A 72,089-nucleotide genomic window follows, 5' to 3' on the forward strand; every position below is an offset into this window, starting at 1 on the left:
TATTAAAGGATTATTAATATTTAATATTAATTATTATTTTAGTGAAATCAAAGGTTACTCACTAACGAACTTTATACCCAAATCACCACACAGAGACCAGGATATACTTAATTAGCCTAAACTTCCACGCTAGTATAGTTTCCTCCCATTCTGATTTCCCACTTTATACTTGCTTTTAAATTATCTCCTAGGCTGGGTTCATTTCTCCTGCTGTTTCTGGGTCTTCTCTTTGTGGCTCCATCCTCTCTTTCTTTCTTTCTTTCCTCACCTCACTGGATCAGGATGTCCTACCCTATTCTCTGTTATTGTTCAGCATTGGCTAGTTTGTTTTATTGGCAATACAGAGAACAAATGGTGACCTGTTTACACAAACTTGAAACTGGAGATACTTAGAATAAATATCACAATGCAATGTCCATGTTGATCCAGAGAGTGGGGTGAAGAAACCAGCATTTGAGTGCACAAGGGTAAACAGTCCACAGTCCACAAGAGCATTATGCCAACAAAATATTCTCAGTTTTTTAAATGCCTTCAAGACTTACAGGTACTTTGCTGTTGTTGTTTTTAATGTTATATACGGACTAGTTTCACATCTTCATATAATTGTGATGGTGAGGTTAAGTGCCACACAAAAGTCACATGTTCCATGTTTTACCTGTTTCATATTTAAAGGATTTTCTGTTTTATTGCTATAAGCAATGACTAAGCTTTTAACACATACTTTAGTTTTCAAAAGTCTGTTTCTATACAGAAATTCCAAAAATGGGGAAAAGGTACAAATTGTTATATGTTTCAGGCATATTTTTTTATCTCTGTTCAAACCATACATAAAATTATATTTCTATTAAGATTTAAAAATAATGTGTTCAAGTTAATAATCTATAAAAGATGGCATTCTTTTAAAACATTCAATGCTTTAATACTGGAAAATATATTTGTTTATCTTATAATGACAAGAACATGTAAGTAAATATCCATTATGCATTAAAGGTCTCAAATCTCTCATTCTGAATAACTTGAAAGTTATTCCACTTCTTCAGGAGGGCTTCTAAATACTATAGAAAAGTGTGCTTGTTTGAAAAAGAATGTTGATTATGTCCTTTGATCATTGACCTGGAGCTACTGTGATGTCTTGCTCAAGGGTCTTTCCTCCAGAATCCTCTGGTAACCCTGTCCCTGATCTGTTTGGTTCTAACTCCATATATGATGGGGTTGAGCATGGGAGGAACCAGCAGATAGACATTAGCAAACATGATGTGCACAACTCGGGGCACATGGTGCCCAAAGCGGTGGGTGAGGAAGGTGAAAAGGGCTGGGATATAGAAAGCCAAAATAACACAGACATGGGAAGCACATGTCCCAAAAGCTTTGAGGCGGGCTTCACCTGAGGGCAGCCTCAGCACAGCTCTCAGAATCATCACATAAGATACACCGATGACAATTACATCAAAGCCAACCACAGAAAAAGCCACAAAGAGCCCATATCCACGGTTGACTCTGGTATCAGCACACACCAACTTGAGCACAGCCATGTGCTCACAGTAGGACTGGGGAATGACCTTGTTGGGGCAGAAGGGCATCCTGGAGATCATGAGGCAGAAGGGGCTCACCCACAGCAGCCCTCTCACCATGACAGCTGCCCCCAGTTTGATGACTACAGATGTGGTCAGGATGCTGGAATGTCGGAGAGGGAAGCAGATAGCCACATAGCGGTCCAAGGCCATGGCCATGAGCACCCCAGACTCCACAGAAGAAAAGGCATGGATGAAGAACACCTGGGTGAGGCAGGCATGGTATTCAATCTTATGATCATGAAACCAGAGTATGGCCAGCATTTTAGGTTGTGTGGAAGAGGACAGGACCAGGTCAGTGATAGCCAGCATGGCCAGGAAGAGGTACATGGGCTCATGCAGAGTGTGGTCAATTCTGATTATGTGTAGGATGGTGATATTTCCAGCCAGTGCCACAATATACATGAGACAGAATGGGAAGGCAACCCAAAACTGATAATTTTCCATCCCCGGGATTCCGAGCAAGATGAAGAACAGAGGATGGGAAGAGCTGTTCCTTGAAGCCAGCATGAGGGAATGGTTACAGTGTTCTCAGAAGTGAAGATAATCTGTTATCTGTAGATGGTGACAATAGAATGGATATTATTGATTACAAATCCTTGAATGACTCTATTAGGGGTTTTGTGGTAATACAAATAAATTTGCAACATGAAGTGATATAGCTCCCTATTTTATTTCACATGTTGGTCTGGACAAGTTTTGAACATATGAGCAGTAATTGTAATTATGCTCTCACAGTCAGTTTTTTTCAGGACAGTAAATTATAATGATGGAAATATAGCTTGAGCTATAGTGCTATAGTCAGCCCCATTTTTCTATTATTTACAACAAAAAAGGATAATTCAATCTTGTCCATATGACCTCACTTCTCTGATGGAGGACAATACTGGTGAAGGACTTTATCTATTTTGAGATGATGAATTAACATCTACTCTAAGGGAAATCTAAAGAAGTTTTGGGGTAGAGTAAAATTAATTGAGTGTACACCTACCTGTCAATCAACACACTCCCTTCACACTATGTATCCTACTGGATTCAGCAAATGTTCTCTGTAAAGGTCAATTAAAAGCTATTTCTGATTAAAATTACACAATCCCAGAAATAGTTCATAAGATAGCTTAAAGCAGTAGATAAGACTTCAGGTAGTATATAGAACAATAATGGAGAAAATGGACTTCCTTTTCTTTTTCCTGATTTTAGTGGAAAGATTTCAGAGTTCCCTCATTTTAGAATATGATTGGCTCTGGACTGTCTGTAAATTGCCTTTGTTGTGTTATGATCTGTCCTTCCTAACTCTGGCCTTTCTGAGACTCTTTTGAAGGGATGTTTTGTTTTTCAAAAGCCTTTTCTACATTTAGGGAGATGATTATGTGAGTTTTGTATTGTAGTTGATTTTCATAGTCAATCATGTTTACTGGTTTACTTGTGTTGAGCCATCTTTGTATATCTGGGATGAAGCCAACTGATCATGGTACATACTCTATAAGATGTATTCTAGAATTTGGTTTGCAAGCAGTTACTGAGAATGTTTGCATCCATGTTCATAATGAATATTTGTGAACATAAAAAATTATTTCTGGCTCTGTTAGCAGCCAAGTGTCCTTTGCAACTCATAACATTATTCTTGAGTACAAAGCAGCCTTGTTCAGATCCTCAATGTGTGTGTGTGTGTTGATGCATTCCAATAACAATATTTTTAAAGATTTCAAGCTGCAGTTTAGCAGCCCTTACTTGCTAAACAGTAAGCCTGGAACCCTCTTCTATCTCTGTCACTTCCATACCTCATGCAGTATTTGTCAAAGGGAATGACAAAAGAACTCTGTTATTCAGTAACAACAGATGTAGTCACCAGCTGGAAATACCCCAATTGTCTCACCATTGCTCACTTCACCCTGTTCTTGAACCATACCCACAGGACAGGTTTCTTTATCCTTCTAGAACTTGCCTTGCATCAGTGTATTCTGGGGGAAAATACCCTCTGTTCATGCTGTACATGACTGGCTCTGCTCTGAGTCTATTGTGGATTACCACTTTCCTCAGAGTGACTGGTACAAGGGCTCTCACTTGCTTCTCCCTCAGCATCTTTCTTCTGATTCTGTCTTCTTACTTTGAAAGCTTTAGTTATCATCCTCCTATAAAAACAAAATCTTATCAAGTCATTTTGACGAACTAACAAACACTTTAATTTCCCAGTCTAAATGCTGCCTATAATTGAGGTTCCCCTCCTCCAGGTTCACAAATGTGCTAATCTCCTTCTAATTTTCCTTAGATTTACTGCGGTCTGACAGAAATGGGGCTCAGAAATTATGATATATGCTCTAAGTTGGAAATTTTACTGTCTTAGAGAGCTAAAGGTTTTCTTAAGCAAATCTTGCTACTTAATATATCATGATATTTCATCAACACACACCATCCTTGGACTCAGGGGTTGTATTTTACTTTTTCATTTTCCAGCTCTTATGTTCTCAAGTGTTAAAAGTTCTGTTTGATCCAGGCTTTCTCTTCACAGTTTTTTGGTATATGTCAATATTAGCTCACTGGAATCTAGCCAATGATTCTCCCAGCCACTCAGAAAAGCTTTCTGAGATGATTACTTTCTTGTTCCCGGTGAAAACTGTGGAAAAGATGTTGGCTAAATGTACAACTTTTCTCTGTGCAAGGGCATCTCTCACTGTGAAAGGACTGCTGCCTTTTGAGAGTTTGCATTACAACGCACGAAACGAACTGTTTCTAACTTAGCCGAACCCCTTCACCTTCTTTTTACCATGAGGGAAAAAAAGGCAGAATCATTAAGTGATTTACTTCGTATCACATACCAAGTCAGTGTCAAAGACATGGACCGCCTACAATCAAGGCTTCCAGAAACACATGCTGGCGCCTTCACTAGCAGTGAGTTCTTGGAATCCCCATCTTGGTTGGGTCAAATAGAGAGTGTCACCTCATGGTAATAAAGGCTGACTATGCAAGGGGTTTATTCAGTTGCACAATGAATGGGAGACACATGTGCATTTCCACCATGACCCATGCTACCTCTCTGGACTGAGTCTGTGGATCAAGCTCTGGCTTGTGCTGCAGGCTTCTGGGAGATGTCATTTCTTCTTAACATCTGTGAGTCCATCTTTGAGGACTGATGCAGGAGTCACTTGTTCTGTACATGTCTGCGGTCTGGTAACCCTACATGATGAACTTTCAGCTGCCCATGCACAATCTCTGAAAATACATTTTGTCTGTCTCTTCTCTTTTGCTTACAAATAACCCTCAAGAATAGCCAATGACAAAAAGGCCAGGTTTGCTGTTCTCTTTTGCTAGCTCAGAATCAGATTTTCTTCATTGGATTTCATAGAAAAACAAAGCCAAACTAGGACCTGGGTGTAGAGTGGGAGTTTGAGCCACTGTTAGGTGCCTCTGTTTCTTTTCCACACTACAGTCTTTGGGTATTATGGAACCCAGGGCCTTCGCTATTGTAAATTCCTTTGCTTGTTTTTCCTACGCAGACTTAAGAACCAAAGACAAAAATCAAAGACATGTTATGGATAATAAAGAGGAATTTAACCATTATCTGGCTGATTAACTTCAGTGTGAGCCATTCAATATGAAAACGAAGTTTACCAAGTTACTATTAGATTTGGGAATCAAAATATGCATTTTCTAAGCTTATAGGTAAAGGAACAGTATAATTTCCCATTGAAAATACATTTTCTTCTCTAAGTTGTTATTAAATATATTCTTTTATTTTTTTCTAATATGGTAGAATTCTTTTCTTCATTATTTGTACCGATGAAAGCATTCTGACTAGGATGACCACACTTTGGCACTTTGGGTTCCTGATTCAGTTTTTAAATTGTCCACATAAAATCTAGCTTGTAACACATGTGTAGAAATTTATTTACAAGGACTCTGGCCTCAAGTTGAGTAAAACCTAGATTTTATCAGTGAATATGGGGTTGAATCCAAGGTACCTGTTGTCACTGTTGGAGAGCCTTCATTTTACTATGAATGTAAAACCTCATGTCCAGCAGTTAAAAACACTCATGAAATTACTTAAAAGAGGTAATGGAAAAAATTGGAAAAGATCTTGTTACCGAATAGCTTGAAGGACACTGAAGCTTTGTTTTCTCACTTTAAAGCATCTAATCTGATTGTTAAGTTTCAATAACTGAACATGTTAGGTCCATGCTTGACCTCCTTTCTGGAGGCTCACATCTGGAGTAGTCTTCCTACCTTCCTAGGTCTCACTGGAGGGCACAGTGGGAATCGTGATTCTTTCTCTCCATCCCAGAATGCTGTTTAGTGTCCACAGAGCTCTAGAACTCAAGATCCCAGGTTGGTCCCTTCACAGCTTCACCTTCTAGCTTCATGGAGGCTCTGTGAGTCCGGATGCTTTCTAGAAAAAGCAGATCTGACTGTGGCACAGAAAATCTCTTACCACGAAGACTTCTCTTTTATTAGCTAAGATGAGCCTGACTAGAGGCAGGTCTAACAAGCCCCTGGGAGTCAACATTTGGCAGAGACCTAAAATTAGGGTCTGTTTGAAGGAACATGTCTTGCTTTTTCTCTCCCTTGATAATTGTCTCTCCATTCCTAAGGCTCATCGTCTCGTTCTCATATTGGCTTCCTCTGAGACTGGGTTCCGTAGCTGGAGGTGTTAACTCCTAACTTTCCCTCCCCCTCTGTGCATGTGAATGTAGAGGCTGGAGAGAGTTGAATGCATGTGTAAGAGGTATGGTTTGATTGCAAGAGTGTGAGCAGTTGTGTTGATGCATTGCCTAATTAATCTGAGGGTGTATTCATACAGTTATTTATGTAGTAAAAAGTTTATTGGTATTTAATATATGTTGACGTGTTCATGTGAGATTTGCTAATAAATATGTATACAAGAGTCTGGATCTACATTGTGTATATGTATATATGTGTATATATATATATATATAGTTTATGTGCAAGTGTATCGATGATTTTATTTTGTGATATATAATTAGTGTGATAGCATCATTTTTGATTTAATGGTTATGGAATACATGTACTTTGAGAATGCATAGTTCTAGTTGACAGTATGGGATGGCATATGTGTGAACATACACATGATTTTGTGTGTGTATTTTACATGCAGGCAATCTCAGGGCTCTAGTGTACTCTGTGGTAGCTGTGATTCCAAGACCTCTCTCTTAGGAGGGGGCTGATGATCCAGAAAAGTAAAGGAATTTCAGCAGAAATTTTGCCAGTCATTCCTCAGTCTTTTTAGTGCTGGAAGGCTCTCTTTTCGCAACATGAACATCTCAAGCCTGCACAGGCTCCCTCTCTCCAGGGCCTTATTAGGGTCTTGCTGGTTATATACTTAATTTTAAAAAATTATCATTATTATCTCATACAACATACCTCATCCGCAGTTTCCTCTAAGCTCCTTCCAGTCTTCCTTCCCCTCTTCCATATACCCACTCATCCAGTTCCCTTCAGAAAAGAGTGGGCCTCTCAGAGATATCAATCAAACACAGTATAAAATGTTTCAGTAAGACGAAGCAAAAACTCTAGTATCAGGGCTGAGTGAGGCAACACAGTAGGAGGGAAAAGGTCCCAAGGGTAGGGGAAAGAGTCAGAGACATCCTCCATTCAGATGGTTGGAAGCCCCACAAAAACAAAAAACCAAAGCAACAACAACAACACCCAAAAAATCAGGCTAAACAAACACAATCTATTTATTTGCAGAGGAGCTAGCACAGACCATGCAGGCTCTATGATTGCTGCTTCAGTCTCTGTGAGCCCCTATGAGCCTTGCTTAGTTTATTCTGTGGGCCATATTTTCCTGGGGGTCTCAACCTCCCGGGATTCTGCAATTCTTCCTCCCCTTCTCCCTTAGGTTTCCTGAGTTCCAAGGGGTGGGACCGAATGGAGATCTTCGATTTATGCCCTCTCTGTGCCTAATGTTTGGCTGTGGTTCTCTGCATCTGCTCCCATCAGCTACCGCAGGAAGTCTCTCTGATGATGACTAAGCTAGGCACCAATCTATAAACATAGCAGAATATTATTAGCAATATTTTATTTATTTATCTTTTAATTTGAAGTCTTTGGGCTATCTAGCATGTGGTTCTGGTCATCCAGGCAGTGTCGGGCATGGGCTTCCTTTGTAGCATGGACCTCAAATTAGAGCCGTGGTTGACTACTCCTACAAGTTTTGTGCTTCCAATGCTCCTGCACATCTCACAGGCAGGATCCTTTTTATTGCTGTCAGGAAATCCTGACTTTGCTAGTAAGACTGGCTAATATGAAATAATTATGCTTTAAATGTGCTTACTTACTCCTTGAGATTTTGATACAGTGTACTTTGATCACACTCATTTCTCTCCCAGCTTCTCCCTCACTTCCCTACTCAGATTCTCTCATGTTTGCTCTCTTAAAAAGAAAACAAAGCAAAAGGAAACATAGAGTCCATATTTGTAAATATGCAAGATTTAATTCCTTATAGTCACATATGAATTAACTGGACCTAAGGATATCGGGTAATTCCAGGAATTAGTAAAACTCATAAATCACCATAGAATCTATACCAAATGTGGTCTCAGGACAGCAGTACCATCAGAACTCAGAATTCAGACCTTGGTCCAGAACCAGTGAATCCGAATTTTCTTTGCAAGAAGATACATTTGTATGATCCTAAGATATACTATATATTTGATATCCTTATGAGAAGAAGGTCATATTTATTAGTGAGATGCTGAAAAAATCTGTGAGCAGGCATGAAACAAAATTTACATTTTAAAGAATACATAAATAGTATTCCAGAAATCTATGATCAAAATTAAAAAGAAATTTGGTATAACTATGGACAGTTGAATCAGTAACCAAGGAAAGGATAAGCTTTTGTTTTTGTTTTTGATGTTCTGGTTATTTCTTTTCTAGTGATTTCATGATACAGGCTGATATGACCTCCTTTTCTCTAGTCATGACACATATTCTGTGTTTAAATGTCTAACTGCACCCCAGTCATAATTTATTTGCATTTAAGATGCAAATAATCTAAGTAAAATCAAATATGAAAACATTGTTATAAGGCTGTGTATCAATTTCTATATCTTCTCCAAAGAAATGTTATGCTATATTGACTGAGTGGAAAGGGAGAAAGAAAGGAACCAAGGAATTATATGAGCATGCTGGACTCCGCATAGTAGAAAGTAGAACCGAAGTCTGAAGGAAGGAAAAAAGTGATGTTTGGTATCAGTGGCCATCAGGAAAATACAAGTTAGACATATCTTCCTACAAGTGAGCATTGGTAGAGCTGTGCAAAAAGAGCCCTTTACACTGGAAGGTGTAATATACATTAGTATAGTCATATGGAAGATGCTATGGAGACTGATTTATGATCTATCATAAAACACAATTATGTACACTGCTATGTATTCAAAGAAAATGATATCACTGCAGTGCAAAGCTTTGCATTCTCATATCTATTGCAGGACTATTTGTAACAAACACAAAATATGGAATTAACTGAGGTGTCTATCAACAGCTGAATGAATGAAGAAAATATAGCCTATATGAAAAATGTAATATAAAGGTCACAAAGTGTCATATCCCATCACTGGCACGGAAATGAATGAACTGAAGCATTTATCACTGGGTGGAATAAAAGAGACACACAGAGAGAAATATCACATTTTCTTCTCCTATGTAGAAGCCAAATAATGCTATGTTGGCTGTAGGGTAGTGGACCCAAGAGACTGAGACGTGTGGAGGGTAGGAGTGGATAAATAAAACGCAGGGTGTTGTATAACAGGTAACAAAACACAATTAGATAGAAAGATTAGGTTCTGGCATTTCACACTACAGAACAATGGATATAATGTATTCCGTACATTTTTATGAAAATTTGTAGTAGAGAAGCCTGAAGGTTCAAAGCAGAGACTATAAGGAAAAGAAAATGTCTATTAACTTCCTTGGTCAGTATAAGCTATATGGATGTTAAATATCCCACTAAGCCATACAAATGTGCAGATTAATGCATACAAGGTTTACTTCCAATACCTTGAAAGTGGTATTACAGGCTGTTTAGGATAATTAAGTAATACAAGCTAATTGTTAGTTGATCAAATCATGGTTATATCAATTACTGGTCTATTTTTATCACAAGAATGTACATCCTATGTTTAACAGATAGATATGATTCTATAGATATATAAAGTAAAATAGTTAGATAAGGTTTTCAAAAGCCCTAGAGACCTACAGAGTAGGGCATTTATAGATTTTTTATATTATTTTAAAGATTCTTTGACAACAAGACAGGTTAACTCCTGGCAACACCCAGACTACCTCAAGGAAGATGATAAGCATCACAGAGCCTCCTTATGGAGGTGGCTTCAAATGCAGCAAACCAGCCATTGGGCAAAAATGTCCTCATTTCTGCCACAGACAGATTTCTGCTGAAAAAATCGACAAGCTTGGATGAAGGCAAAGTCAACAGCCAAACTCTGTCAAGACAGAGTAAGCAAGTCTTCAATAGTTCTAAATATGTCTGTCAGATATATTGGGCCAGAAGGCTGAAGATGATGCTCCAACATCATAGAGTTTTGGGTGACTGTTCAGGCAGCAAACTATCGCTGTCATTTTTTCATTTTGGAGGCTGCTAACTTACATTTCTGGTTTACTCAGGTAATTAAGTTTTATTCCTTCTCCAGTCTCTGATGGGATTGAAGGCCAGTTGTTTAGTCTTACAATTAATCTTAGTAGTTTAGGGGTTAAGATATTTTTAGGTCTTAGATAGGTGTTTTAGGTTTTAGATAGATGTTTTAAGTTGATAGAGATGAGATATGACGGATATTGATTTTCATTCAGAATTTTAGACTCACCAAGATAGGAAAGATGTTTTCTTCAAGGTTGCCAAATACAAACAGCAGAATCACTATGAATGTAATATTTATATAACTCCTGATTGTTTCATGGTTCTTCTTGCTGTATGTAGTTTATTTTATTTATGTGTAATAACATAAATGTACATGTAAAAATATAATAAAAACTGAAAAAATATTTGAAAATTATTATAAAGTCAATAAGATAATTAAGAGGAAGTTGTCAACGTTCAGGGTAGTGTGTGGACTCTCCTGGGAATTTCTAGCTGATACCTGCTGTAGACTCCCAAGAGCTCTTGGCCGCAATAAAAGGTATATAGCAGGTTCCTTATACAGTGGAAAGACCAGCAGCCACATAACATATAGTTGGCTTTGCAGCAGGTGTGACAGGTACCTAATTTTTTGTTGACATCCAGGTAAGATACTAGGACAAATCATACAAGACAGAGGCTGTTGAGAGATAAGGTAAAATGCACCTGTAGAACAAGTAGTGCTTAGAGATGAAAGATGACAAATTAGAGGCAAAGGTCAGGAGTATTGGAAAGAGAGGGTTGGGTTAAGTGACAGAAATAAAGACTACAGTAATTAAGTGAGATATTTGCATAAAAATTTCAAGCAAATATTTGTTTCCAGGAGAAAACATCAAAGCCTGTTATGTCTTATACCTGAGGTAGAACTTCTATAGCTCACCAAAGCTCCAAATGTGACACTGTGTACTTTATTTATTCTTTGTGTGGGCTTTAAATTAATCTGAACCCTTTCTTAGGAAATAATCTTCTAGATATACTTTTTACAAGAGCCTCATGCCATCAGATTCTTTCTAGCTCCTGTCATATTTAGAAAAAAATTAAAATAAGTTTTTCATATTTAGCTATCATAGAAACAACTTGAAATTGGTATACCAGATATATACTTTGAAGTTCTGGTTTTACTCTGGTGAGATTTTATGTAGAAATGAGTAAGTTTCTTCAGTAGATGAAGATTCAAAGGTGTGTGTGTGTGTGTGTATGTGTGTGTGCACATGCACACATGTTATATGCGTTTTCACATTAGATTTCATAATGCAGGATAGTGAGGAAATTGCAATCATCCTGCCTCAGTATCTTGAGGAAGTGCTGGCATTAATCACCTTCCTCAGTACCAGGACCTGTTTCTTTGTCTATTGCTGTTATGCGCCATCATAAGTTTCAGTGTCCACATTGTTACTTTCTATTTCTAATGCTGTGATGGTCTGAAAGATTTCACAAGTCACCAGAAGAATCCTCTATCTGGGCAGCAGTAGGAAGATGCCTCTTCTGTTGAGAGCTAGGTTGGATGTCCATGAACTCTGTTGCCCCCACTCTGATCACTTCCTTTTGGTGGGTTAGTTTGGTGGCACACATCAGAAGTGGAAGCAGGTTATCTGGATGAGACCTGATAGGTTGTGGTGATATGGTGGGGGAAGAGATCCTCTTCTGTCAGAGGTCTAGGGGAGGGGAATAGGGCAGAAGATGGAGGGAGGGTGGGAACAGGAAGATACAAGTGAGGGGATAACAATTGGGATGTAATCTGAATAAATTATAATAAAATAAAAAAACACTATTCCTCAATGTTAGAAATTATTTGTTATTGCACAGATTTAGGCTTCCACCTGGGCACCAATTCAAAGTTACAGAGAGGTTAAAAGCTATGCAAAGAAATGACTATTGTGAAGGTAAGGTCATCAGCATTAATGTAGTTTATCAATTATATAATTTTCTTTTTTCCCTTTTCTTTCTTTCTTTCTTTTTTTAAATGAATAGCCAAGGAAATAGTGCTGGTGAATTTGGGCTGACAACACTCCCCACAAGAACCATAGACTAACAAAGCCCCAGTGTCAGTTACGTTCTTTGAATGATTGGTTAGTGTAGTCCAAGAGACTCCCCAAACAAAATAGACTGTTGGTATAGTCCTTGGTTGCCTCTCAGGGACTGAAGGTGGGCACTCCTGCTGAAGACTCAGAGAATGCAGAAAATGATAATCAGGTTTGTGTTGGATCTCTTGAAATTCTCTCTATTGTGGTCCAGAAAAAATTATTTATTTATTCATTCATTAATTTATTCAATATGATATGGGGTGGAGGGCATAGATATACTTATTAATGTGATTTTTAATTCATAGGGCAAAATCTGTGGCATAAAATGCAACATTAAAAAGGGTTTCCCATCTACTTACTCACATGTTATTTATGATGTTTGGAGTTTTCATGAGTAACCAGAGCAACGACTTTCAGTCTTTTACTTTACTCTATACTAGGATATCTCAAGTTTGCCTCCATAAAGAATTGGTGTGATACTTCTTTGCTTTGAGGAAAGAGTGTTTGCACCTTTGGGCATATAGTAGCATCTTTGGCTTCTACTTTCTAGATTCCTATATCAATCCCTCCCATGTTATGACCATCAAGAGGGACTCCTGGTATTACCAAATGAAACTTTGGGAGAGAACTCACACTGTTTTTTGCTAGATCATTTTTCAAATGAGAAATGCACATATATTTTCTCTTACTAATATTTGAGGAATTATAATAGTGCTGTTTACATAATCTTCTATCAAGATAAGCCTTGCTGATAGTGAACTCATAGTTGTGAATGATGTTTATTTTTCTTCTCTTTTGATTCCATTCACGAAACTGTGCCTATTTCTTCCTCCAGTCTCTCTCATATATCTCTCCCAGGCACCAGGGATGCCAGAGTTACAAGCAGAGCCAGTTTAAAACACTGTAGACAAGAACCTACAGTCAACACTAAACTAATGAACATTTTCTGTTTCATAACTCCTATACTCGAATATCTCACAAAGCTAATACAAGTGGAGGAAAAACTTATTTTGGTCTATGGCTCAATGGGTGAAACTTGGCTCTGTTTCTGGGCCCCAAAAATTATCAGGTGCATTATTATGGTGTTGGGAGTGTGTGGTGGAGGATCTTGATGATGGAGAAGAAATTGAGAAAATATGGAAACAGTGGAAGAGACCAGAACAAAATCATGTTCTAGGGCTATATCCTGTGTGACCCATTCTCTCTAACTAGATCTTACTGTATACCAAGACATCCAGGGATTAATGCATCTATTATGTGAGATATTTCAGTAATTGTCATTGGAGATAAACCCACAGATTCATTCCGAGTGTGCTGGATTCCACAGGCAGATCTTAATCCAATCAAGTTCTTAATCAAGATTAACTATGAATTTGGGGATGCAGAATTCAATAGAACCAGGGAAAGAATCTAGGATTAGGTAGAAAAGGACCAGAATTATGAATATTCTGAGTATGGTAAATAACAACTGACTGTGAAGGTTTTAAACTCCACACAAGCGGCAGCTGTAGCACATTAAACCTGTTAACAGCATAAACTACATTGTCACAATTTGAGACAGTGAGATAAAATGGACAACCAACACTGAGGGATAATAGAGTCTCCTAACCAAGGGTTACTGCTTCTGCTCTGCACATAAAATGTCCATACATTATACCAACCTTCTCATAGTTCTTAACTAAGTTAACTCGAGGCAAAAAAAAAAAAAAAAAAAAAAAAAAAAAAAGTCACTAGTGATAAAAAGCTCTTTCCCTTTTCTTGCATTTCTTCTTCACAGTGCTCTATATCTAACCTTTACCAGTACTTCCCTCTGTGTAGATTCAAGCTTCTATTTTTCTTCCCTCATGAGGGACATGCATTAATGTGAGTCATTTCTTTTGCAGCTCTTTGACGAGTAGTGATAGCTAGTGCCAGAGGTGTCCTTCCTCCACTGCATCTTGAAGGAATATTCTTACATGGTGACAAGTATAAAGACCTGGCAGAAGGCCCTGGGCGCTTGAGTTTTCTCTGAGGTTGTGAGTCTTTGGGTCTGGGAGGTGCTCCATAAGGAGCTTAAGAGTATCTTTATTCATGATTCACACGGATACTTGTAAGATTTTCATATTTGCTCCATATGGTTTTTATCTTGCTCATTTGAATGAAAGAAATAGAACACCACTCTTAAATGTTAAATTCTTTTGGCCTCTTTTTCATCCTCACTGTATTAATTTACAGTATCAGACCTGTGTGTAGATATGTTTTTACTGCAAAATTTTCTATCCTAAGTGTCATCAAATCTTTCTCCAAAAGGTCAAATTTAAATGATTTATACTTCTCAGGATTTCTTCAGTTGTGTGGGACTTCTTTAATCCTCTGTTCACACAGTGCCAGGGTCTGTGTGAACACAAATGCACTTCAGGGAGCTCTTCTATGCTATAAAATCCTACATTTGATTTACATAATTTGTATATTAAAAGATGTAGTTTGAAGTGCTAGGAAGATGGTTCTGTGAAAACAGGAGGACCTAGGTTAAACTCTCTAGCCGCCATGTCTAAAAGTTGGGCATGGAGGCAGGACTGAGCTGCAGAAACAGGAGATTCCTCAGTTTTGCTTGCCAGCTAGTCTAGCTGAAATAGAGAGCTCCAGATTCAGTGAGAAGTTTTACCTGATAAAGGAAGGTGAAAGAGATAAAAGAATGCATCCTGGATGTTGACCTCTGGAATTCACAGGTATAGAGAGGAAACTGCACACTCACACACACACACACACACACACACACACACACACACACATGTTTGTACTTTCTAGCTTTAGAGTTATTTAGAAATATATGTGAAAATAAAAATAAATATCTATACTCAATTATGTAAAGGTCTTAAATAAGTGGCAAGAAGAAACTAAATACATTCAACAGTTGTAAAAGTTATACTATCTTTTCATCTCCTAATTTTAGCTATACTAAATTTAACTCATGTTTTGTAATCATTATAACTAAGAGATGATTTTTTTTTTGTAGATCACTGATGGCACTGTAGGTGCTGGAGCAGCTGACCAAGATACATATTCAGGATGCTTCTCAACACGTCAGAGGTTGATGTCTCCACATTCCTACTGATTGGGATCCCAGGCCTTGAGCATATGCACCTTTGGGTTTCTATCCCCATCTGCCTCATGTATCTTACAGCCATTCTGGGAAACTGTACCATCCTCTGTGTCATCAGAGCAGAGCCTTCTCTGCATGAGCCCATGTACTATTTCCTCTCCATGCTGGCCTTCTCTGACCTGGGCCTGTCTTTCTCTTCCATCCCCACTATGCTAAGAATATTCTTGTTCAATGCCATGGGGATTTCTGCTGATGCCTGCATTGCCCAGGAATTTTTTATCCACGGATTCACAGATATGGAGTCTTCAGTGCTCCTCATTATGTCCTTCGATCGCTTTGTAGCCATCCGGTACCCGCTGAGATACAGCTCCATCCTTACAAGCTCCAGAGTTGTGCAAATTGGGCTAGCCTTTGCTGTTAAAAGCATTCTTCTGGTGCTTCCCCTTCCGTTTACTTTAAAGAGACTCAGATACTGTAATAAACGCTTGTTGTCACATTCTTATTGTCTCCATCAGGATGTCATGAAGCTGGCCTGCTCTGACAACAGGGTTAACTTTTACTATGGGCTGTTCGTTGCACTCTGCATGATGTCAGACAGTGCGTTCATTGCTGTGTCCTATGTGTTCATCTTGAAGACTGTGTTGGGTATTGCATCCCATGGGGAGCGGCTCAAAGCCCTCAATACCTGTGTCTCCCATATCTGTGCTGTGCTCATCTTCTATGTACCCATCATAACCTTAGCTACCATGCACCGCTTTGCAAAGCATAAGTCTCCATTAGCTATGATTCTGATAGCAGATGCTTTCTTGCTGGTACCGCCCTTGATGAATCCCATTGTGTATTGTGTAAAAACTCGGCAGATTAGAGTTAAAGTCTTAGAAAAACTGGGTCTACATTCTAAGTAATGGGAACAATGTTCTTAAAAGTTCCATTTTATCTATAGTAAGCAACTTCAGAGACACCATAGTGTTTCATCCTCAAAGGAGATTGTTTAATTTACTTCATAGTTCTATAGTTTGTTTCAATCAATTAGTATTGTCTCTTTCTGGTTTGAAGTAGTAAGGTGCTTCATAGTTCATACAGCCTTGTGAATCCTTTCATTGTTATTTGGATGGCTGAAGAATTATATCCTTAAGTACAGGACTGGAGAATAAGGACTTACACAATCTTCTAAAGAAAATCTAGGACACAGTCTCGCATTGCATCTGGCAAAAACCTGAGAAACTCTGAAACTGTTTAATATCTTTGCATTTATTTTTTATTTTGATCTCTTCTTATGCTGCATTAAATCATTTACAGCATGTCTGAGTTTGTCTGAGTCTATTCTTTGCTATTCAGAGAGCTGTGATGCAAATGTCACCCAGAGAGCTGTTGACACTGCAAGAACAGCCCTGAAACAAGCTTGGGAGTCAGTCTTCATATTAGTGATCTCCCAGGTAATAAAAATTCTTATTAATGTTTAAGAAACATGACGTAGGGTGATGTGGAAGAGGAAATTATACAAATGTCATTTGCCCGCCCTGATTTATAGTGAAATCAACTTTAGAGGCGTGAATTATAAAAGGGTCTTGGCATTTGTCAGCATCATGGTGAAAGATAGGAGATAGAGAACTGGATCACAGGAGCTGGAGCATCATGTGCTACTGTAGTTGCAGGTATGTATATCCCTCACACCAAAGGAATTTCCACACAGAAAAGAGCTGCAGATTATTTGCTTTTAAATCTCTTATCAGCAAAGTAACTTTTCTATTATATGTGCTTGGTAGTTATATATCAGTTTGTATTGAAAGGCTAAAGTAAAGGAGGAAATACTGGAAATACTGGTAAATAGGTAGCACAAAGGCCTATAAAATTAGGAAGCTGTTCAAGTCTATTATTTATTTATTTATTTATTTATTGCTGTGCTAAAAAACCCCGACAAGAAGCAACTTGGGGGAAGAAAGTTTATTCCGCTTATACTTCCAGGTCACAACCTGTCACTGAGGTAGGTGAGGGCAGGAACGCAAAGCAAGCAGCGGAAGCAGAAGCAACGGAAGAGCGTAGCTTCCTGGCTTGCTCAGAGGCTTGAGCTCAGCTCTCTTTCGTATACAGTCCAGACCTACCTTCCTAGGGCTGGTGCTGCCTACAGTGAGCTGAGTCACCTCACATCAATCTCCAATCAAGACACCCTCACAGACATAACCCCAGGCCAGTCCGATCGTGTCAAGTTTCCAGTTGAGGTTTCTCCTTCCCTGGTGGATCTAGAGTCTGTAAACTTGACCTTGAGAACTAATCAGGACAAAATAAATATCAAGTCTGGAAGTTTCTGTGATGAGGAAAAGCTTGAATGAGATTAGCAAAGTTTATCCAGTGCATAATGAGTCCAGGGCCAGTGTTCCTCTGGTTCTTCTGAGGTAAGCCAGAGTAGCCATCACTTCAACTTTGTTAAGGCTCTCTTCTCTACATACCAGCTTAAGAAACTCATACAGTAAGAATACAGGGAACCTTGTGAGACACAGGGGTTCTTCTACTGGATATATTCCACTGTAAAGAAAACCAAAAGGATGAAATGTGTGTCTGTATGGATAGAACTGGAAGAAGTTATACTGAATGAGGCAACCCAAGCTCCCAAGGACAAATGGCATGTGTTCTTTTTTATATATGAAGGGTAGCTTTGACTGACTCTTTAGTTCTGTGTGTTTAAGTTGGAGTGCAGTAGAAGCTGGAAAATTAGGAAGGGAATAGTGATGGTATACCTTATTGGAAGGGGATAGTGGAATATAGGTAGAATGAAGGCAGAGCAGGAAGGAGTATAGAGACAGAGGAGGTGAAGACGTTAACCAAAGAGAAGGGCCTATGAATAAACCCCATAGAAGCCTACTATCTTATAACCCAATTAGGATGACAAAACATACATTAAAGAGAGGTACATTGCATGATTAGATAGTGATGCTCCTTCAAGCAATGGTTACTACATAAAATATTCAGCGCCATAAACATAATTCTTCTGTGGGAGTCATTGGTCAGGGTGATCCTATAGGACTCCAACCAACACAGGATCTTGTCAGTCTTTTTGATGCCCATCAAAGCTAGGTTATAAAATGCTATTACTGAAGATATAATATACCTGGGTTGCAAGACATGTAGAGAGCAAGTAGATACAGAGCTTAAAACGTCCTCTCTGTGGGGTTTTAATGTTCTAAAGGTGTGACAGATGCTTCAGGGAGAAAAAAAAAAGACTAACAGTTTTACTCAATTGTGAGCCCTACAAACTACAAAACTGGGCAAGATATGTCCATTGGTGCAATAATGGCACAATTATCATGGAAGTAATTAAACACACTCTGAATGAATGTTAAGATTCATACCACAAAAGGGAGCCATGTCTGGTATTGTAGAACTGGGCAACAGTCCATACTATGGGAAGCCATAGGTCCAAGGGTGGAAATACTACTGTTGCTTAAATAAGTTGAGATAGCATTAAGCTGCATGCCCAATTTCTGTGTGTATCTATAGAAAAAATCTACTTTCAGACTTAATGAAATAATCCTCTTTTTGCAGTGAGTGACAATGAATTCAGAGACCCAAGGATGACCAATATGCTAAGAATTAACTGATAGCTGTGGGTTTAACCCTAAACAAGACAGTTATCCTTCCTCTTCTACACTAAAGTTCAGGGGAAGGTGAGAAAGAGAGAGCTGGGAAGAATGTGGGATTTTGGAGATAGGTAGAAAGTCTGTGAAGTGGCACCATTTAGGCATGGCCTAGTAACTACAATCACAAGTCCACAGCCACTGTAGTCAATTGCAATGGATCTATAGAAGACAGATTCTGCCAACATTTCAGGATGGGGAAGAGGTTTATACAACTCCACCTCTTGCTGCTGAGTATTTTTGTATTGATAGATTCTGGTAAAGAGGTAGTCATTGTCTTCAGTTGTGTACTAACTGCAGAGGCCACTAGTCTTCATTGGTTAGCACCAAATCTATGGTCACAGATAGTCTTGGTTAAATTCAGTGGTTGGCAAAACAAAGCAGACATGAATGTGAGAAAAAGATTTGTAGGGGAAAGGGAGGATAAATAAGATGAGAGGGAGATAAGAAAAAGTGAGATGTGCATGTGAAAATAGTCAGCATGCGCTATAGAACTGTGTTAAGTTGCTAAGGCAAAATGTAATTAATAAAACATATGTGGACTTAAAGGGTCAAAACCTATTGTAAACAGTAAATGGAAGGCAAAAAAATTATAAAGGAATAAAAATTAAAGTTGTTTATGTAAAATTATTTGTTTGTCAGTTGTGTGCCAAACAATATTAAACACAAACATCACATGGGAAAGATATGAAATTAAGATCCCTTGTAAATGTAAACTTAAATATATAAAAATAAATAGAAATAAATAAAAATAAATAGAAATTTTTAGTAGACCTTCATGGGATAGGATACAAATAGCGATAGGAAGCAAAATAATTAACAGACATATGAAAGAGATTCTTTTTCATTATTTGGGAAACTCAAAATAAAATAAAGAGATATAATTATAAAACAATTATAAAACAATTTTAAAACAATATAACAGTCAATTTCATTGATAGGGAAGAAAACTAGATTCTTCTCTAGAGTATAAAATTGTATGCATATGATCTTTTGTGAAAGGACCATTATCCTGAAAGTTTAACTTTACAGTCTTATAGAGCCATTAGTAATGACCTAGAAAGCACCCTTATAGAAATACTAATGTAAAATATTCATAACAAGTTGTTAAAGCACTGTTTGGAGTAGCAGTGAACTAAAGACATCTTTAATGCTCATTAATAGGAAGCAGTTGAGTAAACTAAAATACACTCATGCTGTCAAATGTTATATAGTCATTTGAATCAATGAAGCCTGTACTGACTGCTTTGGGGGCACTTTGATTATCAGAAAAAGCAGATGAAAGGAAAGGAATATATATATATATAATATAGTATATGCAAAATATTGTTTTTAATTTTAAAAGCATCAAGTCTTGGTTTAGAGCTTTCACAAGTATTCCATGAATCCCTGAAATCATCATCCTTGTGGCTTTCCAAGCCACATTGTCTTCTTGTATGTTTGTCATCTAGAGTGGTCTGTAAAAGAAATAAAAACTGTGATTCTGCTCACCCAAAATACATGTAGAATATTTCTAACTATTATGTGATAAACTAGGAAAGCTCCTCATATATGTACATTAATAGTCATGATAACATAAAAAAGTTAGCAAATTGAGATATGCACAGAATGGAGCAAATCAGATGTCCAAGCTCAAAGCCACAGTGAAAAATATCTGGTGTAGATGAAGACACAATAGGCACACTAGGAAGTAAAGCACTAAGAATAAGGACATCCAAAGAACAATCTGTAAATTGCATATAATTGTGCATATGCATGCACAAGCACACAAACACACATACACGCTCATTTTATAAAGTTTTGTTATGCAGATCATGCTGGCCCTGAGTTCACAGTCCTGCTATCTCAGCCTTCTAAGTACTTGGATTAGAGGTGTAAACTATTATATGCCACTCAGGGCATTATATTTATAACATTAATTAATTAATTGGTATCTATGGTTAACTTTGAGTGATGTAAATTCTTCTTTACTTATTAATTTTCTGAATTTCAAGGGATTTTAACAACTAATATACATATATAAATTTTTTTGATTAAAAATTTGAAAACTGAATAATGAAAAATGCCTAATTTTTTTTCCAGGAAGATGACTCATATGACCCTTTTCTTGATATGAAGAGCATGAATAACAAATCTTTATTCCCCTGAGGACCACTAAGAATACTACTTATTAGTGGCAACTCAGAGGAAATATCCTCTGTCCAGTTGGGCAGGAGGCTTCTCCTCACTTTCTTCTTCCATGCAGCTTTAAATTCTCCACTCTTGTCAGTTACATGTTAAGTCATGATGGAATTAATAAGCATGCTCTTAGTAGGATGACTGTGGTAAGAGCTACAATGTAGCTCTTTTTAATGCCATTGATAGATAGTGCCACAATAATTGGATCACTTCCAACGCTGCACGTTAAAGTTTTCTTCAACACGCACATACACACTTGGAGAAAAAGTAACTAATTTGTGTCCAGCTGTGTATGGACCAAAGTGACCAGTTAGCCATGGTGTATTGATTTTTCAGTCATGGGTGCTTTTGTTTTGGGAGCTCATCTTTCCTCATCAAGCACAGCCCACCTTTGTGGGCAATACCCTCTTGAGAATTTTTTTTCTAATCTCCTTCATCTTGACGCTGTAGAGAACTGGGTTTATCAGCGGAGGAAGCAGGAAGTGGACGTAGGAGAGAAGAGTATGGGCAGGCTGAGGGAGTGGTAGCTTGAATCGGTCAATGAGTGCCAAGAGGATCATGGGAACGTAGAAGAGGAGCACAGCGGAGAGGTGAGCAGCACATGTCTGGCCAGCCTTCCAGCGATCCTCAGTGGACCCCACACCTCTCAATACTCTGCCAATCAGGCCATATGAGAAGAAAATAAGCAGAGGGTCTAGTGCCATGGCTGACAGTACCACAACCAGGCTGTAGAACGCACCCCATGCTCCTGGGCAAGCTAGGCGAGCCATATCTGGGTGCAAGCAATAAGAATGTGTCAGAACCTGTGGACGGCAATACGGCATGTGAGCCAACAGGAATGGCAAAGGCAGATGGAGACTCAGGCATCGGAAAGCAATGGCTACACCAATCTTGCTAATGACACCATTGGTGAGGAGTGCTGGGTAGCGGAGAGGGCGGCAGATGGCCAGTGCCCGATCGAAGGCCATGGCAAGCAAGACGGAAGACTCCATAACAGAAAAGACATGAACAAAGAACATCTGTAGGAGGCAGGCTGAGGCAGGGACAGCATGAGTGTCTGCAAATGCCAGGCCTAGCAGGGTGGGCATTAGCACTGTGGCCAAGCCAACGTCAGACACACTAAGCAAGAAGAGTAAGAAGTACATTGGTCGATGCAGTGTGGGCTCCAGGGCAATGACCCAGAGGATTGTACCATTGCCCATGGCAGAGAGAAGGTAGACAGTGATGAGAGGAATTGACCACCATGATGATGCAGCTTCCAGGCCAGGCAGACCCACTAGAAGGAAAGTGGGGGCCATTGCTGTGCTCCTATTTGAGGTTTCCTGGGTGGACAACGTTGACATAGCTCAGTATCACTCTGGGAACCTGAAAATTAATTAAGTTTATTTAATCATGGCATGATTTTTTTTCAAGATCTTTTTTTTTTCTTTTAGATGACACCCTCTACCAGAGCCTTCCTCTCCCCTGTAGGTACAGACTCATTCAAATTGTGTATGCATTCCCACACCTTGTCCTGTAGCTTATTTGTATAGCTATTTTTTTGTGCTAATGTATATTCCTTTAACCCTGTTTCTGTCTCTACTTTCTTCTAATTTAATACCCTTCCTTGTTTGACACACAGCCAGAAGAAGAGCTGTATTAACATGATTGGTTTTTTTTTTTTCTTCTTTTCTTAATAGTGGGCAGCCTATCTTCTGTGTTCCTTAACAATCACATTTGGTCTTCTTTACCAGCTTTCACTAAAGTCACCAATTGCTATTTTGTTTATAAGTTAGTTTTTGTTGTTATTTTCCGTGATTAGTGTTGTTTTTTATACAATATATTTTGATTATACTCTTTCCCCTCCCCTAATTCCTCCAGATCTTTCCTACCTCCCTATCCACCCAACTTCTCTCTGTCTCTCTGTCTCTCTCTCTCTCGCTCTCTCTCTCCCCTCCCTCTCTCAAAAGCAACAAACAAACCATGAAACAAAATCTAAAAATCAGAACAAACAAAATCCCAATAACACAAAAATAAAATCTCATGTAAAATGAAACAAAAAGCCCACAAAATGCTATTGAGTTGTGGTGTGTTGGTCAACTACTCCTGCACACAAGGTCTGACCTGGAGAGTGGACTATAAACCATTGATAGATACTCCATTGGAGAAAACTGATACAATGACTTTTAATGACATATTTATAATTAGATATTTTATTAAGTGATTAATTTCTCAGTGATTCTTGGCTTTCTTGACCCCCCCCTTCATTTCCTTAAGCACATCTCTTAGATTTAACTTAACAATTTAATTGGGTTATGTGGAGTGCTAAACTCAGGCAAACTTTAGAAAGAAGAAAATCACAAGGAAATATCCCTCTATTTAAAAATAGACAGATTTAAGAAAAGATATGCACCTCTTACTAGGATTGCAAATTATACTGAAGGGTCTTAGTTACACATGAAAGGGAGACATTTCAGTTTTGTTTGGCGGAAAGCCAATGCAATAATCTTTATCCACATGTGTCATGAACCCATATGTAGAAACTCTAAGAGTTGACTGAAATGTACTGGTTAAAATGTTCAATGAGCTTAACAAAGCCATATATTATGAAGGTTACCAGTCAACACTGATTATGTTTCCATACAACAGCACTGAATGGATTGAATATCAAATTAATGAGGTAATTATACTCATGGAAGCTTTTAAATAGAATAACATGCATAAAATAAATCAAACTACATATTTTGAAAAGTACAAAGAAATGTTAAGGAATTAGAAAGCTCTAAAGGAACGCAGATGTACTCTTGGTTTGTACGTTGGAAGGCTCAATAGATAAAAGATCATAAAAATTCCCAACAGGCCAGCAGATTTCTTTTTGTTGCAATCTATAAGAGATTATCTTAAAATTTAGGTTTAAAAGCTATACAACATTAAATAATATCTTGAAAATTCTTACCTGACACTAAGGAGATTACATTTATCTTCTAAATTAAAATATCAACACATGTAGTAATGATAAAATAAATAAGTTGACTGGATATGGTGTTCCATAAATGTAATTTCCGTACTTAAGAGGTAGAGTGGAGAATCATGAGTTTATGTGCAGCTGTGAACAACTTAGTAAGACCCAGTATTGATGAAACCAAGCCATGTCGAATTAAACCAAACAAAACCAAATGAAACAAAACAAAGGTAATATTAACTGCATAACCTATGTACAGGTAAAATCTAAAGGGCTGAATGGGACAATAGTTTCATTCACAGGAAAATGATCTCAGCCTACATTACTGACAGAAGTTTAGAATTTGGCCTATCTAAAGAACCATTAGTAACTAATAAATTGACAGAAAAGCTAATATAAAAGATGGCCATACATAATTAGTAATTAGCATAGGAAATATGTAAGTAGTAAATAAACATACAGTAAAATTAATCTCAGTATTACTAACAGAATGTATATTTTACACGGCAAAGTATACTTTTACACATTGTGTAAGATAAAAAATATTTTAAGGATAAAATGTCTATTGGAGCAGTTGTTAAAAACTACCTTAGATTGAAATCTTTTTATGAAATTGTGTTTTCTCACTGGGAGCAATCGGGCAGGCCTTAATGAAATGATCTCATTATTAGTGTTGGCAGTTAAATGAGGTGTCTGAGGGTAAGGCTCTTAAGGTGTAAAGAGACTTATGGGTCTGTCTTTTAGGAGAAACAAGTAGAAGCTTCCAAATAATGAACAAAGAACCTTAGCAGTGTCAAGTTCAATTGAAGAAATGCTGTGGAGCTTTAGAAAACAATGTTTCTGAATTATGGTGTCATGTATGTTTTAAAACCTCAGCAATTAACCAGTATCTCCCACATAGCTGCAGTTGTGTGTAAATGCTAGAAAGGGGCATGGAAAGGTAGTCTAGGATTTATTTTGATCTGATTAAGTGGCTTGGGGCAAGAAAAGAAAATAAAGAATCTGTTCTAGAGTTCTAAGACTGTGGCCTCAGTTTTAAGGCTTTACTTTCTCTTTATGGGGCACACTCATGTCAGCCCCTGATGAAGCTACACTGTCATTCTCAGGATCTCACTCTCTCTACCCATCTACTAAGAAGTTCTCTTTGCTGCAACTCTCATCTGCCGTAGCCAGGCTTTGTTGTCAGTTTATCTGCCTTCCTGTCCACTTTCTGTGTATTTTTTCTCTTTCTCATTTACAATCTGACAATATAGCTGCTTCTTGTATAAGACCATTTTTTTTTATTTAGTGCTATAAAAATGGGGCCACATCCTTGTTTCTGTTTGTTTTTGAGACAGTCTCTTATGTTGCCCAGGCTGATCTCAGACTAGTGAGCTCATGTGATCCTCCTACCCCAGAGTTCCAAGTATCTGGGATTATCACAGGCATTTGTTCTCATATATGACTGTAAAGCTGCCTCTGTCTCTGTGATAAACCCCCTTACTGTTGAGATCCAGACAAGTACTTTTAAAATCACTTCTGTTGTATTTCAACACATGTATCTGAACCTTCCAGCATTGCTGTGATTTTTTACATATGTAGATATGCTGTTGCTTTTCATACTTTTAACTACTGCAGTTTATAAAGGAATGTTCTTCCCTTTCTGCATCATCACACTTTACATCCATCATGACATCCCAGTGCAGACACTGCTCCTCCTCTTGTTTGCAAACCTTCTGTGACATCTTTCTTCACATCATGCTTGTGTGAGTCATACAAGTGTGTGTCTCACATAAGTGTCTGTCATCTCGATTATTAATTTTTTATTTTTTTCTTCCTTATGACTGGGGTTTTACCTTCTCAAGAGAAGACTTATTATTTATTGCTGTGACTATCATCCCTTGCATAATTTTCAACTTCAAATAAAAAGTTTTTTAAAAAACCTTTTAAACATCTATGTAGCATTTTCCCCACTGTGTTTCTCTTAAATTTTCTACTGGGTGCTCTCTCTCTGAAATTCTTTCATCTCATTTCTTTTTCAAAGCATCCCCCCCTCCTATACCCCCCCCCACAGATAATTCCTTACTGTCACTGTAGTCCTTTTGCCACAATGACTTTCTGGTTACCACTATCTCATGGATGCTTAGGTGACTTTGTGTGACATATATTTTAGAAAGTGCTTTTGAATGGGTGGGCCTGTAACCAGGACAAAAGAGGTCTGCATGCACCTCAGAGAACATTTCTGAGCTTTAAGAATGGGTCAGATCCTGGGTGTGCTTAGCAGAACATAAAGTTAAAAGGGGGGTTGAGACTGGTGCCTGCAGAGAAAACCTGTAAGGATTTTGTGGGGAAATTTAGGTAGACACATGTCATTTAGAATTTAGAACTAAGTCAAAGGTCTCATCCTGTCTTATTAAAAATTTTCCTATACATACCTTGTCCACATATAGCATGTCCATCCACACATCAAAATATACTCACATTCAGTAGACAGTGTGAATATCCATATGTAGCAGATATGCACGGTGCTCATAAATGTTACACACATAAAAAGTAATACTTAGAAAAATATACACTCACACACTTACACAAATGTTGTTAAATTTTACCAAAAATTATTAAAGTTGCTGCTGATCAAATTAAAACAAAACTATGTGCTCCTACCCATATCACACACAAGGCATACAGTAACAAATATGTGCTAACTTTCTTAGACAAATAATTCTAAAACTGTATTGATGTTTAAACACATACTCATATGAAAAAGCCATGTGGAAACAAAAGCAATGGGCATGCACATGAATTATTACCACATATATGCTCTTGGATTAAAACCTTCAATGTTAATTGCTGTTCACTAATCTCTTAACTATTCATATATCCGGAAAGACACAAAGACTCTATGAATCATGCCTATGCAAAATGTTAGTAACTTCTGTACCTTCACGTACATATATGTTCACAGGAACTTCATAGACATCGTATCAGTTTGCAGAATTTACATTTACAGAACACACACATGCAGCATGTATGTATACATGTATGCAACCATATGTATATTCATGTACATAAACACATGAATGCACTATTTCATAAACATGTTCCCTATGATAGTATTTCATATCACACAAAGCACTAAGTTATTCTTATTTTGTTTTCATATATAATAAACTTCTACGAAGACAAGCGCATCTCCAGATGAAATCTTGATGCCTGTGAATTTAATTTTAGATAACTAACATATAAATTAAGACATCGTTGCTGAAAGACACACATTTTCTAGAAGAAAAAGGCTTCATACTTTATGAAATTAGTTTCCTGTCACCTGAGATTGAAGTGACTGCGATGACTCAGTGATTAGAAGAGGATGTTTAGTCATCCTGGAAAGTCAATGCTGTTATAATGAAGAAAACTTGCAGACTCATTGACAGATAATATGAAAAACGTACAGTAATTTGTGTGCTAGGCCTAGCCCTGACATCGAATGCTTCATGAAATTATTTTCCTGACATTTCCCAGCACAATTGGGTTAGACAGCATCTTTGGCTGCGGTGCAGACATTGATCCTTTCTTTCTCAAACCTGTAATCCTAGAATGGCTTTATTGTGTGGACGATATGATAGAATTACAGCACCAACTGCACAGATGGATGTGCAATCTAGAATGGGCAAGAGTAGAAAGCATGGCTAAGATACAGATTTCTCTTCAGAGCAGTGATTGCACTCCATATCCTGAGGGACTCCCATGTGTCTCAGCACTAACTCATACTACAGTTAAAAAAAAAAAAAAGATTCCTCAATGCTGAGCACGGTTGGAAGACAGGTGGTATAAGTCACAGAGAAACAAAATAAGATGTTGAGTCAGGTAAAATTTGAAATATGGATGTGAGAAAATACCAATATGAACATAAACAATAAGATGAAAAGTGAGAGCAGAGCTATAGCTGAGCAAGAAAGCGATCTAAAGATGATTTAATAGTGAGTGTAAGTGATAACCTTCAGCATTATTAGCCATAATCTCTGAGGGTGGGTGAATTCAGAGAGCAGTTCTGTGTCACACTATATTACACCTTTTTCTCATGCTGCATCCCTATTAATGCCACCGTGGGATTCAGCTTTTACCTGAAGGACCGGGAAAGACAACCCCAAGCAGATTTCAATGGAGGACAGAAGTTAGAAGAACAGTTCAGATTCTATTCTCAAAGTTGCTCATATTTCCCATCCAGGGTGTCAGGCTATCAGTTAACTGACTAAACTGCACTATACATTTTAGAGATATATATCAGTGATACGTCTGGTCAACAAAGTCTGCTCTAAATAAGTTATATTTGTACAGTATGGTGTTCAAATTTAGAGCATTTTATCCCCACTTGTCAAAGACATCACCCTCCCCACTTCCTCCTTTGATGCTGTGTGATCCTTCTCTGGACATCCTCATACATACACTTGTAACTGTATCCTCTGCATTGTAACCACGGGAACAAGTGTAAGTTTACTATGGCTCAGAGGCTCCTAGATCTTTCAGGCATTGTGATACATTGCTCCTTCAGAAGCATTGCTCCAAATATTATCTCTCTGTTTGACCCCCGCACATCCCTATACCTGCCTGCAGCCAGCACACTATTACAAGCCTCTCCAATCATCCCTTAGTTTGTGACTGATCTGAACACAGAACTTATCTTTTCTCGTTTCCATTTCTGCAACAGCGTCTAGCCTTTGACAGCTGTTTTTGAAGCACCTGTTTATACAAAGATTGTTTCACTGCCCAGATTCCTGGCCCTATGTCTCTGCGTCTTCCCTGAGAGCACTGCACTTTTGTTATCTCTCTACCTGGACAACTTTAACCTTTAAGCCTTAGTCCACTTTTTTTGTTAAAAAAAAAATAAGTTGAAGTAACATTCTAAGAAGAGTATTTTCCTGGTCTTGCTGCTGAGCTTCCAGGCTCAGAAATGGAAAATTTCAACCCCACCTCCTTCTTCTTTTCTCTCTTACTTTATATTTCCCGCCTTCTTCCTTCCTCTCCCCTGTTTACACTGTCACGAACACCCTTGCCATTCGTCATCCTTTCTCATACCTGTTTCTTCCTTTAACAGTTTACTCACCATGCCTGGCTTCTCTCAGTGGCCCTCACACACTCTAGTGCTGTAGTGGACTGCCTCTGATGTATTCTTTAAGTTATGTCGGCTGCACCAAGTCTGGGGCAATGGGTAGGGTGTGGGGTGAAGGGAAGGTGAGCACAGGTGTCCGGGCCTGTCTTTGCCAGAGTCCCATGGGAAGCCTCAGTGAGAACATTGTGGTTAGTTAAGAGCCTGTTTGTCCCAGCAGAAAGACCATGTTGACCTCTGGATTGCTGCAGGAACAGAAGGATCCCTTCACTAGCACTCAGCCCTGATTTCAAAATGGGAGGAGCAGGCCCCTTTCCACTCCATACTTGTCTGATTTTCATAGATCCAATAGGCCTAGGTGCCCTATCTTCCCCTGACCTATCTGGCCTTTGACCATTATTATCACAACATTTACCTAGTCTTTTGTTTTCACACAGTGGATAATGAGCCCCAGAGAGTGCCCCTGGCTTGTTCCTTGGGGACTCCTTCTAGTTTTGTTGCTTCTGGTTTTGACTAATTGCTATTAGCACAGTGTGGTACCACATGGTGGTAATAGGACCCAGGTCACAGCTCCTGTCTCCTCAGGGATGGATTATTCACTTTTCTTTGCTTCCTCAAGCTTAGGGAAGAATCAACTCAAACTTTATCTCTGCTACACCATGGTATGTGTGTGTATTTGATCTCTGACTCTACATACATGTAGGCTGTATGTTTAAAATCATACAGTACATCTCAGGATCAGCTAGCTCTTCTGACTCTTCTGAGCCAGTCATTAAATTCCCTTTCCTTTCTCTTCTCTGCACATTACATCTTCTTATTTCCCTTCTTCTCCTCAATAGATACTTTTCTTTGCCAGTTCTTAATAGGCAGGTAGGGTATCACCAGGCACACCCATTCCTACCCCGGATTGTGGGTTTTCCATTGCATCCTTGACACAATCAGGCTAAATTCTTCAAAACACCTTGAGTATCCATTGTGTGCAATATCATCCACTGCTCCTCCTCTTCTCCAGACCTTCCAGGCATGCTTTTTTCCTAGTAATTCATTCCACAGGCCCAAGCCATCAAAGCCCTGGTATATCTCAGGCACTCCAACATTCATTTCTGGGAGACTGTGCATTAATTTTTCTTTCCTCAGAATGCACCGTGTATTTCATGGACTGAGGTTACTGTATTGCTCCTTCCACTTCTGTCAAAACCATTCCAACTGGTGTGTCTCTTAGGATCTGAAGGCTGCTCTCAAATTTATTGATTATACTTTAAATGTTTGGTAAATGAATACATAATATGTGTGTTTTTCTGAGTCTGGGGTACCTTACTCAAGACAAGCTTTTCTAGCTTCATCTATTTGCCTGCAAAATTCATGATTTCTTTGTTTTTAATATCTGAGGAGTATTCCATTGTGTAGATGTACCAGATTCGTTATCAGTTCTTCAGTTGAGGGACATCTAGATTACCTCCAGATTCTGGGTGCTATGAACATAGTTGATCAAGTGTCCTTGTTGTATGGTGGGGCATCTTTCAGGTATATACCCAGGAGTGGTATAACTGGGTCTTGAGTTAGAACTTTTCCTAACTTTCTGAGAAAGCTCTAGATTGATTTCCAAAGTGTTTGTATAACTCCAACAGTGGAGGAGTGTTCCCTTTTCTCCACATCCTTACTAGCATGTGTTGTCATGTGAGTTTTTGATCTTAGCCATTCTGACTTCTGTAAGAAGAAATCTCAGAGTCATTTTGATTTGTATTTCCCTGATGAATAAGGACGTTGATCATTTCTTTATGTGCTTCTCAGCCATTTGATATTCCTCTGCTCAGAATTCTTTGTTTAGCTCTGTTCCCCATTTTTGTTTTTATATTTTTATTTTTTTGTTTGTTGGTGTTTAATGTTTTGAGTTATTTATATATTTTGGATATTGGTACTTTGTTGGATGTAGGATTGGTGAAGATCTTTTCCCAGTGTTAAGACTGTCATTTTGTTCTATTGACAGTGTCCTTTGCCTTACAAGTTATTGATCTTAGAGCCTAAGCTGTTGTTGTTCTGTTCAGGAGGTTGTCTCCTGTGCCAATGAGTTCAAGGCTCTTCCCCACTTTCTTTTCTAATAGATTTAGTGTATCTGGTGTTATGTTGAGTTAGACTTCAGTTTTGTGCATGGTGATAAATATAGATCTATTTGCATTTTCTGTATTTAAACATCCAGTTAGACCAGCATCATTTGTTCAAGATGCTATTATTTTCCCATTGTATGATTTTGATTTCTGTGTTAAAAATCAAGTGTCTGTTGGTGAGTAGGTTTGATTCTGGATCTTATATTCAACTCCATTGATCACATAATCTATTTCTATGCCACTATCATGACATTAGCCATATAGTATAGGATAAACATAATACAATGCACAAACTCAAAGAAGATAAGTAATAAGGAGGATCCAAGAGAGGATGCTCAAATATCACTCAAAACAGAAAAGACAGAGGTAGTGACTGAAGAGAGGGAACAAGGTAGGAAAGGAAGAGCAGAAAGATATGAGGGTGGAGATCTGACCTGTGGAGAGCGGGGGAAGTTGTGTGTGTTTGGGGGATGGAAGGACAGAAGGTCTGCGGAGAAAAGAAAAAAATGAAGGTGGGCCATCTCTGCGACAAGCTGGAGACCTAAGTCAGGGCAGGCTCTGGGAAGAACATGAGGGGGTCTCTGACAGAGACTCCTAGCAGCAGGGGCCAAGCGTCTGAAGAGGGCATTCTCTAACTAGACAAGACTTCTAGTTAGAGGCAGAGGCAAAACAACCTACCCCCAACAACTGTGGCCCAAAATCTACCCTGTCTACAAGATGTGCAGGGATAAAGATAGAGCAGAGATTGAGGGAATGTCCAACCAATGCCTGGTCCAATCCAAACCCCACCCCATGGGAGAGGGCCGTCCCTTGACATTATTAATGATATTATGCTGTGCTTGCAGAAAGGAGCCTAGCAGAGTTGTCCTCTGCCAGGCTCCACCCAGCAGATGCTGAGTCTCACAGCCGAACATTGGGTGATCTGTAAGGAGTATTATGGAAAAGTGGGGAGGAGAAAAAAAACCTGTAGGTGAATGGTTCTCCACAAGAAGACAATCTGAACCAACTAGCCAGGGCCCAGAGGGGTTTGCTGAGAGTGAAGCACCAGCCAAGAATCATGCATGGACTGGACCTACGCCCCCTACATGGTTGTAGCCAATGGACAGCTCAGGCTTCATGTGAGTCTTCTAGCAAGGGAAACAGGGGCTGTCCCTGATATGGACTATGATGCCAGCTTTTTTTTTATCCCATCTTCCCCACTCTGGCAGGACTGCCTTGCCAGACCACAGGGGAAGAGAACAGGCACAGTTCTGATGGGACTTGATTAGCTGGGGTGGATAGGAAGGGGGCTCCTCTTTTTTTGAGGAATAGGGGAGGGGAGAGGAGGAAGGGGAGGGGAGGGTAGAACTTGAAGGAGAGGAGAGACGAAAATATGACCAGGTTGTAATATGAATAAAAAAATAAATTAAAAAAATATCTGGTAAATGGATTAATTGGCTTTGGTTCCTCAAACTGGCACAATTTCATGTCTAGGTTTTATGTTATCTATAGATTTTTAATTGTGGTTAATAATGTAAATACCAGATATATGAAAATTGAAGGATTTTATATTTTGAACTGATAACTTTAATTGCATAGAAGTTCTGCCCTATATTGCCTACTTTCATTTTAATAGGTCAATGTCACCAATTATTCTCATATATTATACAATCATTCACCTAGATTTGTAGTTTTTAATGGCTCTACTATTTTAACTGTGTATGTCAAGATTATAATAATGCAGTTTTAGCATATTTGTCCAAATTTGCCCATTTTTGTTTAAGTTCACGTTGGACAGTGGAGTTTTTCATTTGAACATGAAAGGCTCCATTTAGTGTTTGTACAAAACATTTGCTGAGCACATTACTCTTGCTCCATAGAGGTTTTGTTGTTGTTGTCTTGTTCTTTCTGGACCTTTCCCAATCAGCACCGACCCCATCGAGTTAAAGCATGATTTCTATTGAAAAATAATCCTCTCTTCATGTAAAAACACCCTCATGAGTTTAGCTGTTTCTAGGTTTCTTCAAGGTTCCGTTTTCTCTTTGGATCAGACAGGGTTTCAACACGGTCCTCTTTGGCTTCATCTTAACTGAAGCTATCTGAACCTCTTGAATTTATACGTCAAGTTACTTCCTAAGGTTTTTACTCAGGTCACCAAATTTTCCCATTTTTCTCTCTTCTCCTTCTGTAATTATAATACCATGTGTATTTTATTTATTTGGTAGTAGTCTATAAATCCACAAAATATATACTTACTTCTAATTTTTGTAACTCTAAATCAAAGATTCCTAATGACCTGACTTCAAGTCTGAAAAGTATTTGTTGTCTTATCTAGTCTGCACCTGAGCCCCTGAGTTTTGTATTATTTGCACCGGATCTTGGAACATTTATCTGGTCTGCACCTGAGCCCCTGAGTTTTGTATTATTTGCACCGGATCTTGGAACATTCTCTTTTAGTTGATGTGCCATGATCTTGATTTTTTTTTGTTCTCTTTTGTTTTGTTCAGTTTCATTTTTATATTGTTTCTGTTTGGTCAGTTTAGATGACATTTCTTTAGGGCTTCTAGAGTTTTACTTTTATCGAGTTTTTTTTTAAATGTATCTAGTAATGCTTTTAGAAAATCCTTGTATTTTTTTTTGTAATATTTGACCCTTTGAGGAAATATTCTTTTCCTCTGGGTTTTGTATGTTGGCTTTCTTCATGGCAGTTCCATCGTGTGCTTTTGCAACCCATCAACCATCAGTCTAGAGCTTCTTAGACTTTCTCAACTATTTTATCAGTCTCATGTTCCCCCCAGTGTCTGCTTATGGTACCACAGCTACAATGCTGGTAGTGCTTAACTGCTGTTTCAGCCACCTCAAAGCCACACCACAGGCCGGTATGTGCACAAAACACCAGGGAAGTAGATCACATAGGCAGACATGTTAAAGTTTACAGCAAGGATCAGGGTGATCATGGGAAGTTGAGCTTCATATTGTTATTGTTAATTCTTTGTGCACATAATATACATGTATTTGTGTATATGGTGCACAAGGCATGTGTATGCATGTGATAAAGGTCTTCATGGAGACACAGCTGCTGCTTGTTCCTGACTGTAATGGCTGTCATACCCAATAGATAACACTCCATGGTCCTTCTTCCCATCCTCTGTCCCTTACAGTCCCTCTACCCTCTCTCTGTGATGCTCTCCAGGCTTTGCAGGAGGACCTGGGTTCACCACGTCATAGTTACTTATTCTTAGCTCTTTCACCAGTTGTGAGTGTTTGCACTAACTGGTATGTTCCACATAAAGAATCTTCTCTGACAAAGGTTGAAATCAGCACTGGTTCATGTCTTATAACTCTTAGCATAGTGTTAAAATGAATTTGCTGTAATATTGGTGCAGTTTAATGAAATTGGGGCCACCCCCATTATTATATAGATGCCAATAGTCGTATCTAGAGCACATGAAAAAAGAGAATGAAGTGAAAATGGGTAAAAATTATCTTGGAAAAGTGAATAAAATTGGAAGGAACTGCACTATTTGGCCCCTAGTATTTTGTAAGATCAAAGAAGTTAGGGGAATGTGAAAGATACAGATACATATATCAGTATGTAGTACAGAGAATCTGGAAAGATCCATAATACATATTTTGACAAGAGAAGAATAACAAAATAATGCCAAACACACAGCTTCTTAAACAAATTACCTTGGAATAATTTGATATACATTAGTAAACTTGTATCTGAGACTTTATACAAAAAGTGACTTAGAAGGGTTGTAAATCAAAATGTAAAACCTAACATTGTAAAACTTCTAGATGAAAAGATCAGAGAAAAATTAATATATCTTTTTGTGCAAAAATTCTTATCCAAAATCAGAATGCATAAAAACAAAAAGTATAAAATTTATTTCCTAAACTAAAAGTCTGAAACATTTAAAAATTGTTAAAATAAGAAGCCAGGAGGTGATGACACATACCTTTAATCCTAGCACTCCAGAGGCACAAACAAGAAAATCGCTGAGTTCAAGACCATCCTGGTCTATAGAGAAAGTTTCAGGATAGCCAGGGCTATATAGAGAAACCCCATCTTGGAAAAAAAAAAAAAAAAAAAAAAAAAAAAAAAAAAAAAAAAAAAAAAACGTTAAAATAAAAGACATTGTTAAAAATAGAAAGACAAGATACAATTAAGAAATAATCTCAGAGGCTAATGAGTGGATCATTTCATTTATGTGATATTTTAAATGCACAAACACTACATGTAAAGAACTGATGTAAGCTGCTTAGGGCTAGACAGCTAGAGAGAAGAGCTAGCCACAAAGGAATTACTTCAGCGAATGTTTTGAAATGATAGAATGCTTCTGTATCATGAATGGGTTGGAATTGACAAGACTCTATACATTTCTCAAAACTTATTAAACAGCATAAAACGTGTGAATTTCACTTTACGTAAACATGAAAAGCAATGAAGTTGACATTCTCGCAAGGACATTTGACGGTTTCACTGTATTGGTTGTGTTTCTTGTTGCCGTGACAAGATATGTGGCATGAATGACTAAGGGAAAGGAGAATCATTTTCCTCAGGATTTAGTGGATTCAATACCCAGTGGTAAGAAAGTCATGGTGTGGGGATTATTTCTGTAAGATGTGTGGGGAGAGAGTGTGAAGCCACTTGCTCAAGTCTAGACTGATCAGGAAGCAAGCAAGCTGGCTGGCGATTGGCTGGCTTTGTCCTATTGTTCCTCTTTATTTGTGTATATGATCCCAGCTTTGGGGTCACTCCACATCCAGGAGAGGTCACCTCTCAGCTAATCCTCTCTGGGAACTTCCTCGCAGATGTGCCAAAGCTGTGCTTCATTGATGCCCTAGATATTAATTCAATCACGTTGACAAAATTAACCATCACATTCACATTGAAATTTGCCCTCAGGGGTGATTCATCTTTTACGTCTCGCCTTTCACATCTCCCTTGGTGATCATGATCATTGATTGATTTGGGATTATGAATTCAAGCACCTGACTCCAAAAGGCTCTACTAACTTACTCTGAAGTGATTCACAAAGGGTTAAGAATAGCTGTGCACTGGTAGATCTTGGAGAAAACGGTGCAGGACCTGACTGGGTGAACAGGGGACTTTTCTCTGCAATAGATGGAGACCATTACAGAAAACCACAACCAATCAAAATGCAGCTGTAGTCCCAACTGATGCAGCTACATCACCACTCCTGCACCTAAACCTTAGGGATTATTTTGGAGGAGGGAGTGTGCAGACTGTAGGAGCCAGAGGATCAGCTAGTTTGTTGTGAGATTGCGTTTCCTAGGAGTATCAGAATCTGCACCCTTAAGGTCTCATCAGCATGACTGCCTAAACATGAACTGAGCAGGGGTGACACCAATAGACATCTAACATGGAGGGGAGTTAAAAAAAAAAAAAAAAAACTACAGGCAGCTGAGGAATGCTGAGTGTAGAATTAGTTTTCCCAGGGAAAAGGAAGCGCCCACCAATCAGTTATTATTATTTCAGGATTCATTTGAGTAACATTGTACATACTGAACAGGTTATACGTATGTATTTAGGAATGTAAAATATGCAGGCAACAATACTTAATGAAAAAAGAGGCCATTAATTTGAAAGAGAATAAGGAGTGGCATATAGGAGGAGTTTGAGGGAAAAAAGAAGGAGATAATGTAATTATATTATAATTTCAGGAAAAAAAAACCAATAAAAAGCTTGGCATCATGGTGCACATCTATGAGTCTAGAAACCAAAAGGTAGAGACAGGAGGATACAGAATTCAGGCCAGCCACAACTATGTAGCAATTTTGAGGCCAACATGAGCTACATGAGACTCTATCTCAAAAAAAGTGTCTTTGGGGGAAAACACACACTTTCGTGGGTATTATGAAAATCACTTAATGGTAGGTAGAGTATTAAATAGGTCTACAAACTATTTATAAATGCATTATTGCCTTAAAAACTAGCCCTGACTAGAATTTTTCATAAAAGCTTCACAAAAAATTTAGTGCATGTAGTAGTGGAATTCTTTAATTAATTGTAATAAAAACTCATCTAATCAGTTTAACCAGTGACAGATATTATTTGTAAATTATTCTAAAGAAACTCACAAACATATAATATGAGAATACTTAATTTCTCACTCATAACTAAAGGAAATAAAGATTTGTGAAAAGACAATGAACAAAGTTATTTGCTTTTTAAATGAAAAAGGGGGTGTTGAACAAGTCTATGTAAAAATATAAAATAGAATAACATTCTTAGAAAAAGGGGGAGGATATTAGAAATGTTTAAGAAGAACATTATCAAAGTGTGCCATTTATTAAGTGTTTAATTTTTTTGAAAACAGATTATTTTCTCATACAATATAACCTGATAATAGTTTCCCCTCTCTCTACACCTCCTAGTTTCATCCCATTTCCCTCCAGATCCAATCCATTTCTGTCTTTCATTTTTTAAAAAAGACTTCTAAGATATAACAACCAAACATGACAAATTAAATATAAGATGAGGCAAAACCTTTCATAGCAAAGTTGAACATGGAGGATCTCCTGGACCAAACAGGAAGTGGAATCTTAAGAGCAGCCAAACTAATTAGAGACCTAACCATTCCCATAAACATACTAAACTAATAACTTTAATATATAAACACAGGACCTGGTGTATATCCATATAGTGCCTGTGCTTGCTGCTTCAGTTTCTGTGAGCTCATATGCACACTGCTTAGTTGATACAGTGGGCCGTGTTCTCCTAGTATCCTCCATTCCCTCTGGCTCTTCTCATCTTTCCACCTCTTCTTTCACAGGGTTCCCTGAGCTCTGAGGTGAGGGGTTTGATGGATCCCTCAAATTTATACTATCTGTCCACATAGTGTCTGGCTGTGGGTTTCCTCATCTGCTCCTGTCTGTTGCTGGATGAGGCTTATTTGATGATGACTGGATAAGGCATTTATGAGTATAACAGACTGTCATAGGAAGAATTTTATTAACAATCATTTCATTGACTTTTCCCTTCCTTCCTTCCTTTCTTCTTCTCTCCTCCTCCTCCTTCTCTTTCTCCTTTCGTCCTCCTCTCCTCTTCCTCCTCCTCCTGCTTTTCATTTTAGAACAGGTGTGCTTGGTTTTACTCTATCTAGGTTTCTGGGCTATCCAGTCTCTGGTTCTTGGTTACCCAAGCAGTGCTGGGTATGGGTTCCATCTTGTAGAATGGGCCTTAAGTCAAATCAGACATTGGTTGACTTCTCCAAAAATTCTGTGCCACCATTGCCCTAGCATATTTTTCAGGCAGATAAGATTGTAGGTCAAAAGTTTTGTGGGTAGGTTAGTGTCCACATTTCTCTTTGGTACCTTGCAGAGTACCTTTCCAGACCAAAGAAGCTAGACCATAGGGGTAAAGGCTCCATATAGGTGCCAGCACAATGTAGCCATGTGCAATGACCTGTATGGTTGTTGTCCTCTGCAGTGGCACCTCACTGTCAGTTTGTGGGGAGGAACTTTCTCTTAGCATCAGTCTTGGATGTTTTGAGATTTCCATGGATCCTCTTGGCCAACAGCTCAGCTGAATGAAGCACAGTTCCTCCACTGGAAGCCTTGGCTACCTACAAGGGATGGCAAGTTGAGAATCCCTCTCCCTCAGTTCTAGAAGTCATCATTAGGATCACCTTCACAGATTTGAGGAAGTTTACACTGCATCAGGTTTCCACTCAATTCCAGAAGTCTCTTCCTGTATTCTTTCCCACCATCCTATCTCTACCCATCTCCTGATCCCATCCAACCCTGTACCCATCTGACACAGTCTACCCATAAAATCCACTACATTTCTTCTTCCCAGGGAGATCCACGATTCCCAGATAGGCCTCTCATCTTTACCTAACCTTTCCGGGTCTATGTATTTTAGTTTACTTATCATTTAATTATAATATCCACTTATAAGTGAATATATACCATATTTGTCTTTCTGGGTCTGGATAACCTCATTCAAGATGATATTTTTTAGTTGAATGTAATTGTCTGCAACAGTAATTAAAACAGCATGGTATTGGCACAGCAATGGGCTGGTTGATCAATGGAATTGAATTGAAGACCCAGAAATGACTCCTTACACTTGATTTTTGACAAGGAAGCCAAATCTGTTCAATGGAAAAATGATAGCATCTTCAACAAATGGTGCTGGTCTAACTGGATGTCTACATGTAGAAAAATGTAATTGAACTCATATTTGTCACCATGTACAAAACTCAAGTCCAAGCGGATTAAAGACCTCAACATAAAACCAGAGACATTAAATTGGTTAGAGGAAAAAGTGGGGAAGAGCCTGGAACACATTGGCACAGGAGACAACTTCCTGAACAGAACACCAACAACCCAGGCCTTAAGGTCAACAATTAACAAATGGGACCTCATGAGGCTGAGAAGCTTCTGTAAGGCAGGAGACACTGTCAAGAGAACAAAGCGACAGCCTACAGACGGGGAAAAGATCTTCTCTGACCCTGATAAAGGTCTAATTTCCAAAACATATAAAGAACTCAAGAAATTAAACATCACCAAACCAAATAACCCAATTATGAAATGAGGCTCAGAATTAAACAGAGGATTCTCAACAGAGGAAAATCGAATGGCTTGCCCTTTTCTTAAGGAAAAAGGAGGAGGAGGAGGAAAAGGAGACTGTGGAGACTAGGAGAAGGGACTAGGAGGAGAAAGGGGAGTGGAAACTACAATCAGAATGCAATATAGGAATGAAGAATAAAGAATAAAACAGTAGATAATGCTTTCAATAACATAGTTTGTTTTCAACTGAGTTATAAAGTTAAAGGAATGGTTAGTGAGCTATTGGTGGATAAAAAGTTGTGTTTTTCATCAATCAACATATTAAAATATAAGATGATGTGTGTAATGTTGTTAAAACTTTATAAATTTTACTGATATGATATGACAAAAAGAAAACAGAAATCAGATTCCATAAGATATACTTGGTAGACTGGATAAGTAAAAAAGTAATATTTGTTAAGTATTTAAAATAAAAGTATGATTATTCAGTTACACAAACACTTGTGTGTCTTGAATGAGAAGAACTGAGTAACACAGTATGGTTGTACTGCATATTCACCATGAACACTAAAATCCATAGCTTAGTATGCAGAACAGATCTTCATGATATTAGCCCAGTATTCCTACAAAAACACGATTATGTGATGCAAAGATGAACTTTAAGCCTTGAAACTCAGCATTTTGAGGGATTCCGAGAATATGAGAATGTGTGCATCAATGCTGGATGAATCTGGGACCAACCTGCAGATAGATGAACAGAGGATGTGGATTGGGATCCGTACATGAGCTTCATCCTTAGATTGTCATCATTTCGTCCTCCCTTTCAGATCCCAGGACTCAAGAACACACTTATGCCAGAGAAGAATTCCTTCTCTGTTGTTATTTCTATCCTGGGTTATTTCTGCAATTTAATTCCTACAAATTTACCAAGTCTGGGCTGATTCCTGAAGTGATTTTTTTTCCTAACAAGAGAACAATATACTTAGTATACTTGTGAATATCCATATGTGTGAAAGACTAAACCATGAATAAATGCAAGAAGTACTATTATAGAGGGTATTGTTTGATATATTATTTGTATTGCTATCTTAAATGATAACTAGATATTGTAGAAATTATTCTCCCTTGGTTATGAAGGCATTGATTAATGACTCCCCAAATATCCTCTTGCTTGCCTTTTGTAAAGGGTAATAACTTATGACTAGACTTACTGAAAAAATGACTGAAAAATGAAGGCAAAATATAAGAAAAATTGATGAGGAAATTATTATAATTTGAAATTGTTTTTAAATTAGATAGTAATAAAGATGCTTTTCTTTGAGTTTTTAAAATTCTTTATGCCTTTTGAGATAAATAAAAGTGAACCATTTGTTCAGTGCATGGAGATAGTGAGATGCCTACACCGGCCATGAGATGATGTCATAGGGCAGTAACCAGTTTATGGAACAACCTCCCCCAACCTACTTTCTTAGTAGTGCTCCCAGCATTATCTTATTTTATTTTTTTTTTTTTAGACCTCAATGGCTGGGGATGGTTTAGTTGCCCTAGAGAGATCTCTGTTTTGGAAACCCAGGGGATCTGCAAAAGTCTCACTTGGCACAATAATGGGGAGATTTCTAGAGCAGATTGGTACATAAAAGTCCAAATCGTGTATTGGCAATGGTTTTGCCAGATAAACATCTGGCTAGACTGTTTAACATCTTTGCCTAGCTAGGGTACTCTTAACATTCAGGTTAGTGTGAAAGAAAAACAAGATCAAGCTGGCTGTTGGAGAGAAGACTTGAAGCTAGCACTACAAAAGCATCCTTGAGTGTCTCCTTTATCCCTCTCTTGGTTTTGACTTCTCAAAGTAAGTAGCCAGGGGCTTGTGTGCTGTTCTCTGTGGTGCTCCCATCTGCTTTAAGGGAAAGGTTTGAAACAATAAACTATAGTTTATAAGGTGAATATATTATGTCTTCTGGAGCGAATACACTGACTTTGAAGCAATAAATTTCAGCCATAGAATTAATGTGGCAGAGGATATATGTTACCTGTGGAATTATGATGTGATCGTTTCCACATTGATTACGTTTGGATATTTCTATTTTTTTTTTGCAGTAGTTATTCAGGGGTTTGTTATATAGGGGTATCTACAGTTAAGCAATGCTGGAGAAGTTTATTCCATTCTCATTTCTTCAGTGTTGTCTGTCTTTTATACATCTGGAAATAATGAAGAGTAAATTATTCCTTTTAATTTCAATCCTGTCATAGTCTGTTTTCTGCACTGACTTTGTGCTTTCTAATTGAGTCTGTAGTCCATCTGAAACTTAGTTGTAGTTTTCAACAATGTTATGCAATTTCTTATTTCTTAATCTTCATAGAACTTTTACTTCTAAAAAGAATGAAAGAATAATATGAATGTGGTAATTCCATTATCTAGGCTTTAGGGTTCTATTAGCAAGTTATTAAGTGCATCAATTTTTTTTTTATCTCTGCTGTTCCCAAAATTTGTTTTCTCCACTTTCCTTTTTTCCCACCTTACTTTCTCCCTCTTTCATTTGCTCTTAAAATTTATTTTAGCACCATTCACTTTTACAGGTATTTTGCTCAATAAGCACTGTCGCACACATATCTGATACAATAATTTATTGGAGAGATAGGAGATGTATGCTGCTATTATAAAAAGTGAAATGCTTTAATGAATAGTTAACAGTGTTTATAAGCACAATGGAAAGAAATGACTATTGTATAGAAATCGGATAATGTCCTGGGTGGAACTCCTAACAGGGAATCTTAGAGAGAGATTTCTGGGAGAGTTAAAGCACAGTTACAAGCATATTCTTCCACCATGTCATATAATCAGCCAGGAATGGGTGCACAGCACAGAGCAAACTGTAATAATAGCAAGCAGAGGGTGAAGTTGTTTTTAATTACAAGGGATATTAGTTAAATATGATTCTTTGTGTTAGGGGAGAATCTATCAGATTCAACTTCCACGGACTGAGAAGACCATTGCCCCACTTCAACAAACAAACAAAAAAACAAAAAACGAACAAAACAAATCACTTCAGAAATAACTACAAAATCAAGACACACTAATACTTTTTATCAATACTAAAACCATATGTTTATTCTAAATTATCATGATCCCAAGCCCACATTATCTTTTTCTTCTTCACAGTGATCCTTTGGGGGTGAATATTGTCATTGTCCCATATCACTTGACTGTGAACGGAGTTCTGGTATTTGTATTCACAATATGTTACTGTAGAGTGCACTCTCTTATTACTTCATTTCTCCACAGTAAAACTGATTCCAATCAACTGATAAAGAAAACAACTGAGTGTATTAATGCTGAGAGATTTTCAAAGAGTATGTTCTATTTCTGGCTGAGAATAATAGCATTACTTTTTCAAGGGAATCTTTAGAAAAATTTATATACTGGTTCTGGTAATATAAGCATATAGTACAAATTTCTATTAAAGTGACCATACTTTTCTATCAATCAGGTGACATGATAAATGTGCCTTAGAAATAAAAGTTGTAATATTATATGATGTTTAGGTGAACCCCAGCGTATTCTATATTGACAGACTAGTTTACTCTGGAAAAGATTTTTTGTTTTTTATTCTTTTTTAAAAAAATATGTTTTATTAATTTATTCATATTACATCTCAATAGTTATCCCATCCCTTGGAAAAGATTTTTACTGTTGCTTCCACAAGTATGACTTATTCTGCCTTCTGCTAAGATTTCAGTAATTTAGAAGAGATAAATACTTACATTTTAATGATTAATATAGCTGAAGTATTTGGATTCAGGACAAATCCAAAGTTACACCCAGACTCTACAGGATGAAGAAATGCTATGCTTTGAGTAGACGCATACAAATATAAACTAGGCATTTTAAGAGCCCTGATACTAAGGAATATGAATGGTTGGAGAGGCGATTGTTATGGCAAATCAAAATTTCATATTTTATACTAATATCATTATAATTTTACTGTGTAATTTAAGCCCCATCAGTCACTAGCACTGTATTGCCTTAGATGTGATTTTCATAGAGATTGTATGGGGAGTGCTAGTGTCTGAATATAAGATGTGTGCTTCTTAGCTTCTTAATAATTTTGAATCAATAAATTAATTTAAAAAACTATGTTTTAGGGTTAAGGGATTTTTATTTTGTAGAAAATTTAAATTCCTATGTCTAGATTTTATTTATTTGTTTTCTCAATAACTTATTTATTTATTCATTCAGTTGAAGAATTTTCGAGGAGGATGTTCCACCTCCTTAGTTGCTGATTATTCAATATATAGGACATTGATGAGGAAGAAAGGATAAAAAAGGGGGATTTTTTTTTTTTTTTTGCTGTTTATCTTTGTGTATTCTTTAATCTAAGTGTGGATGGGTATGTTATTTTTTTCTGGACCATTAGAAACTCCAGCAGGACATTCCTTAGAGTGGTAATTTCAGTGACTCCACATACTTATGAGGAAATAAAATGGCTTCACTCCCAGGGAGGTCAAACTGTAACATACCATTAAACCCTGTCCTTGTCTTTTCAGGAAGCCGCTTATCAGGATTTCCGAAGACTCCTCTTTGTGCCTATGTCAAATTGACTTCATGGCAGTTCAGAACCATTCACAATTCCAGCATCTGTACTTTGTCTTAACTGGAATCCCTGGACTTGAGCAAAAGTATTACTGGATGGCATTCCCATTGGGCGCTATATACGTCATCGCTCTCTTCGGAAATGGTATCATCGTCTCTACAATTAAGTCCGAGTCTTCTCTGCATATTCCTATGTACTACTTTCTGTGTATGCTGGCATTTGCAGATATGGGACTCACCCTTTGTACTCTGCCCTCGATGCTAGGCATATTCTGGTTTAACTACAAATCCATTACCTTTGATGGCTGTCTTGTTCAGATGTACTTCATTCACACCTTCTCAGCCATCGAGTCCGGAGTGCTGGTTGCAATGGCCATTGATCGTGTTATAGCAATCTGGAGCCCTCTCAGATACGGCTCCATTTTAACCAATGTTGTGGTCTGTAAAATAGGGATACTCATCCTGTCAAGAGCAGTCTGTGTGGTCTTCCCCGTGCCTTTCCTCATCAAGAGGCTCCCTTTTTATCGCTCTAACGTCCTCTCCCACTCATTTTGCCTTCATCAAGACGTCATGCGCCTTGCCTGTGCCAGCACCCGTGTCAACAGTCTCTATGGCCTTATAGCTGTCATCTTCACCAAGGGTTCCGACTCCCTCTCTATTCTCTTTTCCTATGTGTTCATACTCCGCACTGTGATGGCTATTGCCTCTGGGGAGGGCCGACTGAAGGCTCTCAACACCTGTGTTTCACACATTTGTGCTGTTCTTATCTTCTATGTGCCACTGATTGGGGTGTCCGTCATTCATCGCTTTGGAAAGCACTTGTCACCACTGACTCACGCCCTCATGGCAAACGCCTACCTTCTTGTTCCCCCTGTTCTAAACCCCATCGTTTATACGGTGAAGACCAAGGAAATACGAAGAAAGATCATCCAAATATTTGTTCGAACAAAAATTACTACAGAGGATTAAACTATAATTTCAAGAGAGAAAGAAACAGTTCTGTAAAAACTCAACTATGACTATGAAAATAAAATATATTTATTTTTTAAAGTTTTCTGTGTAAGTTGAATTGTGAAAAACAGACATTATCTTTCTTGGAAAATAGATACTTCATTTTGCCTGTGCCAAATTGTCTTTTTCTTAATCCAGAAAGGGTAGCTTATACATAAGCTGTACTTCTCTTTAAACATATAGTTAAGACTTGTTATATACTAGATGAAAGCAGGGAGTATTACTGATTATATGTTGAAAGTAATTTGCTTTAAAAAATAAGACATGGTTTTTGTGCCTTTTAAGTTATAGTTAGTATAATGAATTTTTTTTTTAACATTTTAATTTAAGATATTTCTGTTAAGGGTTTCCTGCATGAACGTAGTATGTAAAATAAACCATATTTATTTAATAAAAAGATAAAGGGGAGAACACACTATTAAAGCAAATTTAAACAGAAAATTTCCAAATATTATATTTAAGACTACAAATGTAAATTAAAGTACAGTTCTATTGCACAGCTTCAGATGAAGTACTTAAGGGTGACTTTTAGCTATTCTAGGTGGGATCTGAGTGAATAGCACTAGGCTTTACCTCTAGTTGCTTTAGTTTGAATATTGAATATTGAAGATGGAAGCAACATTAGCGTCTAAAATGATTATGAAGTAAAGTGAAACACAAATTAAATAAGGATTTATTATTCATGATATCTGGAATCTATAAAATACTTTGTAAAAATAAGAATTGTTTAAGAGCTTTGAATGTCAAGGGACATAAGAAACTGTACTTATAAACTATTTAGTAAAAGACACAGTGGTATATTGCTTTATTTCTTTTCTCATCTGAAGGCCATGACATATTTATCAAGGAGAGAGTTAGGCGTTAATTTCAACAGAAAAAAGCAAGCCACAAAGCAACTGATTTTGTTGGTCAAGGCCCAGCCATGTAGACTTCCCCTAGAATATTGAGTGTTATGGTAGACAGAGAAGACAGAGTATGCAGAGAGATGGTGCATAGTAAGGGTGTAATGATTTCATGTCAAGGTTAGCTGAATATTTTGAATATGCATTTTTGTATAATATGTATATTATGAATATTTCAAATAAATATTTTATTGCACTTGTTGAGTAATAAGCATGTTAAGTGTTGTTATGATTGAAGAGTGTTTGTAAGGCATTCGGTTTGAAATGGCAAAGAGGAAGTCATTAAAAGACACTTGATTATCACAGACAAGGTACCTAGTTTCTTTATATATTTTAGATATTACTTCTTTATCAGATGTGGAATTGCTAAAAAATATTTTCCCATTCCGTAGGCTGCTGCTCTGTCCAAAGGTTGGTCTACTTTGTCTTGCAGAAGCTTCTCAATTTCCTTAGGTGCCATTTATTAAGTGTTGATCTTAGGGCCTGTGCTAATGGTGTCCTGTTCAGAAAGTCTTCTCCTGTGCCAGTGAGCTCAAGGCTTTTCCTCACTTTCTTTTCTTTCAGGTTCAGTGTATCTGGTTTTGTGTTGAGGTCTTTGAAACATTTAGAGTTGAGTTTTATGCGGAGTGACTTTATGGCTCTGTTTGCATTCTTCTACATGAAGCCATCCAGTTTGACCAGCAGTGTGTTTCTGGCAGTTCTTTTATTATTCAGGATTGTTTTACTGTTCTAGCTATGACTTCAAGTACTATAATAGTTACGGACAGAGTGGGCAATCTTGTCTTGTTCATGATTCTCGTGAAATTGCTTTGAGTTTCTCCACATTTAATTTGATGCTGGCATTAGGCTTGCTGTGAACTGCCTTTATTATGTTGAAGTCTGTCCCTTGTATTCTCCAGGAAGTTTATCACGAAGGAGTATTAGATTTCTTTTCGTCAAAGGATTTTTTTTTTTTGCATCTAATGAGATGATAATGTGGTTTTTGTCTTTCAGTTTGTTCATATGTTGGATTACATTTATTGATTTCTGTATGTTGAACCATCCCTGAGTATCTGGGGTAAAGCTTATTTGACCATGACGGATGATCTTTTTGATGTGCTCTTTGATTCTGTTTGCAAGTATATTATTGGGAAATTGTGTGCCTATGTTCATAAGGGAAACTGTTCTGTAATAATCTTTCATCATTGTGTCTTTATGTGGTTTGGGTATCAGGGTAAAGGTGGTAAATCTAATTGGGCAATGTTCCTTATGTTTCTGTCTTCTGGAATAATTTGAGAAGTACTGGCAGTAACTCCCTTGGAAAGTGTAGTAGAATTCTCTGCTAAAACCACCTGGCCCCGTGTGTCCACCTGGCCCCGTGTGTCCACCTGGCCCTGTGTTTTTCTTTGTTTTGTTTGGGAGCTTTTTAGGTCTGTTTAAATTGCTTATGTGATCTTAATTTACCTTTGATAAATGATATATGTCAAGAAAATTCTCCATGTATTTTAGATTTTCCAAGTCTTTGGAGTACTGGCTTTTAAAGTATGTCCTTACGATTCTCTGGATTTGCTCAGTGTCTGTCATAACTCTTTCTCATTTCTAATTTTGTTAACTGGTTATTTTCTTTCTGCATTTCAGTTAAATTAGATAAGTGTTTGTCAATCTTACTTTCTCAAAGAACCAACTTTTTGTTCATTGATTCTTTGTACATTGTATCTATTTTAAATTTCAGCCTGAGTTTTATTATTTCCTGCCATCTACCTCCTTTTGAGTATTATTTATTCTTTTTGTTCAAGAACTTCCAGGTGTGCTTTTATGTTGTTAGTATGATATCTCCCTAATTTTCTTTCCATCCTTTACTTTGAGATGATGTCTATCGTTGATATTAAGGTGTGTTTGTTGGGTTCAGCAGAAGAATGGATCCGGTTGTGAATCTGTTGATCTGTGTCCTTTCATTGGGGAATTGAGATATTGAGATGAAGTTGTTGATTTTGTTACTTTGCTGTTGTTGTTGTGAGTGTGCACACGTGTGTGTGTGTGTGTGTGTGTGAATACACACACACACATGCATGCACATGCGTGTTTCCTCTTTTTTGATTTGCTGGTCTGAGTTTATTTATTCTCTATTTTCCTGGGTGTTGCTAACCTTCTTATGTTGGAGTTTTCCTTTAACTACCTTTTATAGAAATTATTTGTAGATAGCTACTGCTTAAATTTAGTTTTATCATGGAATATCTTATTTTCTCCATCTATTGTGATTGTATTTTGTTGGGTATAGTGTTCTGGACTGATATCTGTGGACTCAGAGTCTCCATCACATCTGCCAAGGGCTTTCTTGCATCTCATGAAAAATCATGTGTAATTCTAATAGATCTGCCTTTACAGATTAGTTGTTTTTCCTTGCAGTGTTTAACAATATTCTTTCTTTGTTTTGTATATTTATTGTTTTGATTATTATGTGGTGAGGGGACTTTCTTTTCTGGCCCAATCTATTTTGTGTTCTGTATGCTTCTTGTGGTTTAAGAAGCATCTCCTTTTTTAGGTTAGGGAAATTTTATTTTATGAGTTTGTTGAAAATATTTTCTTATTGGGCAGATGAGGCACATGCCTTTAAACTCACCACCCAGGAGGCAGAGACAAGTGTATCTCTGAGTTTGAGGCTAGCTTAGTCTACAGAGTGAGTTCTAGGACAGCCAGGTCTACATGGAAAACCCCTATTGAAAAAAAAAAAAACCAAAAAATTCATTCCTTTACTTGGCTTTCATTTTTCCCCTCTATTACTATTATTCTTAGATTTGAGCTTTTCATTGTGTTACATATTTATTGAATGTTTTGTTCTAGGAGGTTTTTTCCTTTATTTGTTTAATGCCAGGGTTTTTTTTTAGATTTAACATTTTCTTTGACCAATGTACCCAGTTTTTCTAATGTCTTCAATGCCTTAAGTTCTCTCTTCCATCTTTGTTATTCTGTTGGTGAGGCTTGCCTTTGTGACTCCTAAATTTTTCATTTCCAAATTTTCTTCAGTCTGGGTTTTTTTTTAATTCTAATTCTATTCCCAGGTCTTAAAATGTTTTATTCACTTCCTTCCACTGTTTGTGATTCAGCTATATTGGAATACTCAGGGCTTACTGTGGTAGGGTTGCTGGGCTCTAGTGGAAACATACTATCCTAGCTGTTATTGATTATGGTTTTTATGCTAATGTCTAAGCATCTGAGTTGGGGAGATTGTAATGTTGTGAGCAGGGCATAGTTGTGCACACATGTAATCCCAGCTCTCAAAGAGACAGAGGCAGGCGGATCTCTGTGAGTTCCAGGCTATCTTGGTCTACAAAACAAGTTCAGGACAGCCAAGGCTACACAGAGAAACCCTGTCTCAAAAAAAAAAAAAAACAAAAAAACAAAAAAAACACAAAAAAACAAGAAAGAAAGAAAGAAAAAGAAAAAGAAAAAGAAAAAGAAAAAAAGAGTGCTGGCTGTATGTTGACTGGCAGAAAATTCTTCTGAAGTCTTGATTAATGTGGCCACTTGAAATTCCAAGTAAGATGTTTTTCTGGGCATTGAAAACTGTATTTAGAAGGAAGAGAAAGCAGAGTGTTCCACCAGGTTCTACTTATTGCCCTGGTAATGGGGCAGAGAGTGAAGAGAAACTAAGCAGAAGGTTTGCTGTAGAGCTCAGGATGAGACTGGGAGATTGGACTTGGAGGACTGGAGCAGAGGTGAAAATCTGCAGTCCTCCTACTTGCTTCCTTGGCTGGAGTACCTGTGAGCTCCCAGGGAATGATTGTTGGAGTTGGAGGCTAGGATAAAGCAAGTCGGTGGGGCAGGGAGGATAGACAGTAAGGCTCTGTAGGATCCACTGGAGATGGGGCCAGGGATAGAAGGTGGTCATAGTTGGTTGTCTTCTGCAGAGCTGGGGATGAGAACATGGATTGGACTTGGAGGAGCTGATGGAGAAGGAAGAACTGCAGTTAGCCTACCCGTTTCTCTGGCCTTAGTTAGGAATCTGTATTAATTACCACAAAAAAGGTTTCTTTGTTGAGGGTTGGGAGAAACAGACACTAACCTACGGGTATAAAGATAAGAATTTAGGTGACATTTTAGTACTATGTCCATTTACCAGAACAATAGTAATAGATTATCTCCTGGGGCCTATGACCAAACAGCCTTGGGCTTTTTGTACCATGTATAGGTTCTGGCCTGTGGTAAACGCTTTAAGTCCAACAAGACTGGGTAGTCCCCTAACATTGTGTCACACCACTGTGGTACTATTAGACATATCTTGTCAGCCCAGTCATTACAGCAGCGCACAGTTCTCAGCTGAAAAATATTATTTATGAATTTGCATGCCTGGTGGTGTGCACACAAAGCCAGTAGTCATAGATGAAGGTTTCAGATAAATAAAAGATTCATCTCTCCATATCCTGTGACTCAAGTAGGTGCTAAATTCAGTAAAATGGATTTATTGTCAAGTTCTGGAGGGAAACCAAGAGCAGTACCAATAGCCTGTAATATTTGGGATGTGTCTGAGAGTCCACTGATAATTGTAATATAGGTAAGCCGTACCTGGTCCTGGATTTTTTTTATTTGATATTCTATAGTGTCTGGGGAAAGCACTACTATCCATGTGACAGGATAAGTCTGTTTACACCCTCATGCATATGTATGTGTATGTGTGTATATGTACATGTACATGTATATTTAAATGTACATCTAAGGAAACCTCTACAGTAGTAGATTTCCACATGGCATTTTCTTTTTTTTCTTTTTTCTTTTTTAAAATTTTATTTATTTTTATTGTTATTAATTTATTCTTGTTACATCTCAATGTTTATCTCATCCCTTGTATCCTCCCATTCCTCCCCCCCCCCATTTTCCCATTATTCCCCTCCCCTATGACTGTTCCTGAGGGGGATTACATCCCCCTATATATTCTCATAGGGTATCAAGTCTCTTCTTGGCTACTTGCTGTCCTTCCTCTGAGTGCCACCAGGTCTCCCCCTCCAGGGGACATGGTCAAATGTGAGGCACCAGAGTACCTGAGAAAGTCGTATCACACTCTCCACTCAACTGTGGAGAATATTTTGACCATTGGCTAGATCTGGGAAGGGGTTTAAAGTTTACCGCCTGTATTGTCCTTGGCTGGTGCCTTAGTTTGAGCAGGACCCCTGGGCCCAAATCTGCCTATCATATTGTTCTACTTGTAGGTTTCTAGGACCCTCTGGATCCTTTTATTTTGCTGTTCTCCCATGCGTCTCTCATTTAGAGTCCCAATAGGATGCTTTCCCCTCTGTCCCAGTTTTCTGGTAAGTGAAGGCTTTTGTGGGACATGCCCCTTGGGCTAGTATGCAGATATAAGTGAGTATATACCATTTGATTCTTTCTGCTTCTGGGTTAACTCACTCATTATGATCATTTCTAGCTCAATCCATTTATCCACAAATTTCGGGAATTCCTGTTTTTTAATAGCTGAGTACTATTCCATAGTGTATATGTACCACAGTTTCTTTATCCACTCTTCTACTGAGGGACACTTAGGCTGTTTCCATGTTCTGGCTATTATGAATAAGGCTGCTATGAACATGGTTGAGCAAATTTTCTTGTTGTGTGCTGGAGCATCTTCTGGGTATATTCCAAGGAGTGGGATAGCTGGGTCTTGAGGAAGCCCTATTCCCATTTTTCTGAGATAGCACCAGATAGATTTCCAAAGTGGCTGTACTAGTTTGCATTCCCACCAGCAATGAAGGAGTGTTCCTCTCTCCCCGCATCCTCGCCAGCATGTGATGTCGCTTGAGTTTTTGATCTTAGCCATTCTGATGGGTGTAAGATGGAATCTCAGAGTTGTTTTGATTTGCATTTCCCTGATGACTAAGGAGGTTGAGCATTTCTTTAAGTGTTTCTCAGCCATTTGATACTCCTCTGTTGAGAATTCTCTGTTTAGTTCCAAGCCCCATTTCTCAATTGGGTTATTCGGTTTGGTGGTGTTTAATTTCTTGAGTTCTTTATATATTTTGGATATTAGACCTTTGTCAGATGTAGGGTTGGTGAAGATTTTTTCCCAGTCTGTAGGCTGTCGCTTTGTTCTCTTGACAGTGTCTCCTGCCTTACAGAAGCTTCTCAGCCTCATGAGGTCCCATTTATTAATGGTTGACATTAAGGCCTGGGCCGTTGGTGTTCTGTTCAGGAAGTTGTCTCCTGTGCCAATATGTTCCAGGCTCTTTCCCACTTTTTCTTCTAAGTGGCTTAGTGTCTCTGGTTTTATGTTGAGGTCTTTAATCCACTTGGATTTGAGTTTTGTGCAGGGTGACAAATATGGGTCCAGTTTCATTTTTTTACACATAGACCTCCAGTTAGACCAGCACCTTTTGTTGAAGATGCTATCCTTTTTCCATTGAATGGATTTGGCTTCTTTGTCAAAAATCAAGTGACCATATGTGTGTGGATTCATATCTGGGTCTTCGATTCGATTCCACTGATCAACCAGCCTGTTGCTGTGCCAGTACCATGCTGTTTTAAGTACTATTGCTTTATAGTACAGTTTGAAATCAGGTATGGAGATTCCTCCGGAGCACCTTTTATTGTACAAGATTGTTTTAGCTATTCTGGGTTTTTTGTTTTTCCATATGAAGTTCAGAATTGAACTTTCAATGTCTTTAAAATATTGTGTAGGTATTTTGATAGGGATTGCATTGAATCTGTAGATTGCTTTTGGTAGGATGGCCATTTTTACTATGTTAATTCTCCCGATCCATGAGCAAGGAAGATCATGCCATCCTCTCAGGTCATCTTCAATCTCTTTCTTCAGAGTTTTGAAATTTTTTTCATACAAGTCCTTCACTTGCTTAGTTAGGGTAACTCCTAGATATTTTATATTGCTTGTGGCTAATGTGAAGGGTGTGGTTTTCCTAATTTCTTCCTCTGCAAGCTTGTCATTTGTGTATAGGAAGGCTACAGACTTTTTTGAGTTAATTTTGTATCCAGCCAATTTGCTAAAGGTGTTTATCAGCTTTAGGAGTTCTCTGGTGGAGTTTTGAGGGTCACTTATGTACACTATCATATCATCTGCAAAGAGGGATAATTTGACTTCCTCCTTTCCCATTTGGATACCCTTGATCTCCTTTTGTTGTCTTATTGCTCTGGTTAGAACTTCGAGTACTATATTGAAGAGATATGGAGAGAGTGGGCAGCCTTGCCTTGTTCCCGATTTTAGAGGAATTTCCTTGAGTATCTCACCATTTACTTTGATTTTGGCTATTGGCTTGCTGTATATAGCCTTTATTATGTTGAGGAAAGTGCCTTGTATCCTCGATCTCTCTAAAACTTTAAACATGAATGGGTGTTGAATTTTATCAAATGCTTTCTCTGCATCCAAGGAGATGATCATGTGGTTTTTTATTTTCAGTTTGTTTATATGGTGGATTACATTGATGGATTTCCGTATATTAAACCATCCCTGCATGCCTGGAATGAAGCCTACTTGGTCATGATGAATGATATCTTTGATGTGTTCCTGTATTCGTTTTGCAAGTATTTTATTTAGTATTTTTGCATCTATGTTCATAAGAGAAATTGGTCTGAAATTCTCTTTTTTTGTTGAGTCTTTGTGAGGTTTAGGTATCAATGAGACTATGGCCTCATAGAATGAATTTGGTAATTTTCCATCCATTTCTATCTTTTGGAGTAGCTTGAAGAGTATCGGTATTAGCTCGCCTTTAAAGGTCTGGTAGAATTCTGCACTGAAACCATCTGGCCCTGGGCTTTTTTTGGTTGGGAGACCATCGATGATTGCTTCTATTTCTGTAGGGGAAATGGGACTATTTAGCTTGTTTATCTGTTCTTCATTCAACTTTGGCAAGTGAAATTGTTCAAGAAAATCGTCCATTTCCCTTAGATTTTCAAATTTTGTGGCGTATATGCCTTCAAAGTAGGATCTTATGATTCTTTGAATTTCTTCAGTGTCTGTTGTTATGTCTCCCTTTTCATTTCTGATTTTGTTGATTTCAATACTGTCTCTCTGCCTTTTAGTTAGTTTGGCTAATGGTCTGTCTATCTTGTTGATTTTCTCAAAGAACCAGCTTTTGGTTTTGTTGATTCTTTGGACTGTTTTCTTAGTTTCTAACTTGTTAATTTCAGCCCTGAGTTTGATTATTTCCAGGCGTCTACTCCTCTTGGGTGTTTTTGCTTCTTTTTTTTCTAGGGCTTCCAGTTGTGTTGTTAAGATGCTTATGTGCGATGTTTCCAATTTCTTTTTAAAGGCACTTAGTGCTATGAATTTTCCTCTTAGCACTGCTTTCAATGTATCCCACAAATTTGGGTATGTTGTTTCTTCATTTTCATTGAATTTCAGAAACTCCTTGATTTCTTTCTTTATTTCTTCCCTGACCCAGGTGTCATTTAGCAGAGAGTTGTTTAGTTTCCACAAACGTGTAGGCTTTTTGTTATTTCTGTTGTTGTTGAATTGCAGCCTAAGAGCATGGTGATCTGATAGGATACAAGGTATTATTTCAATCCTCTTGTATCTGTTGAGGCTTGCTTTGTGACCTACGATGTGATCAATTTTGGAGAAGGTTCCATGGGGTGCAGAGAAGAAGGTGTATTCTTTCTTGTTCGGGTTAAAGGTTCTATAGATATCTGTTAGATCCATTTGACCCATGGCATTGGTTAATGATGTTATTTCTCGGCTTAGTTTCTGTTTCAATGACTTATCCTTCAGTGAGAGTGGGGTGTTGAAGTCTCCCACTATTATTGTGTGGGGATCGATGTGTGGTTTAAGCTTTTTTAGGAGATCTTTTACAAATGTGGGTGCCCTTGTATTGGGAGCATAGATGTTCAGAATTGTGATGTCATCTTGGTTGACTTTACCTTTGATGAGTATGAAATGTCCTTCCTCATCCCTTTTGATTAATTTTGGTTGAAAGTCTATTTTGTTCGATACTAAAATGGCTACACCTGCTTGCTTCTTGTGACCATTTGCTTGGAAAATTTTTTCCAACCTTTTATCCTGAGGTAATGTCTTTCATTATGGGTGAGATGTGTTTCTTGGATGCAGAAGAATGTTGGATCTTGTTTATGTACCCATTCAATTATTCTGTGTCTTTTTATTGGAGAATTGAGGCCATTGATGTTGAGAGATATTAATGACCAGTGACTGTTAAGAGTCTTAATTTTGACGTTGTTTCCAGTCGAGCGTTTGTGTAGTTGTGTTTTTGCCATGGGATAGTTATCTATTTCCTGGGTAGTTTTGGTTGTAGCTTGACCCTTTGGGATGGAGTTTTCCTTCTAGTACCTTCTGTAAAGCTGGGTTTGTGGATAGGTACTGTTTGAATTTGTTTTTGTCATGGAATATTTTGTTTTCTCCATCAATGGTTATTGATAATTTTGCTGGGTAAAGTAGTCTGGCCTGGCATCTGTGGTCTCTTAGGGTTTGCAGGATCTCTGTCCAGGCCCTTCTGGCTTTTATGGTCTCTGCTGAGAAGTCGGGTGTAATTCTGATAGGTTTACCATTAAATGTTATTTGGGCCTTTTCCCTTGCAGCTTTTAATATTTTTTCTTTGTTCTGCAAGTTTTGTGTTTTGATTATTATGTGGCGGGCAGTTTTTCTTTTCTGGTCAATTCTATTCGGTGTTCTGTAGGCCTCTTGTATGTGTATAGGCATTTCTTTCTTTAGATTGGGAAAATTTTCTTCTATGATTTTGTTGAGAATAGTTTCTGGGCCCTGGAGTCTGATGTCTTCTCTTTCTTCAATGCCTATTATCCTCAGATTTCTTCTTTTCATGGTGTCCTTAATTTCTTGGATGTTTTGTGTCAGGAGTTTTCCAGATTTGGCATTTTCTTTAATGGTTAATTCAATATCTGTGATTGTATCTTCTAGCCCTGAGATTCGTTCTTCCATCTCTTGGATTCTGTTAGAAAAGCTCACCTCTGTGTTGCTCGCCTTCTTCTCTGAGGTCTCACGTTCTCGTTTTTCTTCTGTCTGTGTGTTTATCATTGAATCCATTTTCATTTTCAGATCTTGAACTGATTTTTTGATTTCTTTCATCTGATTTTTTGTATATTCCTGAGTTTCTTCCATTGCCTCTTTATAGGTCTTCAGAGCTTGAACCGTTTTATTTCTTTCTTTCATCTGGTTGTTCGCATTTTCCTGCAGTTTTTCCAGTTCCACTCTATGTGCTTCTTTTATGTCTCTCACCTGTTTGTCTGCGTCTTCCTGCATTTGATTACAAATTTTATTTGTTTCCTCCATTATCATCCTCATTACTAAGGATTTGAGGTCATTTTCTTGTATTTCTGTTGTATTTGAGTTCTCTGGGTTGTTTTCTTTGGGTTAGCTGGAAACTGGAGACGCCATGTTGTTTTGGGTTTTTTTGCGTATGCTTTTTCGTTGTCCTTTAGACATCTTGCCGTCTTTGTTTTTGTTGGGTAGCTTCCAGAGTTGAATGGAGGGTGTCTGACGATAGATTCACTTGTTTTCTCACAATTTCCCTAGGCTGGGAGCTCAAAGCTTCACTGGTGTGGATGTTAGGAGGTTAGCCCTGTTGTTCTGGTCTCTCACAGCCAGTGATACTCAGCCCCCCTCTTCCGTGGATCCTGCAATTGATCTGGGTCTCTGACTGAGCGTTGGGTCAGGCTAAGGTATCCACAGCCTTCTGTGTTCCCTGCCAAGTCCAGCCAGGAGCACTGGGACCGAACCACGGGCTGAACTCAGCTAGATTCTCAGGGCCTGAACCATCTGCCAAGCTCAGCTAGGGATTCTGGGCCCAAAATGCCCACAGGGTCCAGCCAGAATTTTTGGGCTGGGACTACGCACCAAGCTCCACTAGGGCCTTTTGGCCCAAAGTGCGTGCTGTGGTCAGTTATTGACTCAGAGCCCGAACTGACCACCAATCTCAGCCAGGAATTCTGGATTCAAACTGCACACTGTGTCCAACCAGAGTCTTAGAGCTGGTGGAACCGAGAGCTCTGTCCAGCCTGCGCCACAGCAGGAGAACTGCAGCTGCTTTGAGTTAGCGCCAGTGGTGGAACAAGTGCTCCACCCAGACTGTGTCACTGCAGGAGAGCTGCTGCTGAGCTGAGGTGGTGCCTAGGATGGAACTGAGCACATCACCAAGCCTGCGCCACAGCAGGAGAACTGCGGCTGCTCTGAGTTAGCGCCAATGGTGGAACCAAGTGCTCTGCCCAGACTGTGTCACTGCTGGGGAGCTGCCACTGAGCTGAGGTGGCGCCTAGGGTGGAACTGAGTGCTCGGCCAGGCCTGCGCCACAGCAGGAGAACTGCAGCTGCTCTGAGTTAGCGCCTGTGGTGAAACCAAGTGCTCCGCCCAGACTGTGTCACCACAGGGGAGCTGCCGCTGAGCTGAGGTGCTACCTAGTGTGGAGCAGCGTGCTCAACTAAGCCTGCGCCACAGCAGGGGAGCTGTGGCTGGAGCTGAGTTAGTGCCTCAGGCAGAATTGCTTGCTGGCCCGGGCCAGTACCCGGGACTCTGGGGCTGAACTGTCTGCCGAGTCCAGTCTGGGTCCAAAGGCTCCACGCGACCCAAATCCTGCCCCGAGTCCCCTCTCCCGCAGCAACTCCCACCAGCCACCACACCAGTCGCCTCCACCGGAAGGCTATGAGCTGCAAACCTCAGCCGCCGCTGCTGGTGCCGCTGGTGCTGCTGCCTCTGCCGCTGCCGCTCCGATCAGAGAAAAACCACGCTCCTCCCGTGTGCAGGGGCACGCAGGTCCTCCGCACCCTGGTCCCTCCGAACCGTGGAGCACTCCCGCTGCCGTGATGTTCGGACCTCGGTGTTCCTGGCTCAGAAATCTGTGCAATTCCCTGAATTGTTCACTGGAGCCTCCAAACGCGGTCCACACTGCTCGCCGCCATCTTGGATCCTCCCCACATGGCATTTTCAAAGGTCCCTATTGTTAGTTATTCTCGCCAGGACTTCTTCTTACTCTGTCCTTTTATCCTCCATCCAACTTTAACCTGACTGTTCCATTCCTCATATCCATATCCCTCACTTTCTCTTTGCCTTGCATTGGTCCTTTACTAGTTTCTCACCTTTTCCGCATGCATCTATTGTATTAACAAACAATAAGACTGATAATACATTCAAGATTAGTTTTCTTTAAGACATCTTACTTAAATTACAATTAAATGTATTTCGACCATCGTTTTCTTTGCTTTCCAACATCCTAGTTCCTAAGAAAACTTTCTCCCTGTGTTTCAGTCACCCTCCAGATTACAAAACAGAGTGCTTTATTTTCTTTGTGAGAAGACTAAACAAGACTGATTTTTCACAGACATATATGATAAAGACAGACTGGAGAAAGAACCTGGACTTAATTTATAATGTTTGTTTGTGTTGTTTGAATGGAGAATGTTTGTACTTTTATATATAGTAAAAATAATTGCTGAAGTGTCAGAATTATTTCTAAGTTGTATGGTAATTAAAAAATAGATGGAAATCAAGTAAAGGCAGTTAAATAAGAAGGATAAATATAATGTAAATAACTCTTCTAATTTCAAACACTAGAAAGCAATAGTTTGAAAGTTTCACCACAAAGAAATAAAATTTGATTTGATTTAAACATTATATAGCATATAGACACAATTAAAGATGAGTATATATTAATAAGCCCTACATAATGTATACATAGTACTCAGTTTAAAATTTTCATGATTTTGGGTTTCTTTTTTTTTTTTGGGGGGGGGCGGTTTCGAGACAGGGTTTCTCTGTGTAGCCTTGGCTGTCCTGGACTTGCTTTGTAGACCAGGCTGGCCTTGAACTCACAGCGATCCGCCTGCCTCTGCCTCCCGAGTGCTGGGATTAAAGGCGTGCACCACCACGCCCGGCTTAAAATTTTCATGATTTTATGGAGCTAATTGAATGAAAATATTAGAAAGACATGTAAAGAGAAAATGGAGATATGGGAAGGGAGAGAGAAAGATGAAAAGCTAGTATGGAACATGAACACATAGCCTCATCACATACTGGAAGAAGAACAGAAGGTAGACAATGAAAAGCTACCATTAAATTATCATCAAGAATAAATGGAGGGTCCTAGAAACCTACAAGAAGAACATCATGATGTGTGGATTGGGGCCCAGGGGCGTCTGCTCAAACTATTGCACTAACCAAAGACAACAAAATAGTAAACATCGAACCCCTACTCTGATCTACCCAATGGACAGAACATTCTCCACAGTTATGTGGAGAGCGGGGACTGACTTTGACATGAACTCTGGTGCTCCATATTTGACCACCTTCCCTTGGTGGGGAGGCCTGGTGGCACTCAAAGAAAGAATAAGCAGGCTACCAAGATGAGACTTGATAGTCTATGATCATATAGTGGGGGAGGGGCTCCCCTTCAGTCATAGACCTAGGGGAGGGGAAAAGGGTGAAAGCAGGAGGGAGGGAAGAATGGGAGGATACAGGTGATGGGATAACAATTGAATTGTAATCTGAATAAATTAGTAAAAATTGTCTAAAAAGCTGAGTGACCAAAAAAAAAAAAAAAAATGGAACTGTAAATACCCAAAGAAACATGGTTCATATGGTTCACAGGAAATATTTGAGTTGTTAATTAGAAGGGGGATATGAGCTATGGAAACATTAATGGAAACAAAACCATATTTCAGAGGCTAGAGACGATTGCATGGTTAGCTACAGACAGAGCATGCAGAGGCTTATAGGAGGAATTTTGAGTTTTGATTTTGTTTCCTCAGCCCCTTTGAGGAAAAGAGGCCTAGAAAATAGAAAAGCACCTTCGGTCTCTGTTTCTACAGTCTGCACATTACAAATGTATTTCCTGAGGAATTGCTTTTTGCTTTCAATTTAGATGCAATTATGATTATGTTGTATGGTTGTTAAACTATTAAAGTTGATATTGAATAAAGAAATAAAATCTCTAAATATAATTATATTTTATATCTAAGAATTTAAAAGTATACACAGACACTATTGTAACACTGTATCTCATGCGTGGCAACATAAAAATTGTAATTTTTGAAAGATGATATAAACAAATTCAAATAAAGTCCATTATTTTTCCTCATAGATATAGATTATAATGATTTCTAACTTTCTCTTTGATGCTTGTTTTCCATTTAGATTGCACCAATACTGAGTTCTTGCTTAAAGTAGAATAGTGTTTCATAACCTCCAAACACTTAAATTCAAATTCTGCATAAATCAAGAAATGGTCAGATAATTTTTGATGAAATCTCAAACTCAGTCTTTCAGGATTATCATTAAACCTACTCTGTCTAGTTCATCTTGTCAAGATACTTATTGAAACAGAAATTAGCATAAATACAAGCACATATTATATTCATCAAACATGTATACTTTGCATTTCAAATCTTCCACTTGTGCTCAGCATTTCCACTTCCACAAACCCTGGAAGTGGCTTTACTCTGTCAACTTTTATCAAAACCCATAGTTCACGGTAAAATTAGCACCAATATTGCTAAGTCAAAATAATTCAGCATTATTGTATTAAATTGTGAAGGAAAACTAAAGCTGTGGCATTTAAAAGAAATGATATGTATTAGGAATAATGTGTATAGTTTAAAGATAATATAAAGATTTTAATATATAAGTAAGTACCTAGACATAGAGGCAATTTAATAGTTGTGCTGTATTATAACTGGTCTTTCTCTCTACTTCAAAATGTAATGTTCCATACACTCAGGTATTCAGTAGCATTGTGGGAATTATTGAATTATTTTGAAGCAACTCTTGTTTAACCAATACATCAAATATTACTTAACATTATAAAAATAAATTCTCAAAGAGCTAATAGAAGGGATAAAGAAGACACTCATAAGGATTATCTTACCTGTAAACTGATAATATATCATTTCTGGTGCTCATGTCTAATTTGTACATCATGAAATTAAATCTGATGTGTGATAACAGATATCAAAATACGTGCTCTCTAAAATTTAATACAAGCATAACAAAGTGACGCATTTTATCTTTGCCCATAGCCTTGCTCACTCCTACACTGTATTGTAACCAGATTTCAGAATTTGATTTTGTCATAGCTGTTGAAAGTGGAAATATGAATCACTCCAGTGTTAACTTAATTTTTGTTTTACATGTGATTCCATTTGTCTAGGCTCTGCTTTTTCTCCCGTGGAGAACTCGCATGACTCGACCTCTTATCTGCTTATTCTTCACACTGTAGACAATGGGGTTCAGCACAGGGGGAAGGAGAAGGTAGATATTGGCCATGAGCATATGCACAACTGGTGGTAAATGTTTCCCAAATCTGTGGATCATAGTGGCACCAATGAAAGGGATATAAAAGAGAAGCACAGCACAGATGTGTGAGAGGCAGGTGTTGAGGGCTTTGAGCCTCTCGGCTCTGGAAGCAATGCCCAGCACTGTCTTCAGGATGAGTACGTAAGAGAAGAGAATAGTGAGAGCATTGAGCCCCAATGTGAGGATGACGACGATGAGGCCATAGAGGCTGTTGACATGGGTGCTGGCACAGGCTAGGCGCATCATATCTTGGTGAAGACAGTATGAGTGAGATAAGACATTAGGATGACAGAAGGGCAGCCGCTTTATAAGAAAGGGCACAGGAAAGACCACACAGACTGACCGGGCAAAGACAACTAGTCCAATCTTTCCAATAACGCCATGAGTGAGGATGGAATCATAATGCAGAGGGTCTCGGATCGCCACAAATCTGTCAAAGGCCATGGATAATAAGACTCCAGAATCTACTAATCCAAACACATGGATGAAGAACATCTGTGTCACACATACATCAAATGGAATTTCGGGGACGTTGAACCAGAAGACACTGAGCATAGTGGGCAAGGTGGACATGGAGAGACTGACATCGGTCAGAGCCAAGATGCAGAGGAAGTAGTACATAGGCTCATGGAGGCTCTGCTCTACCTTGACAACTGCTAGGATGGTGCCATTTCCCAGGAGGGTTAGTGTGTAGAGAAACCCCAGGGGAAAGGCCATCCATGGGTTCTTTTCCAGCATCCCTGGGATGCCTGTCAGAATGAAAACTGGGCGACCGGTATGTGATCCATTCAAGCTTATCATGACGTTCTCTCCGCTGAGATAACTCTCTCAGTACTTCACCCTCCCAAGTTGAAAGACAGTCTCATATGCGAGAAGTAGTAAATGGCTTGATGATTGTGTATATAAAACAACAGAGGGTTTAAAAAAACAGTGTCCGCATGCCTTTTATATTATGTTGTTTTTATCTTTTCCCTAAAGTTCATATGTGAAGAGGTGCCTTTTGGGGGGGATTTATTTGTTCATCTGTAAAATGCAAGTGAGATTAAACATTTCGTGTTTACACATTATAAAACTTAAATTTCTCTTCTTGAGACAATTCTCAAGATGTAAAAGAAAAGAAACATACAACTTCTTATTAGCCTAGAACAGTGAGTTAAAAATAATTTAAAAGCCACTAAACTCAGTTCCACTGTGATGTCCAATTTCATAAGCCTACATCTATACATATGTATGAATATATGAATATATACATACAAGCCACCTGTACATATATTCATTCATTTGTCTTACACTGGCTAAAGTGTAATCACAGTGAGTTAGGTAGACAATGACATTTCATTGGATATAATTGCTCAAATTAACATTTTATCATCATAAGTTTAAAAAGTAGATGTAATTCTTTTTTATCTTATTTTAATATAGCTGGTAGCATGGTATAAAATTTACCAGTCCATATGCCCTCACATGTCAAACATACAAGAATATGTCACCTGAAAAATTCTAACACCATAATTTAGAAACTATTCTTGATACACAACATGAACCTATTTGCAAACGTTTCTATAAAACACAAGGCTACTACAAGCTTCTCACTTCCTGAGAGTTAGGCATCTGTGATGTGTGATATTTCTCTTAATGATCATTTACGTCCACTAAGGTTTTCCTAAAGTGAGTTCTTTATTCTGCAGTTAATATCAGTTTTTCAAAAGTGTGATATATTCTGTACAAGCAGAAATTTTATTAAAGGCTCTCCAGAGTCCTAGACCATCTTTGCTTTCAAGGTAGCATTGTTCAAACCCTATGTACCTTGATGGCACAAAACCACACCATTTATTTTTCCCTTTGATATCTTAAATTCATACACATTCACAGGTATGTTATCTCAGTGTCCATGTATTTGCAATGTTTATTCTGGAAGGAAGTTGAAAGAAATTACTGAAAAAGCAAAGTCTGGCAAATTTTTTTTGGTCGGTATATTTATTTCTGAAATAAATTCAAATTGTCATATTGCTGTTATTTACCTAAAAGGGAAAGGTGGACTGTCATAGACTCATAAAGGAATTTTATCTTTCTGCCTTTTGGTTCCATATAATGACTTTGTTTTATGACTTATTTTCTTATACCTAGATTGTACCATTGCCAGAACAGCTATTTTCCGGGGCCTTCTTAAAGGTAATTGTAGAATGAGACAAAGGGCAATGACGCCTGTAGAGTATGGAAATTTAAAACTGCCAAAATTTAAACCATTCTACTTTAACAAAGTTAGTTATGAAGACCTACACAAAAGTTATAAACAACATATTTATAAGTTGGATGCAAAATATATAAAGCCTACTGCATTACAATTGTATCATTGTCCTGTGAATAAATCCATAGAGATTAAAAAATTTATGAGTGGTATGGCTAATGGTTTCAAGGGAAAAACGTGACACAGTGGCGCAGATAAATTCTGTATAATATTGAGAGTAAAAAGGAAGACTCTCTACTTTGCTGTTTCACTTTGCAGTATAAAGTTACTTTAATTAACAAAGCATAATATTGATGATGTATAAAAATATTTATCACAAGACATGGGGGCTTTCAAAATTCAGTGAAAAAAATTTAGTGTCTATTATTAGTACCATATCAGTTGGGAAAAGAACCTATTATGCCACAAATGAACATATATCAATTGTCTTATTTTTAGTTTCTTTAACCTCATATTATTCTTTCTCTTTCCCTTCCCTTCCCTTCCCTTCTCTTCCCTTCCCTTCCCTTCTCTTCCCTTCCTTTCTCTTCCCTTCTCTTCCCTTTCCCTCCCTCTCCCCTCCCTTCCCTTTCCTTCCTTCCTTCCTTCCTTCCTTCCTTCCTTCCTTCCTTCCTTTTTCCCTCCACATGGATATTGAACTCAGGCACTGTGTGTTTTAAAAACATGTTATACTACTGACCTCCACCTGAGTCTCACTGACAATTTAAAAATATCTATCTCTGTTCTGCCTATTTCAAGTTGTTTATGTGATGGCTAAAGTATCATGATTAATTTTATATGTTGTAACATAAGATTAATCATTACTAAGAGAGTGGGCCCCATAAAAAGGTAGAGATGGGGTCAAATGAAAAGAAGTCTATTAAGTCTCTCTGCTTCTGGGTTAACTCCTTCATTATGATCATTTCTAGTTCAATCCATTTGTCCACAAATTTTGGAAATTCCTTGTTTTTAATAGCTGAGTAGTATTCCATAGTGTAAATGTACCACAGTTTCTTTATCCAATCTTCTGCTGAGGGACACTTAGGCTGTTTCCATGTTCTGGCTATTATGAATAAGGCCTCTATGCTCAAACTATGGCACCAGCCAAGGACAATACAGGCTGTAAACTTCAAACCCCTACCTAGATCTAGCCAATGGACAGGACATTCTCCACAGTTGAGTGGAGAGTGGGGTATGACTTTCACACTCTGGTGCCTCATATTTGACCATGTCCCCTGGAGGGGGAGACCTGGTGGCACTCAGAGGAAGGACAGCAGGCTACGAAGAAGAGACTTGATACCCTATGAGCATATACAGGAGGAGGAGGTCCCCCTCAGTCACAGTCATAGGGGAGGGGAGTAAGGGGAAAATGGGAGGGAGGGAGGAATGGGAGGATACAAGGGATGGGATAACTATTGAGATGTAATATGAATGAATCAATAAAATAAAAAAAGAAGACTATTAAGACCTCAGAGAAATACAGATATTAGCCAACTTTAAAGCCACTGTGAGGAAATAAAGTATAGAGTGTCACGTTAGGGCCCACACAGGTCTCCTATGCCATATCTACTCTGTAACTGACTTTCTTTCTTTCTTTCTTTCTTTCTTTCTTTCTTTCTTTCTTTCTTTCTTCTGGAAAAAAATAAGGTTTGCAAGTTTCTTGCAGCTTTCTCATTCATTTTCCACTACCTTCAGTTTGTGTATCTTACTCCAAACTCATCTTCTCAACATTTCTGTGCTTTGATTTGCAGTCCTTTACCTCTAGGGGTTGCCCTCTCAACTCCTTCTTTCGTTTCTCTGCTCTGTTCTGTTCCTTCCATCTCAGGTCTCACCAATCTCTGCCCAATGTGGTTGTTCTACCTGGCTCTAGCATCCTACCTGGATCTCGTCAGAAAAGGAGGTTCTCTGTCCATTTACTGCCCAGCTAAGTATGCATGTGCATGGCTCACGGACCTGCATGTCTATAAGGAACCCAGAACACAAGCAACACTGGCATTAAGTGCCCTTGGGACTGTAAACTAGTTAGATGTTCCCAGGAGGTTCCACACACTATCTGGAAGCAAGTTAAAATAATATATTAACATCTCTCTTTTGGTTATTCTTTCTTTATAATAATTTTTAAAAATCTGTTTAATACATATTCATTGGCACAATAATGGAGCTTAATTTAAGCACATTCCATAGTGTGCTGATCAGGTGAGGACTCCTAAGTAACATTCTTTTATAATTGGTTTGGAGGCTTTAAGCACCTGTCTTCTAGCTTATCACAAAACAGATAAAATGTTATTTTTGTTATAACCCCCACAGCACCCCACTGTGCTATAGAAGATTAGAATGTATTTTCCTACCTTCCTGCCTTTCCCAGCTTGTAGTCATACCTACTCCGTATTTAAATTAGCCTCAGTCTATTATAACAACTCTGTATACAATGTTGTATGTGGCTATATGTTTCCTTGTGTCGTCATATATTTATTTCAATATATGTTATAAAGTGCCTTGTGTGTAAAGAGTTATAAACAAAAGACAAAAAAATTAACAAGAAATTGCATACGCAAAGAATGGCACATATGTTGAGCTAGAAGAATATACATTTCCAGAATTTGGATCTCAAGCTCAACCTATGTCTAACAAGGTCTCCATTTTATTATGCTGGATTCTTACACTGAACTATGATGCCCTAACCATGTGCCGTGTGTGTTCCCTTTCTACTATCCTACATACTACACAGTAATCAAAATCTTTCCCAGCACAGTGTACTCCATGTGCTCAGTGTAGCCCAGTATCCACAGGATGAACTTGTTACACTGAATTTAATTTAATAACAAATGCTAACTACTTCTCCCCTTTATTGAAAATAGCTTTCTTCCCCTACACAAAATATATCCTGATTACGTTTTCCCCTCCTTGTACCCCTTCCTGTGCCTTCCTGCCTCCACTCTCATCCATGTTCTCTCCATTTTGTCTCTTATTAGGAAACAACCAGGCTTCTAAGGGAAAATAAAATAAAATGAAATACATTACAATAAAGCAAAAATAATACAGCATAATAGGACAATACAAACAAAAGGAAAAGAGCCCGCATAAGAAACATATATAGATGCAGAGACACACTCATTCCAATCCTCAAGAATCCCATAACAATATTAAATTCGAAGCAATGGTATGTACAAAAAGAACCTGTAGGGCAAAAAGGCAAAAATATATAAACAGCATATAACATAATAAAAGTAAAGATGAAAAATAAGATAAAAATTTAAAAAGCACTGACACACATTATGAAATGAGGAGCCTCCAATGATGTTCCTGAGTTCATTTTCTGATGGGCATCTAGTTCCAGGCTTGAATCTACTCTTGAGTAGTTTGTTTCTCCATGAGACTCCCTTGGAGAAAACTGCATTTTCATTTGTAAGTGATTATTACTGGAGACAGCATCTGTGTTGCAGATGGGACCCTATGTCCTTTCAGCTCCAGGACCTTATCTTGTGCAGACCTGAGTAGACCTTATTCATGCTGCCTCTGTCTCAGTGAATTCATATGTATTTTGACGCTGTTGTTTCAGAGGACCTTGTTTTCTTGGTGTTGTCCATCCCCTATGCCTCTTACACTCTTTCTGCCTCTTCTTCTTCAGGATTCCTTGAGCCCTGAAGTGGGGTGGTGGTAGGATTTGATGGAGATTTAGTCTTTAAGGCTGAAAGTTCCAAGGTCTCTCAATCTATACATTCTCTCTTTGGCTGTGGTCTCTATACTTTCTACCATTTGTTGCATGAAGGAGCTTCTCTGATGAAAACTGAACAGGGTACTGATCTATGAGTGTATCAGAATGTTATTAAGAATCATTATATTGCTATTTGTTTTATTGGTATTGTTTTTGTTTGTTTTTAAGACTGTAGTATTTAGTTTTACTCTAGGCACCTTGGCTATATAGTTTTAGATTCTTGGTCACCCAAGCAGTGTTAGATACAGGTTCCATTTCTTGGAGCAAACCTTAAACTCAATCGATATTGACTGGGTACTTTCGCATGCTTTGTGCCACCAATGCACTAGCATATCTTACAGTCAGGACAGAATTGTAGATCAAAGGATTTGTGCTTCCTTGGTGTTTAGGTTTCTCCTCTGATAGTGTGTAAATACCTTCCTGTACAAAGCCACTAACACATAGGGGTGAAGGTTCTATGTAGGCACTGGCTCGACTCGACTTCTTCATGGTCAATGAATTGTGTGGGTTGTATCTTCAGCAATGAAGCTCTGCCTTCAGTTTGTGAAGAACAAGCTGTAGACTTGGTAACAGCCTAGATTATTTGAGGGTTCCCATGGGACCATTTCAGGCAACAACTAAATTAGATGAAACCCATTCCTTGAATTTGAAGCTTTATTTGGTGGCAAGAAATGCCCAGTTGGTGCTCTGCCTCCCCAGTTATTTAGGGATTGCCTTTAGATCACATGCAGATATGTATATATTTTTACAAAGCTTCTACTGTGTTGGGTTTCATACCCAATACTACACCTCAAATGACCTGCAATTATAGCTGTCACTCTGAATAGTCTCTCTTTTGCCCCTCTCCAGTCTCCTATCCACTTGATCCTCCCATTCCCACCCCCAGCCATCTATAGTTATTTTTTAAATTTCCTTTTCCTAGCGAGATGTATCTGTTCCCTTAGTTCTTTACTTGATACCTAACATCTGTGCTTCTATGGGCTGTAGCTTTGTCATCATTGAATTAACAACTAGTATCCATATATAAGCAAATACATACCATATTTGTTTTTCTGGCTCTGCATTACCTCACTCAGACTTTTTTTTTTCAAGTTCCATCCATTTACCTATGAATTTCTTTATCCATTCTTCTTTTGAGGGATATCTAGGTTGGTTGTAGTTTCAGACTATTATAAATACGGCTGTAATGAACACGGTTGAGCAAATGTCTCTGTGGTAGGATCAAGCGTCTTTGGGTATATGACCAAGAGGGGATAGCTGGGTCCTGAGGTAGACTGAATTCATATTCTTAAGAAACTGCCACAGTGATTTCCATAGTGGTTGTGCAAATTTGCACTCCCACCACAAACAGATGAATGTTTTCTTTATTCCACATCCCTGTCAGCATCGGCTGTCAATTGTTTTTTATTGATCTTAGCTATTCTGAAAGGTGTAAGGTGAAATCTCAAAGCAGTTTTGATTTGCATTTCCCTGGTGATTAAGGGTTTTGAATATTATGAATAAGGCTGCTATGAACATGGTTGAGCAAATTTTCTTGTTGTGTGCTGGAGCATCTTCTGGGTATATTCCAAGGAGTGGGATAGCTGGGTCTTGAGGCAGCCCTATTCCCATTTTTCTGAGATAGCACCAGATAGATTTCCAAAGTGGCTGTACTAGTTTGCATTCCCACCAGCAATGAAGGAGTGTTCCTCTCTCCCCACATCCTCGCCAGAATGTGGTGTCGCTTGAGTTTTTGATCTTAGCCATTCGGATGGGTGTAAGATGGAATCTCAGAGTTGTTTTGATTTGCATTTCCCTGATGACTAAGGAGGTTGAGCATTTCTTTAAGTGTTTCTCAGCCATTTGATACTCCTCTGTTGAGAATTCTCTGCTTAGTTCCAAGCCCCATTTTTCAATTGGGTTATTCGGTTTGGTGGTGTTTAATTTCTTGAGTTCTTTATATATTTTGGATATTAGACCTTTGTCAGATGTAGGGTTGGTGAAGATTTTTTCCCAGTCTGTAGGCTGTCGCTTTGTTCTCTTGACAGTGTCTCCTGCCTTACAGAGAACATGGAAACAGCCTAAGTGTCCCTCAGTAGAAGAGTGGATAAAGAAACTGTGGTACATATACACTATGGAATACTACTCAGCTATTAAAAACAAGGAATTCCCGAAATTTGTGGATAAATGGATTGAGCTAGAAATGATCATAATGAGTGAGTTAACCCAGAAGCAGAAAGAATCAAATGGTATATACTCACTTATATCTGCATACTAGCCCAAGGGGCATGTCCCACGAAAGCCTTCACTTACCAGGAACCTGGGACAGAGGGGAAGGCATCCTATTGGGACTCTAAATGAGAGACGCATGGGAGAACAGCAAAATAAAAGGATACAGAGGGTCCTAGAAATCTACAAGTAGAACAATATGATAGGCAGATTTGGGCCCAGGGGTCCCGCTCAAACTAAGGCACCAGCCAAGGACAATACAGGAGGTAAACTTTAAACCCCTTCCCAGATCTAGCCAATGGTCAGAATATTCTCCACAGTTGAGTGGAGAGTGTGATACAACTTTCTCACGTACTCTGGTGCCTCACATTTGACCATGTCCCCTGGAGGGGGAGACCTGGTGGCACTCAGAGGAAGGACAGCAAGTAGCCAAGAAGAGACTTGATACCCTATGAGAATATATAGGGGGACGTAATCCCCCTCAGGAACAGTCATAGGGGAGGGGAATAATGGGAAAATGGGGGGGGGGAGGAATGGGAGGATACAAGGGATGGGATAAACATTGAGATGTAACAAGAATAAATTAATAAAAAAATTAAAAAAAAAGGGTTTTGAATATTACTTTAAATGTGTCTCAGCCATTTGAGTTTCCTCCTTTGATAATTATGTTCAGATCTGTACTCCACTTTTTAAAAACTTGGGTTAGCTTTTTTCTTGATATCTAATTTTTTTTTCAGTTCTTTACATATTTTGCATATTAGCTCTCCATTGGATGTACAGTTAATTAAAAATATTTTCTCATTCTGTAGGTTGCCACTCAGACCAAATGACAGTGTCCTTTGCCTTGTATAAATTTTTCAGTTAAATGAGGTCCCATTTGTTACTTGTTGATCTGAGTGCTTGTGCAATTGGTGTTCTGTTCAAAATGACTTCTCCTGTGCCAATGAGTTCAAGGCTATTCCATACCTTCTCTTCTATGAGGTTCAGTATATATGGTTTTATGTTGAAACTTTCATCCATTTGGATTGAGTTTTGTGCAGAGTAATAAACATAGATCTACCTGTATTTTTCTACCTCCAGACATCCAGTTTTCCCAGCAGTATTTGTTGAAGGTGCTTTCTTTTATCCAGTGTGTATTTTGGCTTCTTTGTCAAAAATCAGAGCCCATTGTTGTGTATATCTATATCTATCTATATCTATTTATCTATATTTCTATCTCTCTCTTTTATCTCTCTCTCTCTCTCTCTCTCTCTCTCTCTATATATATATATATATATATATATACACACACACACACACACACACATATATATGTCATATATATATATGTCTTCAATTCTACTCAGTTTATCAATGTGACTGCTTTGGTGCCAATACCATACTGTTTTCATTACTATAGCAATTTTAAGTTGGGGATAATTATATGTTCAGCAGCTCTTTTATTATTCAGGATTGTTTTGCTATCCTGGATTCTCTATGTTTCTATATGAAGCTGAGAATTATCCTGTCAAGATCTAAGAAGAATTGTGTTGGGATAGTGATGGGGATTGCACTGAATCTGTAGATTGGTTTAGGTAGGATGGCCATTTTTGACTATATTAATCGTACTGATCCATGAGCATGGGAAATATTCCCATCCTCTGATATTCACTTTAATTTCTTTCTTCAATATCTTGAAGTGTTTATTATACAAGTCTTTTACTTGCTTGGTTAGAGTTACCCAATTTTTTGATATTGTTTGAGGCTATTGTGAATGGTGTTGCTTCCATGATTTCTTTAAGTCTGTGTGCAGTTTGTATATAAGGAGGCTACTACTTTATTAAGGCGCACTTTTTTTTTTGCAGAATTAAATATTTCATTTTACTTAGATATCTCCATAAATATGTGTGATACAAGAGAGAAGAAAAATCAATATCCCATCAATATGAAAATAAGGTAACATCAAAACCAATGGAAAAGTTTAAGTGAATATTTTGGTTTTGTTTATTTGTTTGATTGTTGGAGACAGGGCCCCTCTTTGTAGTCATAGGGGAGGGGAATAATGGGAAAATGGGGGGGGGGAGGAATGGGAGGATACAAGGGATGGGATAAACATTGAGATGTAACAAGAATAAATTAATAAAAAAAAATAAACACCTCCACTAAAACATTCAATAGTATGATATGGCATCATGTATCCAACTTGTTTCCCTAGAAATATTGTGAACAGCAGCTAAGGACTTTATTTGCCAAACCTAAAAATTAATACTTATGCCACACATGTTGATGTGCACTTTTAATCCCAGAATTTGGGAATAGGGTCAGGTAGATCTCTAAGGCGCACTTTTTATATTCTCTTTATTTTCTGAACCCAAGTAACATTTATCTGAAACCTTACTATCTATGGGAAATAATGTGTTTAAATCCCAGCTCTGTAATGT

At 38.2% G+C, this 72,089-nt stretch overlaps 5 protein-coding genes across 5 annotated transcripts; 2 read left to right on the forward strand and 3 right to left on the reverse strand.

Moving 5' to 3' along the window:
• Positions 1-1,136: 1,136 nt before the first annotated feature.
• Positions 1,137-2,084, reverse strand: LOC127192173 (olfactory receptor 52R1-like). The gene has a single exon (XM_051149492.1). It carries the CDS (start codon positions 2,079-2,081, stop codon positions 1,137-1,139), a length of 945 nt encoding a protein of 314 aa, XP_051005449.1. The 5' UTR covers positions 2,082-2,084.
• A 13,206-nt stretch (positions 2,085-15,290) lies between these two features.
• Positions 15,291-16,229, forward strand: LOC127192174 (olfactory receptor 51A7-like). The gene has a single exon (XM_051149493.1). It carries the CDS (start codon positions 15,291-15,293, stop codon positions 16,227-16,229), a length of 939 nt encoding a protein of 312 aa, XP_051005450.1.
• Positions 16,230-21,508: 5,279 nt separating this feature from the next.
• LOC127192175 (olfactory receptor 51S1) lies at positions 21,509-22,477 on the reverse strand. The gene has a single exon (XM_051149494.1). It carries the CDS (start codon positions 22,475-22,477, stop codon positions 21,509-21,511), a length of 969 nt encoding a protein of 322 aa, XP_051005451.1.
• Positions 22,478-44,389: 21,912 nt separating this feature from the next.
• Positions 44,390-45,346, forward strand: LOC127191982 (olfactory receptor 51H1-like). The gene has a single exon (XM_051149334.1). The coding sequence runs from the start codon at positions 44,390-44,392 to the stop codon at positions 45,344-45,346; it is 957 nt and encodes a 318-aa protein (XP_051005291.1).
• Positions 45,347-61,369: 16,023 nt separating this feature from the next.
• LOC127191984 (olfactory receptor 51H1-like) lies at positions 61,370-62,320 on the reverse strand. Its single transcript, XM_051149335.1, has one exon. The coding sequence runs from the start codon at positions 62,318-62,320 to the stop codon at positions 61,370-61,372; it is 951 nt and encodes a 316-aa protein (XP_051005292.1).
• Between the last annotated feature and the right edge of the window lie 9,769 nt (positions 62,321-72,089).

The sequence above is a fragment of the Acomys russatus genome, chromosome 7 (assembly GCF_903995435.1).
Source record: "Acomys russatus chromosome 7, mAcoRus1.1, whole genome shotgun sequence".
Classification (NCBI taxonomy): domain Eukaryota; kingdom Metazoa; phylum Chordata; class Mammalia; order Rodentia; family Muridae; genus Acomys; species Acomys russatus.

Excerpts from the sequence above, each read along its gene's own strand:
- LOC127192173 (XM_051149492.1), bottom strand. The coding sequence starts at position 2,081 with ATGCTGGCTTCAAGGAACAGCTCTTCCCATCCTCTGTTCTTCATCTTG.
- LOC127191984 (XM_051149335.1), bottom strand. The coding sequence starts at position 62,320 with ATGATAAGCTTGAATGGATCACATACCGGTCGCCCAGTTTTCATTCTG.
- LOC127192175 (XM_051149494.1), bottom strand. The coding sequence starts at position 22,477 with ATGTCAACGTTGTCCACCCAGGAAACCTCAAATAGGAGCACAGCAATG.
- LOC127191982 (XM_051149334.1), top strand. The coding sequence starts at position 44,390 with ATGGCAGTTCAGAACCATTCACAATTCCAGCATCTGTACTTTGTCTTA.
- LOC127192174 (XM_051149493.1), top strand. The coding sequence starts at position 15,291 with ATGCTTCTCAACACGTCAGAGGTTGATGTCTCCACATTCCTACTGATT.